Genomic DNA, 70,771 nt, shown 5'->3' on the forward strand with positions numbered 1-70,771 from the left:
GTCAGAGGGAGCGGGCGTCCTGCGCCAGTGACCCTCCCCTCCAGGAGTGCGGGCGGCACAGCAGGTGTCCCTCTCCCGCTCCCTGACAGAACAGGGCTCACCAGGAGCGGGGAAGCGCCTATGCCAGCCTGCTTCTGGCAGGAGCGATGCCGGACCGCGGCTCTCCGGAGGGAGCTCCTGGCTGGAAAGGACCCCGCTCTCCCTCCAGCTTGCGCCTCCACCCTACCGTCCCTGCTCCCGCGCCCCGGATCTCCCCACCAGGCCTCCAGCCCCCCCCTCCGCCGACACACTGTCCTCTGAGACTGTGTCCCCATGGCGTCCCATCCAGATCCACCAGAACAGCCACACGCCCCGCACCCCCCGAAGCCACGCTGCTCTTCTCCGGAAGCTGAGTCGGGCGCCCCAGGGTCGGGCCCGACCTGCTGGGCCCGTGCGCTCGCCCCGCCGCTGGGCCCCACGGCCGTGATCACTTCAGCACGTCCGGGGCTACGGTGTGGCGGCCGGGACGCAGGCTCCGCGGGCCTCCACTGCGAGTGGGTTCATTACCGCACTAAATATACAGAGGAAGATGCCTTTGTGGAAACTACAGGAGGGATTTTGGAAACAGTCGCTGGGCACAGCCTCATTAAAAAAATTAATTCCCCGAAACTACATAGCACTGAACAGACTGCTTCCCGGAATGCAACTGAAGGGTGGGTCTAACCTCGAAGCTACACATTAACTCTGGAAGGAACACTTAGGAAAATCTGCTACCGTTCTTATTAAAACCATTTTTTAATTAAGAATTTCAAGTCAATAGTATAGGCCCACAAAACATATGTACGCATTTAAAGAAAAGAGTTGTCTGTGTCTCATCGGCTTCCCGTTGGAACAGCCCTAACTTGAGCTGCCTTCGGTGACTTCGGGCCGGTGGTGGTGGCAGGCCAGACGACCACATCTTGCACGGAGTTTTAGGCTCTTTGGGGCTTCTCGGGAGGAGTTTCTAACGGGTGCAGCCCAGCAGAGTCCAGGTGGGGGTCCCCGACACAACGGGGCACCAGAATGAGCCCAGGCAGGCGCTGGGAGGGCTGAGGGTGAGGGCCACTCACGTCGTGGACACGTTCCCGCAAAGTGCCCTTTCCCTTGTGAAACCCAGACGGTACGAGATGCTCGCTCTCGATGGGGGTGACTGCTGCGAATCTCTGCCTCCGTTTTCGGGCTCCTGATTTTCCTAAAGCAAAGCCTCAGGTCCCCAGCTTTTATTTCCACCCAGGTATAAAACCTAGAATTACTTGGGCACATTCTTCCATTCATCGGGTCCTGACCAGCCAGCCAGGGGCTGCTGCCTACACAGCCTTCCCTGTGCAAGCCCAAATGCGTGACAGTAATTGTGGCTTTCTCTCCACCCCCACCCTGCCAACCCCCCACGTCCTGCAGATCTGCCCCAGTGTGAGCACGGACTGTGCCTTCCTACGAGGAAGCGGCTGCCGGCTGGCCCCTTTGTTCTGACATGTGCACCGCTAACGACAAGCAATCCAGACATGGGCAACTGGGAGACGGGACCCAGAAGGACCCCAAGCCAAGTCAGGAGCCGGCAGACTTTGGGGAAAAATGGGACTCTGACAAACACAGTGGCTTCTGGCGAGGAGGACACGAGTTTGCTTTGTCTCTGAAATGGAAGCACAACGTGACCGGGGGCTTCTGGCACACCTGCGTCCCCTCACCTGCTGCTCCGGCCACACACGTGTGCAGGAGCAGGGCTGGCGGAGGCAGCGGCTGCAGAGAGGACTCGAGGAGTATCTCCGACCCCCTTTAAGAAGCTCAGTGTCCGCAACCTTCTGCTTATAAGAGCCGGCAGAACAGGCAAGTCCTGGAAGGAAAAAGCAGCACTTTTTCCGTAACACAAAACTCTCCCGTCCGCGCACACGCCCGTAAGAAAAACTGCAGACAAAACCACGTTGCTGCAACACTTAGGCCCTGGTCCCCAAAGCAGCAAATATTCCGACACGGGGTATTTAAAACACAGGGTTTTATTTCAACTCCGGGGTTTTCGGGGGCGGTGAGCATCTTTTGTGAAACGAAATGATGGGGTGCTCTGAAGTCAGGAGATCCTACAGGGGCGTCTGCCAACCTCCCCCGGGTTTCCGTCCGGAGAGGAGGCTTGGACACTGTTTATTTGTTGTTTGCCGGCCTGTTCGCAGGAGAGGAGACGCCAGAAGCGAACCGGGTCCTCGCTCAGCACAACGCCCCGGTGCGCGGGCCGGCGGGGCATGCACTGCCCGCGGGGCCAGACGCGGACTCCGGCCGGTGCTGTCACACGAGCTGGGAAGGGCGCGTCCGCGTGTGAAGAGCCGGCTCCCACCCAAGCCTGACCGCACAGCGGACCCCGCCACCAGCTGGGGATGCGGCGGCGCCATGCGGAGGCCGACGTGGTGAGCGGGCTCGTTACGGCCGAGACACCAGGGACAGCCAAGATAATTAAAGATGTCTTTCTTTTCCCTCCTCCTCTCCTTAATGGTCTGTGAGGCACTTCGTCCAGAAAACGCTCCACAACTGGCCCCGTACCCTTCAGAGCGGCGATGAAGGCGGCGTTTCTCAGGGAACCGCGAAGCTTCAACACTGAGGTCTGACTCCAAGTCACATGCTGCTGGGAAACTTTATTTTCAGTTGTTAACCCCCTCCCACCCCCACAAAAGGGAAGGAGGGAAGGGGAAAGGAAGTTAAGAGAAGAGGTGAGGGAGCAGGGGAGGAGGGGAGGGCGGTAGGGGAGAAGGGAGGGGAAGGAGAGGAGAGGTGTGAGGAAGGAGGGAGAGGAAAGCAGAGAAGGGGAGGGGAGGGAGAGGGGTAGATGGAGGGAGGGAGGGAGGAGGAGGGGAGAGATGAGGGGAAGAGAGAGGCAGGGAGGGGAAGTGAGGGGGGAAGGGCGGGAGAGCAGATCCCTGGCCACCGGGCCCAAAGAGCGCTGCCCAGGCTCCAGTCCCGGGACGGCAGGCCGTGTGCCCGCCGAGCACCCGAGGGGTGGGCAGGGCTGGACGGGTGGGAGGGGTGCCAGGAGCTGGACGTTAACTTGCACGTCGCGTCAGTCTCCCACGTCTCAAAGGTGGCAGGTGGCCGGGGTGCAGCTCCGAGGAGGGAGCCCTGGGTTCAACGGGATCCACGACTTGCACCTGCCCCACGGCGGCCCCGACGCGCAGAACTCTACAACAAGCGTGCAAGAAGTTTTCCACGTCTCAGTGGAGAAGTGGGATTTTCCCTTTCCGTGTTCATTTCTGAAGACAACACAGAGTTTGTCGCTTTGCTTTCGGAGGAATTACAACGATGGTCCTCCTGTGTGTCTCCTGACATGTCTTTTAGAAGAAACGGGTGGTTCTAGAAGCAGGCGGTGATTTCTTCCCTGCCTGTTTCCTGTGCCCCCTGCAGTAGCCAGACGACCGGTCAGACGGCTCAGTGCCTCGGGCCCTCTCTGTCCTCGCCTCTGACTGAATAAACCAAATGCATCAAAGCTCACGGTCGGTGAAGTGCAGGCAGACATGTGTGTGCACGTACATGTATGTGACGTGTGCAGACGTGTGACGGAGGCAAATGCCACGGAAACAGTTTTATTTTTATTTCTCGAAGTGTGAAGACAGGTACAAAATCTGCACGACACTGAACACGGCTGCAATGAAAGGGAATTCTTCTAGAAACATCTAGTAACATCCGGTCTTTAATAGCAGATTTATTTCCCCGGTGATAATTCTGGATCATTCCCAAAGCTACAAGATTCCCGCCTCCCGAACACTAGAGGCTCCCGGTCCCCCAGCAGCTACACTACAGGCGGCCTGGTTCCGGCTCACCCGCCCCTCCCCCCGAGTAAGCTGCAGGGACCCCACGAGTGAGGCAGACCGGAAGTGTCCTCGCCATCGCGATGCAGGCCACGGAGGAGGGTCCGTCACTTCAGCCAGATCCACTTGTCACCCACGTCCGCATTGTACCCGGGGCAGTACTTGCGTCCCGGCAGCTGTGGGAGGGAAAGCCACGGTCACATGCTTTACAAGGAACACGGAGCCCCCGGCTCACCCACCCGAGAGCTTGTTCGAGTCCGAGCTTCCTCAGCAGGACCAGGGGGCCCGCCCCACGACGGGTGCCGCTCCAAGGGGAGTCACACAGGCCCCCGGTGAGAGCTCGGCCGGCTGGCATGCTCCTCCAGCAACCAGCAGACCTGGGGGCAGCCTCTGGCTGGCTTTGACGGCCATGATTTAAAGACACGGCGACACTGCAAAACCTGCCAATGAAATCACACCTCCGGGGGGCACAGTCTGGACCAGCACACTCTCGTGAGTCCTCGGGTGAGGCTAACGCGGGGCCCTCCGCCCTCCGCCACCTACGTGGGCAGGTTATGGAAGCGGGTGAACCGTCAGGCCCGACTTCAGTGGGAACCTCCAGGAGCAGGGGTGGGGGAGCGGCCGGACCCAGGAGGGCTGTTTGTCAGGGGAGCAACGGGGCCGGGAGGAGGGAGGTCTCCTGCCGGCCCGCCCACCGTGTACCCGAGGGAAGTCAGGGGCACAGACGGGGGACGCAGGGCAGAGAGACCGTGCCACGCAGACGCGAGCCCAGCCCCGCGGGCAAAGGAGTCGGCATCGAGACCAGGACTCGCCGGCCCTGAGTGGCTGCAAAAGGCAGCACCAGCGTGTGGCTCACCCAGACCCGAGGGACGCGCTGCACAGGCAGGGAAACGCTCAGATACAGCATGTTTTTCAAGTTACGTAAATGGGAACAAAATACTGAATTTTCTTTTTCCTATTTTCACATCGATGTGGAAAGACCTGTACACGCCACATGCAAAACTCTTCCAAATTTTGCACATAGTACTAAAGTATTAAAAGATAAATAAACCACGGGCACCTGGGTGGCTCAGTTGGTTAAGTGTCTGACTCTTGGTTCTGGCTCAGGTCATAATGTCACAGTTCGGGAGTTCGAGCCTGACACGCTATCGGCATGGGGCCTGCCTGGGATTCTCTCTTCCTCTCTCTCTGCCCCTCCTCTGATCACTCTCACGCTCAAAATAAACTTAAAAAAATAAAAAAAAAATAAATCAGTCTTTCCTTTATCCTGATCAGCAAAAGGCATCCACCTGCAGCCACAGCGAGGGGAACCACGGAGGGGCATGTGGGCAGCGTGTCCGTGAAGGCCCTGAACGCCACTCCCAAGGCCAGACAGCCCTGACGACCAGCTCTGAGGCCCCCAACCCATGTTCTCTCCTGGCTACTGGAGCCTCAGGTTTCCGGGGGGATTCTGTAGCGGGCAGCGGAGGTCCGGCCACCGGGGCACTGGCGGGAGGGGTGAGCAGGGAGCTGGCACACAGGTAGAGGAGACAAGCGTGGGCCATCTCTACTTTCAGGCCCGGGGTACCCTGCTAATGGGGCCCTACCCAGGTGCCACGAGCACTCCGGGAACACAAGAGGAAAACAAAGGACAAGACCCAGCTCTCCAGGAGTTGAGAGTCTAGGGGGCAGACTGGCAAGGGAGCACGCGTGACACGCCCGCAGCCCACGGTGGCGCTGCGGGCCAGCCCAGCGCGGAGAACGGGGGACACCCCGGGGAGAGGCGGGCGCCCGGGGCCGCTGTGCGAGCCACAGGACTCGGAAGCGGCAGGAAGAGGTGAGCTCTTCTGCTCTCTGATTCCGACAGGCACTTGGGTGTAAGGTGGTCGCTGGGCCGGAGCAGGTGCAGGGAGTGCCGCGGGCGAGGGCCACAGGGACCGACGCCGTTCTGGCCTCCTTGGGCCCGAAGGGCTGAAGGTCCTGGGTAAATAGAGGGGAGCAGGGGGAGGACAGGCGATGTCCCCGGGGAAGGGGGCCCCAGCCGGGCTGTGGAACCGCACGGGAGCAGCCCCGGGGCACCTCGTGGAGATGGTGCGGGGCCCTGGAAGGCTGGGTCCGAGGCTCCAGAGACAGGGCCGTGCGGAGATCCGCGGGCAGGCCCCCGCCACCCAGCAGGCGGCCCACTGAGGGCAAGAGCAAGGAGGGAGGGCAGGCCGGGCGCCATCCAGAAACACCCAGCAAACGGCCGTCTGGGCACCAAGCTGCAGCAGGAAAGGAGAGTGCACCCTCTCCTGCTCGTGTGTGCACGCGTGCTCTCTCTCTCTCAAAATAAACAAACGTTAAAAAAAAATCAAAAAGTGAATTTCCTTAAGAAAACACTGCAGCAAACCACAAACACAAACTCTTCCAGAAAAGTGGCCAAGCTGCCTGGTGCCCGATATTGTGGTGAGCCGGCCCACCCCTGGGGCTCTCCGTGATGAGTGGACTCAGTGCCCCCGTAAACCTGGCGATCGGGGCTGGGCACTGGGAAGAGCCAGGAACAAGCAGGAGGCTCGGGTGAGTGGCACAGAGCGGGCACTGATGTCCTGGAGGAGGCAGAAGGGTGGCCTTCCACCCGAGCTCCCCCTGGGCAACCCTCCTCGGGGTGTCGGGGGGCGCACAGCCTCGCAGTCCAGAGACCGAGGACGTGGGCATCCGAGGCTGTCCGCAGCTCAGTGGTTTCCTCCCCGGGCCCAGGTCTTGTTCCCACTGGCATCATCTTGATTGGCACGGAAGAGATGGGAAAAGACACGAATACCAAAGTACATATTTGCAAAATCATTCCCGATTTCCCCAAATGATTTAACTGTGCAAAATCTGCGTGTCAGACAGTCGTGTGTAATTTAAACTAACATTTATAACGGTGAGAACTGTGAGATCCCTGACCCTCCTGGCGAACAGCACACGACAGCTTACTGGACAGCCCCCCCCCCACACACACACATGCACGCTCGCACACACTTATGCACACACAAGGCACGTACACACATGCACACGCACGTATACACTTGCACACACACATGTACGCGCAAACACATGCATATACGCATACAGGCACACGCACGTACACACACACACACGCGTGCACGCACACAGGCACAAAAGTACGCACACACGCACGCACTGCTAGCACACGACCCCTGGAAGGGGACGTTCAAAAGAAACTTCTCACAGGCTGCCTCTTAGGGGCCCAGGGGCCAGGGGCCAAGGAAGGAGAGCTGAGCTAACTGCACGCTCCATGCCTCCTGAAGCTCATAGCACACGCAGTCCTTTCTCTTCTCTCTCTAAAAGAAAGGCTAAGTAGCCCAGGGACAAACAGCTAGAGTATGCACGGGACTAGGATCCGAACCTACGTCTTCTGGCTCGGACTCCGTTCCCACTCACTAGGCCGCCGGCCACAACTGCCTCCCGTGTGTAGCCCGTGGGCCAACCTGTTCCTGAGGCTTTCCTGGAGAGAAACCGTCTTCGACGCGTGCCTCCAGGTTTCCGTGTTTCAGGTACACTTGTGGAAGGGGGGCTGCTCACTCGAGGGCAAATAAACGGTGAGCAGACGGACGCTGACACAGCACTCAGAAGGCGCGGAAGCCGCCGGCCCAGATTGTGACGCCGCGGCTTGCCCCGCAGGGGCGATTCTGGGCTTCCACGTGTCCTTGTGCACTTAACACAGGCCGCTGGCCCAGTGCCGGGGACGGCCCAGTGCCGGGGACGGCCTAGTGCCGGGACCCGAAGACCACCTCCAGCCTGACGACTGTGCTCGGGGAAAACACGGTTTGGCTGGAAGTCGGTCATGCCGCTTGTCTGCAGACTGACTGTGGCGCCTCTCTGCCCAGAGAGGGCCCGGGTGAGGGGCCGTATGTGCCCAGGAGAGGGGGGCAGTGGGGGTACGTGCCCAAGGGAGGGGCCCGGTGAGGGGCCCAGGGAGCAGCCGTATGTGCTCTGCCACTGAGGACGGACCACGTGAGAGCCACCGGACCAATCCACACCAGGACAGACAGGTCAGGGTGGCTAGCATCTGTGGGCAGAGGGCTAGAAGGGAGGCCCCGGGCAAGGAAAGAGGCTCATCGCAGTGACCCACTGGGTCTGCGGCTGGGCACGTCCGTGCACGTGTGAGATGACGCTCCTGGAGGCAGGCAGAGGGCCATCCGAGGGAAAGAGCATTTCTGGGAGCTGCAAGGTGCTCCCCTCAGGCCGTGAGTGACTGAGCTCCAGGCAGCCAAGGCCCGCCACGCCACATATCGGGCTAATCCTTCCCTAGAAGTCAGGCTACCTGAGACTCACCAAAAAGCTAAGCTTGTTAAACTGGTTTGCAGTTACCTCCGGCTGGCAGAGTAAACGTTCTAACACTCTTCAGAGGAATAAAACAAAATCTAGTACTCAACCACTGAAAAGTCTCTAGACACGTGAAGGGAAAATGTAACTTGGGGTGCCTGGTGGCTCAGTCGGTTGAGTGTCTGAATCTTGGTTGTGGCTCAGGTTGTGATCTCCTGGTTTGTGAGTTCAAGCCCCGTATCGGGCTCTGTGCTGGCAAGGTGGAGTCTGCTTGGAATTCTCTCTCTCCTTCTCTCTGCCCCTTCCCCACTTGCTCTCTCTCAAATATAAACGTAGAAAAGAAAGGAAGGAAGGAAGGAAGGAAGGAAGGAAGGAAGGAAGGAAGGAAGAAAGAAAGAAAGAAAGAAAGAAAGAAAGAAAGAAAGAAAGAAAGAAAGAAAGAAAAAGAAAGAAGAAAACATAACCTGTAACCAGGGGAAAACAAATTAGGGGCGAAAACAAATCAGGCTCAGACGAATTGTCAGACAATGACGATGATGGATTAGGAAACAAGACCGTTAGAACAGCTATTATAAAAATATTCAACCTCCTCAAGGAATTAAATGAAAAATGAAAATAATGAGAAAACTAGAAAACATAAAAAGAAACAAATAAAAATCCTAGGGTTAAAAGAAAATAGGATTTCTGAAATAAGATTCCACCTGACGGGGGTGGTGGTCACAGCAGCGTGCGGCTCCGACGTCCCCACCGCCCCCGCGCCGACCCTGTGGTCCACCACCCCATTCGCACCGAGGCCACGCCCTGGTGAGGCGCTCGGCCCTCAGCTCAGAGCCACAGAGGGTCCGGGCCAGCCCGTCTGTGGGGGCCGTGGGCCTCTCCCTCGTCCACCTGGCCAGGTCCATCCTGCACGGCTGCCACACCGCGCTCCTCCCGTCCCTCTCCGGTCACGGATGGCACGCAGCGGAGGACGAAGGGCTCCCCTTGCACCTCGCATCTCTCCCCTTTACTCCTCACGGGCGTCTCCCAACAGTCCGGGCAATTTAATCCCATCTTGGCTTCTGTTCCTCGGAGGACCCAAACGAACACCAGGGAACTGCCAGCGTGTCTCACACACACGAGGAAACGGGGAACTGAAAGTAAGGCACAGAGACAAAAAGGCCCAAAACAGAATCTCGGTGATCTCTGGGTCACCGTCAAGTCGGACAACGTCTGTGCACGGAGCCCCCAGAAGGGGTGAGAGACAACACCCGGGGCAACAGGGCCCAAGCGTGCTCACAGATGCTACAGAGACCGAGCGAGCGCCGCGCACAGGCGGGACACGACGGCTCGCGGAGGCGCGTCGCGACAAAGTGGCTGGGAAGCGGTGACAAAGACAGAGAGCAAGAGACACAAGGGCCGCGGGCAAGCGGGACCTCACACTCGTCCACGGAAGCCGCGTGGCCAGGATCCACGGGGCCTCAGCGGGTCGGGGGGGACGCGCGCCAACCCGGGATTCTTCTCCGGGCGCCCGTGTCTGTGAAAGCGCAGCTGAAGCTGGTTCTTCTCTTTCTTCGAGCAAGAGCTCACAGGACGCGCTGCCCGCAGACCCGTGCCGTAAGCACCAGCGATGGAGGCGGCTCAGGCCACACGAGAGAGCCGCCAGACGGAAGCCTGGGACCACAGAGCGCGAGCGCGCCAGAGAAGGGAGCGACGGGGCGGGTGGCGGGTCACGAAGAACCTCTCACCTCTTTCACAGAGAACTGACCGTTTGAAGCCGAGATAACAACAGGTCATGAGGCTACCGACACGGGCAACGTGAAATGCAGGGGAGCAACCCGGCAGAGGTGGGAGGAGCTGGGCGGGAGGCGCCCCCGTGAGGCGCCTGCGTTCCGCGTGGCCCGGCAGGACAGGACGGGCCGCTCACGTGGCGAGGGACAGGCGTGCGCTGGAGCGGCCATTAACGGTGAGACGGGTGTAGCGTTTGAGTCAGCAGCGGAAATAAAACAGAAGTATAGACCATTATAAACCAAGCCAAAAGCAGCAGGAAAAGAGAAAACGATGCAAATCTGACCCGCACTTGCTACAGCGTCGATGCGTGGCGCGGGAGAGCAGGTTCCCAGCAGGAAGAGACCTCGCCTCTCCCCAGTGGCTCACTGCGCGGCCCTCTCTGGGCCAGGCTCTGGCTCCTGCAGCCCTGCTTCCCCCCCACCCTTCCCCCCAGCCTTGCTCCATCACCACCTCCCGGGAAGGAAGCGCCCTGGCCCCCGTCTGTGACAGAGACTAGAACACTGGTGCTCGGGGAACAGAGCCGGCCCCACCTCCCGCACAGGCACCTTCCCGAGGGAGCAGCTGACGACTGGCTGTCCGGGCCTCTGCCTCTTCTTCGCTCCTGCTCTTCTGGGGTGCCTCCCCGGGCCGCTCTTCCTCCCTGGCTCCTGCCCCTCTCTCCACGAGCCCTCCCTGTCCCCTGGGAGCCCCTGCACCCGTCCACAGACTCTCCTCCTGGCACTCATCTCAAAGCGACGCCCAGGGCAGTCACCGGCCTACTTATCGACGCCAGCGATGGTCACCAAGTCCCGCCGCCAGCACCGCCTCACACGTCCCGCCGCCACGAGGGGCAGGCAGGCGCCTTCCCTACTTGACAAGATGTTACGTGACCTGCCCGAGCCACCGGGCTGCAAGCGGCAAGCTAGAACCGCGGGTCTCAAGTCCAGGATCATCTTCCGGGACACCGGGAGCAGGTTAGCAGACAGGAAGTCCTCCCCGCTGCTAACTCTGGAAAATGATATAGTAGCTTTGTCTCTCTCGACCACATGCTGCCTTTCCTGAGTTTTACCAAATTCCATTCACTCCCTCCGATTTTCTGTTTATCTGCCAGTCCTGGTGTATCATGCTGTGCCGCTCAAGTTTCTAGAATAGAGACGCCTGGGCATGTATCGGGGCACGGTCCCCGCTCCACGCTGGCCTGGGAGGGTGGACGCCCAGGCTTTCCCACCTCCTCTCGTGTTTCCTGCAGAGTCTGGTTGGGAACCCTGGCTCTCAGCGGTCACCGCAGGGCGCTCACTGAGGCTCACAGTCTCTTAGCGGCTCTCCAGAGAACTAGAACCCAGGCAGGAATTCTGGCCTCAAATCCTTTGTCGTATTACTGTCGGGAGGTGAATTTTTTTAAAAGGATCAAATGAAGCCCTCCTTGTATTGGACCCGCCTCACCCCACGAGAGCCGGGACGTGAGTTATACCGGCTACAACGGACTCTGCTCTTTCCAGATGCTCTGCCGGCTCGGTAAGTCTGGAGTGACCCCGGGATTCCAACTTCCGATCTCTGTTTCCCATGATTACGTGGAAATGCTAATGGACTCTAAGAATTTTTCATTAATTTCAAAGAGCATGGTAGAAATTATTTAGTAGAGTCACTTCTCTGATATACAATCTCCCTGATTTTCCATTACTGCTAAGCATAAATCAAGGGTGAAACTCTGAAATCAACTCCCCCCTCGAAATCTCATTTTATCAAAGACAATTTTCAAAAGCCATCTTTTAAAGAACAAGTGCCTTCTATCTTTAGCACAAACACCACAGCCTGTTACAAACACATCCACACTCAGCGGCCAAATCCGCTGCCAGAAGCACCACAGACTCGTGTGTTCGCAAGGACTCACGTGAGCAGTGAGTGGAAAAGGCCCTAACTCAAGCACTCGCTTAAATACCTGAAAACAGTATTCTTTCCAGAAACCCTAAAACGAAAGTACCGACTGAGCGCACCGCCAAGTCCGGGCACCCGGGCTTTGTCAGGCTGCGTGCTAAGGCGTCTCCCCGTGACCTGCCACCGGCAGAGCCTCAGATAACACGTGACAATCCGCAGTTTCACTCAGGGGAAAGCACCTGGTGAAAAGCCCGCGTCGTGCGCTAGCGGTCTTCTCCGGGGGACACGTGTTATCCTCACACGCGGGACTCGAGGTCACGGGGCACACGGACCGATGCGCAGTCTCGGGGACGCGCTCTCCAGGCAGCGTGTGCAGGGGCACTGGCAGCGCACGTCTCGGCGCGTCTTCCGGCCCCGACGGGCGAAGGGCAGGCTGAAGAGCACTCTACGCGCTCAACTAAACAACGTCCACGCTGAGAATCTGCACTTGGACACAAACACACGTAGCAGATTAAGTTCTAACTGAGGCTTACGCGTCGAGAGGAAGCGCAGGACAATTAAACGTCTGCACCTCTCCTCCCGAGCGTGTTCACGTGAACGGATGCTACGGCTCCTGGTCACTGCACGTCTGTATCAAAGGGAATCTCACAGGAGCGAGAGCACGCGGTGTTAGCATGCTGGAGTGACTGACCGTCTCTGTTCTGAAACATGGTCACTAGGTGCTGCGGTGAAGACAACTTGAGAGAGTGGAGAAATAAAAACAGCAGGAGAGGAAGCAGAAGACCGTTGTCCTAGCAACTGTCTTGGAACAATCGGATTGGTGGAGGGAGCGCCGTATCTTAATAGCATCTGGCCTCCCTAAATTGAAAAGACACTGAATCGGTAAAGTGGAAACCAATTCACAGCTTGTCTGCCCTGAGGAAGGGCTGCACGGAAATAAAAAGTGACCCAATACCGTGTCTGAAAAATGACTCTCAAAAGTTAGCAGGCTGCTTCGCACACGTCAGCAACCCCCCCCCCCCGCCCCGCCCCGAGCAGGCCCCGGCCGTTCCAAGTACCAAAGAGGGCCGGGTGAACAGAAAGAACACGGATGGATGTTCTCAGACTCCAGGCACGCGTGCCCCTCTGCAAACATCACTTCGGGAGAAACTGGAGACAGGCGGTCACCCGGAGTGTGGCAGGCACCTGAAAGGCCCCGGACCCCAGCCAGCGACAGAGCCGAGCAAACGCCGAGGTCACGGGATCAACAAAACCAGACGAAAACTAAAAAATCCTATTCCTGTGAAATCTCAGGTCTGTCTTCACTAGTCCGCGCCCCCAGGTCATGACACAGCTAAGCCGGAAATGCTCACGCACACGCGCCTGCACGCCAGCCACCCCGGCGGCCCCCGTGTGGCTGCTGTGCCCGAAGGGCTGGCTGACGGGACGCAGCCCCGGTGCGTCCTCCGGGAACCTCCACCCCCAACGGCGGATAACCTCTGTGCCAGGCGGCTCGTTTACAAACGGGAATAACGACAACGCTGCCTTCCCGGGGCAGCAGCACGGGGCCTCGCCCACAGCTCACAACCGGCCGCCCTCGTGCTGCAGCCTCCCCGTCAGCCCTCTCAGCTCTCACCCCTGCCCCGGGACCCTCCTGCCTGCACCCCAGCCGTCCCCGCAGAGCCCCTCTCCTTCTCACTGCCGACCACCAGGAGGGCGCTGAGGCCCTCGGAGGATCCGGGCCCTGCTGCGTACCCGCTGTCCGCGAACAGAAGGCCCTCGCCAGCCAGGACGGCGTCTTCCGAACCATCACCCCAGACTTCCACCCTTGACGCCCTTCCTTAGGAGGGCGCCACCGGAGCTGATCTCTGAGCCCCGCCTTTCCCGAAAGGTGAGTCTACAACTCACCTCAGAGGCTTTCTTGTAGACAGTGAGTAATCCCCAGTGAAGCCCGCGGTTCAGCATAAAGGACTGACGAAAGTCCTTTCTACCTCTTCTTGTCCTCATCTGAAGCTGGACGGAGCCTGTCGGGCCCCGCGCCCCCCGCAGGCAGGTCCTCTACTGGGGCAGGGGTCTCTGGCGGGAAAGAGCCTCACCCACCAGATCTCACGAAGTGGTGTCCATCCCGCTCAGGGCGACCGCTCCTGCAGGCGCTGGGGCCCGCCTGCGCACTGTGCCCACGGCCCTGAGGGTGGCCACACCTGCTCGGCGGGCCGGCGACCCCTTCTGCACCCCTGCAGTCTCTGCCCACCTGCTGCGCCCACCCTCCCGTACCTTCCCCCTCACTTCCTGCTGGGTCTTGCCCTTGGGCTACAAAAACACTGAGATCCCGGCCTTTCGAGATAAAACAAAACACGGGAAAGCCCACTGCCACCACCCCGCCCAAACTCTCGGTCGAGGGCCAGCAGCCCGCACCACCCCGACCTTCCCGCAGCACCGACACAGGCGCCGTGCCCTCGGCCGCGGGGGCTGGGCCGGCTCCGGGGGCTCCTCCGCTGCACCAGCCGTCCTCCCCCGCCCCTCCTCCCGCGGCGGCTCCCGTTGGCCCAGGCCCCGGGCCCCGGGCCCACACGCCGCGGGGAAGGGGCAGCTCCTCCGGGGGCCATGGTGCTTCCCCTGCCCCCCACCCTCCGAGGGGAACGGGTCATTAGTTCAAACAGCCACGCCGATGGCGCTTGTCGCCGCAACTGCAGACTTCGATCAAACGTTATGAGAACAGAAAGCGTGAGCCCGAAAAGGAGAACGGGGCTGAGACGCTTTGGCCGAGTGGCCAGAACACAGCGTGGGAGCAGGTACAGGAGCTCGGTGGGGGCGAACCCTGTGCCCCCACTGTGCCCCCAGTGGTCCTCGTGCTTCACAAAGCTGGGCGGACTTGCTTCCACGAGCGTCCCCTAGGATGGCCTGACCGACAGGCCGTCACACGAGAGCGCCACTCCAGCATGCAGAGGGGACAGGCGTCCTCGGGGTCCAGCTGGTCCTGGAAAGTTCTCTAGTGAGACACCTTTTCTGGGTTCACTCAGTTAACACAGGATCCACTAATAAGTGTGCCCGAGGCCCCACAATGAAGCCCGCTGTCAAAACAAGCAGCTGTGTGTGTCCTACAAACCCCCAGCTGGCACGTCACCGCCAATCCGCTTCAGAGCGCGAGTCCTAGCGTCGTCTCTACCTGCACCCGGCACCACACCCACGACACGGCTCGAAGAAACGCAGTGAGACAAACACCACGCCCAGCGCCTGCCCGAGGCGCCTGCCCCCGCGGTCACGGCCCTCCCTTGACCACTCTCCGGCACTTGAACCCTTCAACCCTTCAACGACAGCGTCTTTCCTTGTAAACCTGCAGCGGGGAAGGGGGCCCTCGGGTAAGGGCAGGTGAGCCAGGCCCCACCACGTCTCACCCAGACTCCTCAAACACCCCCCTTCCCTGCCCCCACTCGAGGGCCAACGCATCAAGCGGAGCGATCCTTCCCTCAAAACACCGTGCTGGCTTCCGGTCTCGCCAACACATCAGGCCAGTCTTCACAGCACGGCCTCCAGCCCCCTCTGACCCCGCCCTGCTACCTTCCCACCTCACCTCCAGCTCCGCCTGCCGCCCCACCGGCTCCGCTTCACGGGCGGGGGCTCCGTGCCCAGCCTGCAGGTGCAGGGGTCACCTGCCCGTGCGGGCGCCCTCTCTCAGCGCAGCTCCCACCGGAGACAGCTTCATCTCTGCCCCGCGGCACTCAGACGCCCCGCTACATACGTGTTTATCGTCTGTCCCGCCTTCCCCCAACCAGGACGCAGGCTCCTTGCGAGCAAGCTTTTGTTCTAGTCCCAGATGTGGCCCCGACGCTTACAACGGTGCCCGGAACAATAAACATTTGCCGAGCGGTAAGTGAGTGAGCGTAAAGTGATGACGGTTTGGGGGGAGGGACGGCAGCCAGCGTCAGGGGTAAGCCGTCATTGCTCACGGTATCTTCGCGCTCCCGAGCTGCCCGAGGGCACCCTCTGCCTGGGATTCTCGGATGATGACAGAAGACGGAGTTCCTTCACCAGCCAGGTCTCCCTTCTATGCCCTGCGGGTCGGGCACTGAATGAGTCCTGTCCTGGGGGTTCACCAGGCAAACACCTGTTGAGCACAGAGAGACACGGAGCTTCCGACTCAGACGCCCCGGAGCTCGGACACGGGAAGCACCGGCACCAAAGCCGGCGTTCAGATCCCGTGGGAACCCAGCGGCTTTCCATTTCCAGCAAGGCAACAGCCCCAACGCCAGGAGAAAGCTCTTGATGTAAAACCTCTGGAAATGCTTTAAATGCACTGCTGAGCTCCACGAGCAACAACAGGGGCTGAAAGCGAAGAGCAGACGGGAAGGCAGGATGGCGGGCTGTGGCCTCCTTGCCCCGGGGACATTTGGAGAGCCGCCCAGAGACAACAGGCAGGGCCGCGGGGCCGTGTGGGAAGGGGATTCTTTACAGACACGCAGCACAGCTCCCGGGCGGCCACAATCAGTCCTCACCCTGGCGTGGGAGCCCGGAGTCCCCGCACAGTCCCGGCTGCCCCGAGGAACGGAATGTTCGGGGCATACTCACACCAAAAGAGTAGCTGTTGCTTATCTGAATTCAAACTGAAGTGGGCATCTTGTATTTAGGAGGGACTCTCACCAAACGCCCACAGATATATGCCCACAGAGCATGAACTTCGCGTCCAAAGTCTCCAAACACAGAAGGGAATAAGCCACCAAGGGTCAGAATCAGAGGACACGAGAAATGACCAAGTCTGACGCTCTTCCAGACCTGACGTTACCACGTGCAGAATACAGGGAACTATATATTTGAGACGCTTCAAGAAAGGGAAGCCAATGAAACCATAAGCAAGAAATAACATCCTGTCAATGAGATTCAGAAAGCACTGGCAGAAGGAAAGAGACTTAAACACAGACCCAGAACAGCAAAGACAGGAAGAGAAGAAGGACCCTCACAGGGAGAGGGGACCACAGCACTCGACGAAAAACAAAAGGTCGGCGCCCTGCTCCCGCTTCCAATAACCTCCCACCACAAGCCCCAGCAAGTTCAGGGTCTGGCGTGAAATACGCGCAGCGTGTACTGGGGCTGCGACGCGCAGAGCTCGGCCCTCCTCCGGCTCCTCACGTCTCTACAAGCACAGGGCACACACTTGGCGAGGTTCTCACGAAACCAGGATTGTGACCTTGGTAACTTCATCACCTTTACTACCTGAATCAGAATCATACAAACTTGTCATGCCGTCGAGGCACTTTGGCTGAAACACACTTTCAACACTGAAACTAGTTTTCCCTGGAAAATGAGAAAATGGCCGGCAGGGTGGTGGGCTTGAGGGTCCTCCCGCAACGGCCCCCACCCCAGCAACTCACGTGTCCCAGGACATACGTGGCCACAGGACACCCCCGGCTCTGACACCAAGCAATTCCTCCTCTTGAAGGAAACAATTCTCATGCGTCCCCACCCTGCTGTCCTCCAGGCAGCAGACCACGCGGTGCCTCGGGTGTCCCGGGGAGGACCGGCCTCACCTGCTGCTCCCTCAGGCATTTCTAGAAAGCAGTTCTGCAGCCTGGCCAGGGACCCCTCCTGGAACCACAAATCTCTCCAGTCCTACAACAGCTGCGGGAGAAATCAGCAGCAGGGGCTTTGCCGCTCCTCCCCAGATGCCCCACCATGTGCTGTCCAAGGGACACCTGGGAAGAACTGATGCCCATGTCTTCAACGTCCAGACGAAGTGCTCTGCCAACGAGGACAACAGTTACCGGTATTTACGTTCTATCTAAATTCAATCCATCGTTTGTTTTGTGTTTTGTTTTTTTAAGTAGGCTCACACCCAGTGTGGAAGCCCAACACGGGGCTTGAACTCGTGACCCTGAGATCAAGACCTGAACTGAGATCAAGAGTCGGACTCTTAACCGACTGAGCCCCCCAGGTGCCCAAACTGATCACTGCTTTAATATCAAGCAACTGAATTTCCTTCAAAAACATCAGGATCCCTCTAAATGTTCACACGATTCCTACTCAGTGGACAGATGTAAAGTGTGCGGTGTGCATGGAGACTGTAGAAAGGGAGCGTGCGCATCTGCGTGGCCTCGGCTAGGGGGTCAAGGCCGACACCAGCAGGGAGGAGGCAGGTTTACGATCCGTGAAGGGATGGAACCGGTGCTTCGCCTCTGCAGGCTCTCTCCCCCAGAACACAAACACCGGCTCACCCTGAGAAAAAAGGCAGACGCACTCCGAGTGAGGGACGCCCCACCCAACACCTGACCGGTCCTCCTCAGAACCGTCACAAGGACTAACGGAGATCTGACCCACCGTCACGGCCAAATGGAGCTTTTGGAGACATCGCAACATACTGTCACACGGTGTCCTGGATGGGATCCTGGAACAGGAACATGGCATTAGGGAAGAAGTGAGGAAATCGAGGAAGGTATGGAGGTACGAGTGCTGGCTGATGCACCGTGACAACATGCCTCGCGAACATGACGTTAGCACGGGAAACTGGGGGCGGGTGCGTGAGAACTCCCCGCGCCTCCACGATGTTTCTGTAAATCTAAAACTGTTCTAAAAAATGGAGTTATTTCTTAAAATGCTTACAAACTTTAAAAATCAATTAAAACGTCCAGCGTTTCTCAACATTTAATTAGCATCGTAAGTCTGGGGCTCCTGGGCAGCTCAGTCGGTTAAGCGTCCGACTTTGGCTCAGATCATGATCTCACGGTTTGTGGCTTCGAGCCCCGCGTCGGGCTCTGTGCCGACAGCTCGGAGCCTGGAGCCTGCCTCGGATTCTGTGTCTCCCCCTCTCTCTGTCCCTCCCCTGCTCACGCTCTGTCTCTTTCTCTCTCTCTCAAAATAAACATTAAAAAACCCATTAAAACTATAAGTCCAACATAGTAGATTCTCTTAACACTCACAAGTTAAACAACACGCAAAACATGATGACAATAGAAAACTGCCAGATGCCGCCACCTTGTCTCTGGTTAAAATGGCTGTCACATCCAGCTCCCAGGGGACCAGCGAGGACAACATGCCCCTCCTCAGCCACCAGGAGAGACAGGCAACATGAGGGAAACACCTGAGCGAAGGCACCAAGGTGGGGAGGCTCCAGGTCCCAGCGAAGAAAGAGGAAAAGGCGACTTGCCTGGTCTCCACACGCCTCCCTCCCAGGGCTCGGCTGCTCTCAAAGGCGGTTGCTGGGAAGCCGAGGGCACCGGGGGAGGCGACGGTGGGCCCAGTACGGTGGGTCAGGACCCACCACAGAGCAAGGGCCCCACTGAACGCACTCCCGTCAGCAAGGGCAAAGGGGGAACACAGCAGACCCTCACAAGCCTAAGCGCAGCACCAACGGGCGGTTTCTCAATGGACTCGGGGACCCGGCCCTACTTTAGGTGCCAGGGGACAGCACCTACGTCCTCTCCAGAGTAAGGTAACACCACCAGAGCTTTGAGCTATCTTTGATGGCTGGAACGTAAAGAAAAAACAAGGCGCACCAAAAATAAGACTAAACGACCAAAAATGAAAGGACGGCTCTCCGTCCTACGCTACACTACAGGTAGTGTAGACAGATCTAAAACAGGAAAACGAAGGGACGGAGAGAACCAGGCAGCGTAGACAGATCTAAAACAGGTGCAGGTAGTGCAGTTACCTGGTATGTTCAAGAAATCAGGCAACAAAATGATTTCGGCAAATACCTTGAAATTAAAAAAATGGAAATTCTAGAGTCGAGAAGGACTACGATTAAAATTAAAAACACAAACAGGAAACGCAGGTTGAGAGGCAGGCTGGGAAGAGCTGAGAAGACTAGTAACTGGGGGGACGGACGAGAAGAACACACCCAGGCTCCGAGAGAAAACAGGGTGCGGCAAACAGAGAAGAGCGCGAGGGCACGGAACGTGCGGAAAAGGCCCACGGGGCCCACTGGGGCCCCAGAAGGGGGCAGACAGGGAGTGGGGCACAGGCCACGCCGAAGACGCACCAGCAGACCTTTTCCAGACAACGTTAGGAACCTCGAGCCAAGCAGAGACCAAAGTGGAGATGTGCGCGGCGGGGGCACCGGCGGGGGCTGGGGACGTCAGTGGTGACGGCGGCAGACAGGCATGGCAGGACACCGGTCACACACGACGGTCAGCTCGGGAAGCACAGAGACCGAAGCCGTGAGAGCCCAGCTCCTTGCTCCGTGAGGACCTACGAGTGGGGGACGAGGAGGACAGACCCCGCGGGGCCGCTATGGGCCCAGAGTCGCTGGCACCCGGGACGGGAGGAGAGTGAAGCACAGGCATGCGGGCGAACACGGGGGTCCCGGGAGCCCCCCAGCCTGTGTCCCCTGCGGCACAGCCAAATAAGCGAGTGCACAGGGACAGGAGAAAGCACTCGCACACAGTGGAGCGCTAACCAGCACTGGAGGAAGAGTGACAGCATTAGCAGGTGACCATTTGGCAACCGTCAGGTTAGTAACTGAGCCGCGGAAATCGGCGGATGTTAGAGCCACCGGGTGAGAGTCTGATGACGAAATGGACGTTTACGAAGCTCCAAAGTACTTTCCCGGAAAACATTTATGTAAGTTACAGGGAGTAAGAGACTGACAGTGAACACATCATCTCCGCCAAGTGATCAAAGTCGACGTACGTGGGGAGGGGGCCCACGGGAAGTGCGCCGTCTGAGAAGATGTGACGAATCCTGGGACGTCCCTACAAGAAGGCACACAACTGAAACCTGGTTCCGGGGAAACCAAACGGAGGGGCATGCAAAAACCGCCTGTCCCGTCACCTCAAAAAGTGTCCCAGAAAGCCTGAGCAACGGATCCGATTCACGCCCTAATCACACGCAGGCCATGAGCCTGCGCCGGGTCTTTCCGCTCGCAAGAGCGTCGCTCTCAGAGGCACAACCGTTACCCTCAAAGGGGTCTCTGCGTCAGAGGCGGAAAGACGCGAGCGCTCACCTCCTGGTGTGGAGAGCGGCACGCTGGTTGTGAAGGAGTACGTCCTCGTTTGCAAGAATTACACGCCAAAGCCACGGTTCTGTCCTTACAGCAGGTTCCTGGGCCGCGCCCCCAGAAGCCCCGTCCAGTAGGCCCGGCGTGGGGCCCGAGAACCTGCATTCCTAAGGAGAGCTGGTGCGGGGACCACACTGGAAATCTCTGCACGAAGCGTCTGCAGCCAAGACGCCGTCGTGTGGAGCACGGGCACTGGTTCAGCGCGAGTTAGTTTTCTATTCCTGCTATTTCTGGAAGTTCAACACATCCCGAAATGAAAGAAGAGATAAAACGAAGATCAGAAAGACCATTTTAAACTCAGCGAGAGGACTTTCTATCAGCCACGACTCTTCAGGCAGGACAAGGACACGGAGCGAGAGCACGGAGAGCGGGGCCCCGGGCAGACCCGCGGGAGCACCGGCCACAGAAAGCGGTGACCGGAGCGTCGCGGGGGCTGACGGCGCACCGACGAGCGGGCAGGCGGACAGAGGATGACAGCGGCATGAGAGCCACGGGCAAAGGGAGGAAAAGCCCCGGGGCCCCCGTCCCGGCCATGAGGTCTAGTTCACCGTGGACCCCACTGAGTCAAGGACACATACTTCGCCACCAGGCTGGCTACTAACAGCTAAGAGAACGAGAGCCAGGAAGCAAACAGAGGGAGGAAATGGAATGAAAACAAACAAAACCCTGAATCCGAAAGGAGGCAAGAAAGGAAAAAAATCAAAAGCAGGTGAGAAACACACAAAACCCCAAGGGAGAGGCGCCCCTCAGACACGGCAGCGGCACGAGACGCGAGCGGGTACACCTTCCGCGCACGGACCGCACGGGCTGAAGCACACGCGTCTCCAGGTGCGCGGCGCCATCGTGGATCCGCACAGAGAGCGACAAGCACACGACACGGGGGACGCGTGACGACACAGGCTCGGTGCGCGCGAGACACAACCCCACGCCCGACAGACGTGACGCCTCGCCAACAGGGGCACGCTTCCACGCACCTCGCACGGCACACCAGCACGGAGGACGGCGACGCGAGTCCTGCCGTGACACGCGTCACCGCGGGATGCCAGCGGGACGCCGCGCACAGCACGGGGAAGGGGCACTCTCCTCCGGGACTGTGAAACGTCACCAGATTGACCAAATGCTGAGCCGAAAAGTAAGCCTCAGTCACATCCAAGGATCGGAATGATAAAAAGTATGTTTTGGATTACAGTGGAATTAAGCCAGAAATCAGGAACAAAAAGATAGTTAGAAAGATCCCAACTGCTTTGAAATGATCCAGTAGAACTCAAATGAGTTACTGGTGTACGCAGAAGTCAGATTAAAATCAGAAAACATTCTGAGTTGATGACAGGGAAAACCCAGCGCAGAGACTTAAGAGCTCAAATTAAGCCAGGTCTGGGGGGCAACGTGTCCAGCCTTACACATACCTGTTCAAGGGCAAGACAGGCTGAAAAATCAACGATCCATCTGTTCATCATAAAAAGTTTGAGAGACAGCAAATAAAAGAGAAAAAAATCGGCGAACCAGACTGTATAACGGACGATACCAAACAAACCGTTCCTTGGATCCTGAGCTCCTTCCAAGAGCAAAGTAGGAGAGAGACACCAGGGCTGGCCACAGGGCTGAGGACGGGGATGGCGGTCACCCTCCAGCCCACTCGAGTTAAAAGCATAAAAGAGAATATTGTAAACAACTTCACACCAAGAAATTAGGAAATCTAAATGAAATGGGGGCCAATTCTGTGATAAATACAACTTCCAAAACCGAACCCAAGAAGGGACAAGATACTGAATATTCCGTGTCTATCAAAGCAACTGAAGCCAGAATCGGGAATCTTCCAACAGAGCCCCACCAGTCAACCCATCCACACGCTAAAGGAAGCCGTGACGCGCCCCTTCTGCAAACTCTTGCAGAGAACAAAAAGTGAAGGTGCCGCCTCAACTCCGTGTCATGTGTCAGTGTGACCCCGACAACACCTGAGGACGATCATCACAAGAAAACTACAATCTCTCAGGAACACAGGTACAAAAGTCCTAAATCAAGTACGCGAGTTGGGTTCAGCTCCAGATGAAGAGGTTAATACACACAAAAGGGGGACTGATTCCACCAGACCGAGATCTGTGTCCCACTAGAAAATCAACGGGTAAGACTGAGCTCACGAACAAAAAAAGGAGAAAAGCATCGTCTGGGGCAGACACAGGCGATCAGACTCGACACCCACACAGGACGGAAATTCAACTACTAGTCAAATGGAACTTCCTTCAGCTCCTACGGGAGAGTATCTACCGCTAACCCACAGCAGCATAACCCCTACTGGTGAATTACTGATGTCAGAAACATCAGCCACTGTCACAGCGCCTACTTGCCCATGAACCAGAGATCCGTCCGGCCCATCAAGGCAAGGGGAAACAGGTGGCATAAAGGTCAGAAAGAAGTGACGCTGCCGTTACCTGCTGGCACGCGTTTTCCTTTTTCTTTTCCCACGCTGGGACTTTTAAGTGTTGCCCACAACTGTCATTACAAAGGCTGGGGCCGCGGGTCAACCGGAAGCCTCCTTGCTTTGAGCAGCGTCTCACCACAGTGGTGAGCAAAGCCACTCAGGGGTCCCATCCACCGCAAGGACACCCCCCGCCCCATCCATGGCGCGGCAGAGGGGTCCGCCCATGCCCCACAGCGGGGCACTGCCCTGCCCGCTCCCCACACGGGACGACGAGAGTCTCCTGTGTTCTGGATGCCAGTCCTGCTTTGCTGGGATAATCCAGCTGTTTCTCACTTACACAAAGAAATGTACATAAAGCTACACCTTATTGTTTATTTTTATTTTTTAAGAGAGAGAGAAAGAGTGAACGCAAGTGCTAAAGGAGCAGAGGGAGAATCTTGAGCAGGCTCCACGCTCACGGCCGTGACATCATGACCTGAGCCTAAATCAAGAGACGGACGCTCGACCAACGGAGCCACCCAGGCGCCCCACAGCTACACTTTATTAGCAGACGTGTATCAACAGAAAAATTCCTACAGGTGCTACCAATCCCCACTTGTAAGAATAACGAACGGAATAAAACACATACTCAACGTACACTCCGTGAAAACGGTGACGCAGTTTGGTTTTCTGCTGCCCCCTCAACCCCTTGACCTCACTCTCTTCCTCTACCTGTGCTCACCACCCGTGAGCTCCACTAGCTCCGCGACTCCAAACGTCAACCACACGCTGACCACCCCTAAACGTGTACTTACAAGTCCCACTTACTTGCAAACCGCAAACTCACTGCACGTAACCTATTCAACATCTCTTCACGGGGATCGTAAGCATCTCAAACACCCCCGACGACAAATCCTTCATCCTTCACGGAAACCTGTGTCTCTCTTTTGCCAACATCCGCCACTTCCAACTCAACTTCTAGTTCCTGAGGGCACCGACCTAGCGAACAGCTTACTTCTCTCTTTCCGATACAAAATTTCAACAGACTGTTGGTTCCACCCGTAATAATGGCCCCTTTTTGAAACCCGTGCGAGGACCGCCCTGGTCTGAGCTAATGCTGCCTCTCCGTCTACCTTCCCGTTACGCCTTAGGAGGCTTAGGAGGCTCGCCCCCCTGCTTCCGTCCATACCGCTACTCAATCTTCTCTCAAATCCGACACCACCATATTCCCATTACAAAATATGCCGTCTTCCTCCTGCACCTTCTTCCACGGGCCCAGGAGGCCTCTCTCTGGCCTCCCCCGTCTCTTTACCACTTCCCCCTCCCTGCCCCTGCTCCAGCCTCGGCACCGTGCCGGAAGCACTGAGCCTCACCTCTGCATCTGCCCGTCTCCCCTCCCGGGCCTTTCCCCCAGCACCCACCCCTGCTCCTCTCACCTCCTGCAGCTCTCCGCTCACAGGCCACCTTCTCAGTGTGGCCTCTGGGAGCAAGACCCAGGCTTTCCAGATCCAGCCGCCACCTGGCAAGGCTCTGCCCTGCCCTCTTCCGGGAACTCAGGTTTCTACACAGCACCTGCCACCATTTAACAAACTCTCGGTTTCACTTTCTTTTTTTTTTTTTTAATTTTTTTTCAACGTTTATTTATTTTTGGGACAGAGAGAGACAGAGCATGAACGGGGGAGGGGCAGAGAGAGAGGGAGACACAGAATCGGAAACAGGCTCCAGGCTCTGAGCCATCAGCCCAGAGCCTGACGCGGGGCTTGAACTCACGGACCGCGAGATCGTGACCTGGCTGAAGTCGGATGCTCAACCGACTGCGCCACCCAGGCGCCCCTCTCAGTTTCACTTTCTAGGTCCTTCCACCCTGACGTCAGCTCCACGAGGGCAGGGGCTCCTGCCCATCCTGTGCACCGCAATGGTCCCCCGCACATACCCGGAAAGCACGCGGCGGACTGGATAACTGAACTGATGACCAAAGGCAGTGAACGTGCGGGAGGACGAGGTGAAAACGCCTGACGCCTATGGAACGTTAAGCCAGCAGAGCGCGGCACGGCCACGCAGCTCACCGGAGGCCCCTGCCCTGCTCCAGCCACAGCTGTGTGCCCAATCTATTGCTTACGTTTAGAAAAACTGAATGCCCTTTGTCACAGTAAGTTTAAAGAGGAAACTGTATCGGTAATTCAAGCGGAAAGCCAGTACCACCCACCATAAACGAGAGAGCACAACAAGAAACTATAAAAAAGGGCTTATTGCTAAATTCTACCCACATATCAGTGACTGCAAAATCTCTGAGCCTGCGGCCCACTGCTTTCTTGTTTAAAAGTGAGGTCATCAGGGGGCAGCTGGGTGGCTCAGGCGATTAAGTGTCCGACTTTGGTTCAGGTCACGATCTCCCGGTTCGTGAGTTCGAGCCCCACGTCGGGCTCTGTGCCGACAGCTCAGAGCCTGGAGCTGCTTCTGAGTCTGTGTCCTCTCTCTCTCTGCCCTAACCCCACTAGCGCTTTGTTTCTCTCTCAAAAATAAAATAAAAACGTTAAAAAAAAAAAATGAAAAAAAGTTTTTTTAAAGTGAGGTCATCAAAAGTAACAGAAATGTTACAGACATGTTATCAGTAATCAACACGCTCACACAATCAGATGAATTTTTTTAAAAATTTAAAAGGGCAAAAATTTCTCACTAGATAACTTAATACCCATCTGGTTTTAAATTTCCTGTGCGTGCACCCCCTTCAAGCCCACAACGCCACTGGTATGGACCAGCACACGACACCCAGGAGACTTGGGGCACCAGGGACACCCAGGACACCCTTGGGGCTCCAGTGGGGGACGAGGCTCCCTGGAAGCCAGAGGGAGCATGTCCCAGGGTCTGGCGGGGTCCCAGGCAAGGGGAGCCAGGGCGGGGCCGGAGGGGCGGGGCCAGGTTTTGCATGCACACCTGCAGCTCTGGCAACACGGGAGAGGACCCAGGGAGATAGAGAGGAAGCCACGGTGCCAATCCGAGCACAGCGCCGGCTGCCTGGAAGGTGGGAGTCGTGAGGACACAGAACAAAAGGAGGCCGCCTGTGCCCTGGGCTCCGCAGGACCTGGAGAGCCATCAGCTGCAGAGCGGAGGCACCAGCAAGTACAGGCTCTCCCGCCTGTGCAAGAGCCACGACAGAGGCAGCAGGGAGGAGCCAGCCTGGCCCCCACGGCCCGCCAGAGCTACACGCACTTAGGTGCTACGACACTCAGAAGAGACGTGCAAACGTGCTAAGCGTGGGCACTGCTGGGTGACAGCTGCGTGGGTTTACTGCGTACTTCCCCAAATCTCACTGAATAAACTCACTTTGAAAACAACCAAAAGTACTTAAAGAAAATACCAAGTATCCCAAGTAAGACAGTGAGCAATGGGATATACTCGGACACCCGATCGGTGCGTCAAGCAATGCGCTAGCATTCTAGAGATGCAGAAATACCTAAGATTTCAACTGAGCTAAATGCTGGCTGCTTAGCCTGAAGAGCTAATTTGAATACAATCATTTCACACATTTGCCAATAACAAACCCAGTGACAGTGGGTGTAGACACAATCCTGCTCTTATTCTTGATCAGACGTCAGGATCCCCAGGGGAAGCTCCCCTCACCCGCCGGTGTCTAGAACACAACTGGTTTAAGTGTCCTCTAGGTTCGTGGGATTTTGCCAACGATTCTCTAAACCGTTCTGAAAACAAGTGATTCACTACAAAGGTATGGAAAGCAGATAAGATCCCAAACCCAGTTGGAGCCCCCGAGCTCGGCCTCACGCCCGCCCCGCGGGCCTCCTGCACAAACACGCCTTCGTCCTCTGCGGACACGTGTCCCGTGAGGAGTGAGGCGGTACCCCAAGGGAAATCTGACACTGGAGAAACGTAGACAAGGGCTAAAGAGGAGACAACGTTTCCACATCAAGAGAAACCGCTGCCCAGGAAGGCCGCGTGCCACACGCGCTCCCCAGGGTGGCTCACTGCCCGCGGCCGGGGCCGTCCGAGGAGCCTCACCGGCTTTGGACGGAGTGAGGAGGGGAGGAGAATTACTTCGAGGGAAGGGAAGCTCTTTCACTAAAACCAACACGCAAAAAAACCAACAAAAGCCACTCTCTGGAGAAGTGACCTTGGTACAGTCGTGGGGGCCCAGCAGCCAGCGCTCCTGGTTCAAAATCTCACCTCTGTGAATTTCTGGAAGATGCGGTCACTCTGGTGAGCTCCGATCGTGATTTCTGGGAGATAGATGGGAATGGTTGTGTAATTCAGCACCTCCAGCTTATTCTGAACCCTAGAAAATAAATAAGACAAACACAGATCACGCTAAACCGTAAAATAAAGACACAAGCCGTAAGGCTTTTCAAAACACCCATGTTACAAAATTCACACGTGCAAATAAACGCCGTTCATCCCAGCATTCCTCTGGGAGCCAACTTTCACCTCAGAGACCATGTGGTCTGTGTGCACCTGCTCTTCTGAAATGACCTTCAGAACCTGAGGGAGAGTCTTCCAAAAGGCTCAAAGGCCACAGAGGACGGCCTTTCGGGAATGGAGGAGGTGTGGGAGACACATAAAAGGAGCCACGGTGTGCTTTAGACACAGGAATGGCCCAGAGGAAAAAAACTAAACCCAACGCCATCTGTAACAGGGCCGTGCAGTGAGCCCTTGTTAAAAGCGTGCACAATTCGTGAATCCCGAAGGAAAGGCGGCAAGGGAGTCCAGTTCCCCCAAATTCACCACGCAGCGTCCTCCTTCTCTGCCTGAGAGACTCCAGGAGAGCAAGGCCATGGGCAGGTCCGGAGCACGTGGTGGGGAGCCACACGCAGGACGCCAGGCGCACCCTTGCCTGTAAAGGTCTAACGCCCCTTGTTTCGCTATTTTATTTTGCGAAAACATTTACATTGTGTTTTAACTGCTTATTTCAAATTAAACTCAGTCTGAATATGACCACTGTCCTTGAAGGCGGAAAGCATTTTGAGGGCTTTTAGGAAGAAACACTTAAATAAAGTCTCCTTTCTGAAGGGCTCAAAACAAGGAAATAATTATTTTAAATGACCACTTTCCCATTAATGAGTTATAATGGCAGAAGACGTTTCTGTTCGTAATGGCCCAAATGGAAGTTCTTCAAATGCATCTGGCTTTCAGCTACTTTGTGATAAAGAGTCCGGGCTCATGTAAACCCAAGGCCTGGGCACCCTGGCACCCGGGGCACACCGCCACCGCCAGAACAACCCAATTCGAACCCCGAGCCCAGCGCCCCCAGGCCCTCCCCCGTGGAGGACCACACACCCCGAGAACCCACGGCAAGTTGGACGTGGACGGTGGGAAAAGGCAGCGCCTGAGTGTCACCAGTACAAACTGTGTCACTCAGACACAGACTAATAATGACTCAATGGCAAACATTACCCGAGGAGTCTTCCTAAGTGTATTTACGTGGACATCCACTGATCATGTAAGTGGCCACAACAGACGTGCTCGGAGGAGAGCTATTTCTTACCTCTCCCAGAGAGCTGCTCACAGAACATGTGGCCTTGTGAGCACGTGCAGATAACGCCCAAGTACACATCTCTTTATTTTTCACACAAGTGGAATTATTCTTACTTTTTATTTTACAAGGATAATTTTTAAAGTGACCTCACAATAAACAATTTACACTAAAAATGAAATCAGTATTTTTAAATGCTACCAGATATCAAGGTGGAGTTTGATTGGGTTTTCTCAGTAAGTTCCAAAAACCTGAAACATTCTGGAAACCCTGAAAGACCTTCCTGGCCCGGGAGCTGGTCCGCAGCACACAGAGCGACAGTGCCATCTAGGCTCCGTCGGGCCGAAGGAGAGCTTACACGAAAGCCCCCAAAACGGTGTCTCTTTGAGCAAACACGCTTCCCACTGGTTTGGAACATTAAAAAAAATACCCACTGCCGCTGTTCTCACTGAAACGTGGCTAAACGCCTGTCCACTTGTCGCTGTGAGCTTAAAGGGGGCCCGTTACGAAGAGCCCACGGAGTCACGTCTCCACCAAACGCCAGGAGTCGTAACCTCCAATCAACCACAGATTCACTCCAGATGGAAGAGAAGTGAGGCACGGGAAACCTTTTATGACCCAGGGAGCAAAAAGCGGAGACAGAAAACATTCTGTTCACAAAGCACTTAGTCTAATTGAAGAGAATTCAAAAACTGGCGGAGGATAATATAACCTCTTAACATCATGAGCCAAAGTGCCCGAAGAAGCCAGAGCGTACCCGAGCCTGGTTTACAACACAAGATGCTATGCCACGTACTCTACAAGAGTGAGGCAGGAAAAGAGAGAAAAAATGAACCGTAGATAATGTTGTACGACTCGAACGGTTTCCCAATCAACAGAATGTCTACCCTTGCTCCTAAAACACGTCCAAAGGGTACTGGTTAGTCCCTCCCAAACCGCCAAGTTCTGTCCGAACGCTACACTTCTGATACCAAACTCATACCCCACAGTCTCTGTAACTGAAACTTCCTACCACGAGGACCTTCTCCTAGAGTCACAGGAAACAGAAGTCTCCATGAGGAAGCAAACTGGGGGGGCGGGAAGGCCCCGGCTCTGGGGAAGAAGCAGGGCCCTGCACACGTGGAGCCATGCCTGGTGACCAGGGTCTCGAGCATGGGGATGAAAGCAGCAGAGGCAGGCGCCGACAAGTTACGGACCACGCATATGAACACAGAATGCCATCAAGGTTGAAAAAGACAGCGGCGGTCCCTCGGCATAAGCACACACACACGTAATTGCACACCAGCATCCGTAACTGGCGTGCAACAAAAATGCTCTAAACCAGTAATTTGGTCAGGTTCTAAACAAAATGGGTGTAACTGGTTAAGTGGCATGTTTATGGTACTTAACTTAGAAAATTGGTCGTAATTTTCACTGGAGTCCCCCAAATTAAGAAATGATGCTCAAATGAAAATAAACAGTTACCGTGGTACACTGTGATGAGATATCCGGGCGTCAGGGGCAGGGGACAATAAACTGGGAGGAGAGGACGGGCCATTTTTAGTAAAATAAATGAAAACAGTTAATTGAATGCTATCATCTGTAAACTTTAAGGGAATTACTGAATCCTTCTCTGCTCCAATAACAACATAACTAAATAACTACTAAAATTACGGTCTTAAGACATCAATTTTGGACACAGTCTAGAATCAAATTAACACACATTCCAGATAACGTTTAGGCAATGGCACTGTAGGGGCGCCTGGGCGGCTCAGTCAGTTAAGCATCCGACTCTTGATTTTGGCTCAGGTCATGATCTCACGATTCAGGGGGTTGGTTAACTCCTGCGTCGGGCTCTGTGCTGACAGCGCGGAGCCCGCTTAGGATTCTCTTCCTGCCTCTCCCCTGCTCATTCTCTCAAAATAAGTAAGTGAAGTTAAAAAGAAAATGACACTGTTGTCAGTGGAACAAGTCAAAAGGCCCTAGCACATCACCAACCACAGGGGGTGGGGACACCGGGACAGCCACCTTCCCTCACGTGGTATTTCACGTCTGTGTCCAGCAGTAGCTAACACTAAAAAGAATCACATAGAAATCCACAAGCTAGCACGTGGCTGTTACAGTGTGAAGTTAAGAGAAGGTACTCAGGGGTGGCGGGAAAAGGTGGCTACAGCCAGGCTCAGAAGAAGGCTAGGACTCGTGGATAATTACCGGGCCGGTGGGGGAGACCGCAGACTCAGGAAGAGGCAGAAGGACGTCAATAGGACTCTGAACTGATTCCCAGAAACTAAATGTGGATTCATGACAAGACACAGATAAGCCACTGAAGGATTCTGAGGAAAGGGAATGCAGGGTCACGGTGACATTTTCATGAAAATTAACCTGCTAGGCGTGTGCACACGGGACAAGCAGTGGGAAGAAATAACTAAGCACAGCATGAAGATCAAGAACGAAGGGGCAAACCGCCAAGGCAGCAGGAGTCACAAGAGAAAAGGGCAGGGAGAGAAACCACTGGAGACAGCGCAGACCCTCGCACGTCCCTTAGGGCACGGCGGGGGCGAGGCAGCCGGCCAGGAGGAGGGTCCAAGCGGGGTGCCGGCTGCAGAGGTGACGGCCCCACCGGATCCAAGCCTGAGCCACCGGGCGGAGGGAAGGCAGCACGGTCTGTGCACACGACCGCGGGCGGGGTCGCGTCAGCCCATCCACGCCCCGGTCGCCTCGGGGGGCGGGCCAGACCCCTGTACAGCGAGGAGGGCCCCACCAGGCAGGAGCGCGCTGGAATCGGAAAGCGCTTCCGGAACACCGTCCGGACACAGTCCTGACACCGTAACTGCGATTCAGGCTCACGCCTCGAGGCCTCAGACCTACACGGAGACACCAGGCAGCAGCTGAGGGAAAGGACACTGCGTTTCCAGCAAGGCCCCGAATGCCGTAGGAGGCAAGTGACCTCGTTGGGGTAAATGTACAAAAACACCTGAATATACAACCATCTCGACACAGAAACTCAACCGGAGTTTTCAAAACCAGAGACTGCAGTTTTTAGCTCCAGATAAAAGCTTGAAAGTCCCCACTCTCATCCGCACAGCAAATTATCCCTGACAACCAACCACCCGTTCTGGAAGAAGAGCAATGGTGCGCCGGGAGGTGCTGGCGCGTGGCAACGGTGCCATCTGGGTGGTGGGGAGCAGAGGGGAGCACCCCGCCGAGGCCCCCGTCCCGCCTCCCCCCCCCGCCCCTGTACTCCTGTGGCCGCAGACCTGGTCACCCCTCACCGGCCCACAGACCCACAGGCAGAGAAGCCACGGGGATGTGGATGAACTGCCCGTTCTCCCTGACATCTCCAGAACATTCCATCCACACTGTGCTCACACTCGACCGGAGCACGAATCCAGACAGGAACGTTCCTGAGCACATAAAAGGCCTTCGCGGAATTCAGTGTGTTCTCAGACCACAAGTGCAGGCACAGCAGAGGGAGGCTGCCAGCACCGAGTGCACGCGGGACATCTGGAGTCGAGCGTCCAGGCCTCTGCCCCAGGAGACCAGGGAAAAGACGACCGAAGCCTTGAAGGAAGCAGAGTAAAAAAAGAATAATAAAGGCTAGAGCAGAAATCAGACTGAAAGCAGACAACAGAGAAATTCAAGAAAACAAAAAGCTGGTTCTTTAAAAAGATCAATAAACGTGAAGAGAAAATTCACCAACGACAAACAGGCACCCGAAATACAAACTGTTTGAAGTTCAGGGTTCATAAAATGCAAAATAAAGCAACCACTTGTCTCTGGTGTCAAAATCACAAGTGTCTGCTGTCTGCTCGAACTACGCGGTCCGTCCGGGACCCTGGGGGATGGTCGAGCGTGCAGCCTGGCTCGCCTTTTCTGGAGAACGGTTCTGAGAGAGAGAGCTGCAAGCTGTGTTCACACGACCTCCCCGGTCCCTCCGCCTTCACACCCGGTGTGGAACAGACACACGTGCAACGTGCTTGCTGACTACGAACAGGAAGGGATCAAAGCAACCCGAAAATCAAAATTAAAGAAACAATAAGTGGATTAGGGCAGCATCTCAGGAACTGACCGACTTTACTTGTAAACCCAGACAGTAAGTACTTCAGCCTCTGAGGGCTTCAAAGAGTTTCTGTAGCATAAACCAGTTTTCTCTCACGATCCTTTAAAAATGTAAGAACGATTCTTGGCAGCTGAGGGCTGGATTTGGTCCACAGGCCACAGTTTGCCAACCGCTGACTTGTATCTCCATCAAAGGGTTCAAACAGCATCCCCAAGCAGCCATCAAGAAATCAAATTTTTAAGTTTTCATTAAGAGAGGGACGTGCTTACGGTGTTAAAATCTAGAATACAAAGACACATACGAGGTAACTTGTATTTAGAAACATGAGCTCACACATTTACAGCCTGCCGTCCGCGGTCAGGAATCACAGGTGATCCTGGACTTGGGCCTCCTCCCTCTCTATGGTGAGTGGTGTGGCTCCCACCCCTGACCCGCTGGGGCCGACGGTCATTTCCGTGTTCTTCACCTGCCTCATCACCCGAGTCAAAGTTCTCACCCCGACCCTCATTCACTTCTGTACGCTCCCGGCTCTCCTGCCCTCTCTCCCACTCACCCCCAGACCCCGACCCTGTTGGAATCCAGGGTCCTACAGCCCGGGGACGGCCGCAGCAGCCGGGAAAGCCCTCTCTCCGCTCGGTGTCAGGGCCGCTGCCCCACCAGCCGCGCACAGCACGTTTCTCTCAGGTCCTCCCAACGGTCTTCCCCACACCGAGGCCGAGACATTTCCTCCCTCCTCAAACCTCCATTGTGTCCCCCCGCGCCCCGCACCCTCACTGGCACTCACGGCCGCCGGCCCACTTCCCATCTCACCATGAAGACGGGGCGGCCGGCAGAGAGCTTCCACAGGCCCAGGGCACATCCCCGCTCGCCCTGAGCCACGTGAGGAGCACGGACCGCCACGGAGCGCCAGGCCTCACCTTCAGTGGCCACTCCCAGCCTTCCCCTGGGGAGCCTCCTTCCCTGTCCCTGTCGACCCCACCCCTACAACCACGGGATCTTTCCCACGAGCCGCTACTTTTTCCATCTGAAGCACAAAACAAGAAAAAACAAAACAAAAGCCATTAAAAGTTACCTTACTCGTAATACCTAAGTCAGTAGCTTCAAACGAGAAGTAATCCCACCTCGAGCACAGGATGTGAACAGCTGATGGCACCCTTCCACGTGTGCCGACGCTGGGCTGCATCCAGCTATCAGACAAAACAAACCGCAACGCAGCAAACTACCCGGCACACACGGGAAGGTCTGGCGCTCGGGGCCCAGCTCCGCGGGAGCAAGTCCGATGGGCAGACTGGTCACCGGGGCAGGACGGGTGCTACGCGTGGGCTCAACACTGAGACCGGCGCTCCTCAAAACTGATGTGGCCCTGCCACTGTGTGTGCCCAGCGTGCCACAGCACGGCCAGTGCTGAGCCCCCAGCATAGCTCGTCCTGGGGGACAAAACAGGGAAGTCGGTAACATGGGGTCCCCCCGTCATGGAGGGCAGCCAGTGGCCCTCACAAGAAACTTCCACTTGCTGGGTTCAGATTTGCCTTCCCGCCCGAGACGTTTCTGTGAGAAGCCCAGTTCACGTGCACATGGAATCCCTTCTGCTGTCATAAACAGAACATGCCTGGGAGCTCGGTTTCCAAACAGCGCCCCGAGGCCGGGGCACCGAACCCTATGCACCAAGGTACGATGGGATGTACACGGGCCTTCTGCCTGGAGGTCAGGCCTTGAGTAGTTGCTAGGGCAGAAGGCGCCAGTGCCCCAAAAACACTGGGCACTGATGTCCAATGGGCTTTGTGGGCAGAGATCCCGCCCACGTGTTACTGCCTTTCCCTCAACAAAGTAGCACCTTTGGCACGTCCCTCATGGCAGGGAGGGAGCATCGAAAGCCGGGGCGTGGACGGCTCCAGACTGGCCATGGTTCTTCCTCACTGCCCAGCTGTGCACCTGCTAACTCCCTGTGACCCCAGCCGTTGAGTACAACTCCATACAGAGACTCCTGAGTCTTTCCAGTGAGTTTCCAAGTGTGCAGTCGGGCTTAGGGACCCTTAAAACACATGGTGTACTGGGTTGAATAGTGTCCCCCCCAAATTCATGTCCACTTGGAACCTGTGAGCGTGACCTTATTTGGAAAGAGCCTTTGCAGACATTAAGTTAACATGTGATCCCAGGGCACTGGCACGGATCCTCCTCCCGTGACTGGTGAACTGACAGGAAGAGAGAAATGTAGGCAAGACACAGACGCACAGGGAGGAACGTCACGTGAAGACAGAGGCAGGGTGGGAGTGACGCAGACAGCTGCCCAGGAAAGCCCAGGATGGCCGGAGGCCACCAGAAGCTGAAGGGCGGGAAGGAGTCTTCCTAGAACCCGCAGAGGAGGGCGCCCTGGCAGCAACCTGGACTCTGGACTTCCGGGCTCCAGAACCGGGAGAAGCAGCCTCCGTTGTGTGCAGCGCCCCCAGTGGGTGGTGTCTCGCTACAGCAGCCCCAGGGCACTCACAGGGTCACCTGCACCAAGCGGCCCTGACCGAGGAACTCACGCCGTGGCACAGAAATGTGACAACGGCTCCACGCACGTGACATCTGCGGTCTTGACACAGCTGGCCTGACCTGAAGGGAGTGGTCCCCTGAGGACGCCAGGGCACCAGCAGGAGAAGGCCCTCTGCTGTGTGTCCGCGAGGGTCGGGCTGTCTGGCAAGCTGAGCGGTAGCGGGACGCACGGCCGCGTCCCCACCATCCTCTGCCTGGAGCTGGAGGACAAAGTGCCCACCGGAGATGAAAGCAAGACTGCTATTTGATTCTACTTCCTCTACACCTGGCTCAGGGCTCGGCACACGGAAGCGGCAAAGGATCTGCCGAGTTGATATTGGCAATCGATTAATTAACTGTCCGACTCGGGGACGGAAGAGCCTGTTTGAAGGGAAAAGGAAATATACCTCGTTCCTGGTGGCACAGTTAACATCTAACTTGAAACAGAACTCCTTCACGTTCTGTCAGTTTCTACCGCGGGCCGTGGACTATTCTCAAAGACCCAGCCCCGCGCCCCGTCTGGGTGGTCCCCAACGGCGTGGGACTCACAGCATCCGCAGGTGGTGAAGAGTCCGGTCATCCTGCTCCAGCCACGGCCCCTTGTCGTACTTGAGGTACTCGATGTCCTCCACCACCTACGACACAAACGATTCCAAGCCTGACGCAGAGGCCCATTTTGGAAATTTAAACGAGGTCACGTTTTAATACAATGCAAGCCACAAACACCTAGCAGGAAAAATCCCCATGGAATCAAAAAGAAAGGAAGTTGGACAGACAGCCTTCGGTGAAGAAATGGGACTGGGCGCCGACCCTCAGTGTGCGCGCCCGGCCCGCTGACACGTGGGTGGCGCAGAAATGACACGTCGGGCCGGGAGACGAGGCGCGGGACAAAACAAGCCTCAAGACGGGGGAAACAGTGATCATGACAGACTCCCCCGCCCCAGGGACTTCGGTCTAGAAGACGAGACCTGGCCACTGGAAGCAACAAAAGAACAAGAAAATTAATGCACTTCCTGAAGAGATCCAACAATCTGTGTTCCCAGCCTCCACACCCTCAGTCTGTACTCTGATCTCCCAGAGGGGCGACCTTTTCAGATGCACTTTTCCCCAAAACACGCCCCACCCGGGGTCCTCTCTCGAGTCTCAGGAATTTGGGTGCTTCCAATTATAAACTGAAAGCATGGCACGGTCTCAGGAGCAAATGCAACCTTCTGCTCGGACACGTGGCATCTGAGGGGTCCGTCCAGGCGTAAAACCGCCTACGACAAACACACCCGCCTCCCAGGGACAAAAGTCAACAGAACTCAGGCAGTCCAAGCGGGTGGGCCATGTGCAGTCCTTGGAGCTGGCCCGGAGCTGCACTCGGATGCGGCCCCGGGCCCTAAGGGAGCGTCCCCCTCTCCGTGGACAAGACCTCACTCCGTAACCCTCTCCTCGTCTCATGCCCAGAGCCGACCGGGCCCGTTGCCTCTGCAGCGGTCAACTCCACGGTACTGTCTGATGTCACCACCTGTACCTCAGCCCCCGACCATAAAACCTGTTCTTCCAGAATTTTTGTACCTTTTGTTTTGCCTTTTAGTATTTTATGATTAACTTCTAAAACATGGGACCTTCTTTTTGCCTAATGGATGATCAACTGCCTCAACACCATTTAAGAAGTAATAATTTTCTTCTATGTCATGTTTTGTTTTCCCTTAAGGCACTGCCTTTGCCAAAGTCTCACATGCACGCGCACGCACGTGCACACGCAACTGCTTCTCTACTCTCTGCTCTGCTCCATTTAGCCATTTATCAATTCTTGTGTTAACGCCACATGGCTTTCATTACCATCATTTTGTAATATGTTTTTGTTATTTGGGAAGGCAAATGTTCCTGCATTATTTTTTTCCACTGTTTTTGGTTATTACTCATTAAGTTCTCATTGCACTGAGATTGACTCGAATTTTACAAAATGCACTGACTAATATATTTTCTACAATTTTAAGATCCTAGAAACTAAGTTATTCAAATAAAAATCAAAATCTCATGACAAGGGGAGTGAGATACGCTGGCTCAGTACCTCTTTTAAAAACCTTATGAAATATAGACATTTCTAAGACTGGTGGCAGCTGAACTGATTATCTGATTTATAAGAACCCTACACATGAAACAAATTTAAGAATAATCACAAACTTTCGGCCGATTGCTTACCTTTTCCGCATCTTGAGCTTCCCTTGCACTATACTGTAAAACCTCACACTTCTCACTGCAAGAAAAAACAAGATGGAATTCAATGTAAATTTTCCAAGCTTACGTTAATGCACAAACGAATACGTTAAAAACTATCACCACAAACACTGAAACCTCCCATTCTTTGAACAGGGTAGGGTGATACGCTGGGCACGTGCTGGCTCACGTGGTCTGAACGGCTAAGGAGGACCCACTAGCAGCAGAAACGTGCTCTAGGCTGGACAGCGGGTGCGTCTCCTGACTTCCCTTCTGACGATCTTACCCCCACCCCACAGGTGCCGGGACCAGTGGCGAAGGGGGACGGGGTCCATGGGTCACCTCCACGGGTTTCGCTACAGGACAGGACGAAGGCACCTGGGGCCTCACTGAGGCGTGGGCACAGAGAGTGGCCATGTGGTGGAGGAGGAAGGACAGGTTACTTGAGCTGCTAGAATCTAGGAGACAAACCGGCCCTCCGGATAACCTTTATCAGCCCAGGCCCGCAGCAGGGCAGAGCAGCTCACTACCCCGGTCCCTGGCCTGAGTCTGGACACTGGAAAGTCACAACTGGATCCCAGACGGGGACAGCGCCATTTCCAGCACTTCTGCCTATCCCCCCGCCACGTTGACTGCCACCTGGACGGCCAGCTGCCCAGCCAGGAGACGACTGGACCGCCACAAGCCACAGATGGGAAGTCTGCCCCCACCGCCACCTCCAGACCAGCCAGTGGGAGACCTGACGCCCCAACCCCGGCCGGAGGCCAGCAAGGCCGCCCAGACCAGAGGTCCACTGGACGGCCCGTCACCACAGGAATGCCTCACCCCCATCCAGCAAAGGGGACAGCGGGATGTCAAGGACAGACTGCTACTTCCCAAGGATCATCTGCACAGCGTAAACGAGGCCATTCTCTCTTTCGACGTCTACACCACAGCACCCTCCCGCTGACAGAGAGTCCAAGAACGTACGAGCTACGCTCAAACTGAAATCCACGTGCGACCCTCCACAACGGCATCGAACGTCGCCAACTGCTGGCCACCTTCGACAGGTCACCGGTGTAATGAGCAGAGTTAGTGCAGGGAAGGCGTCTGTATTCGTATCGTTACTGTGGACTCACATTCATTCCAAGTGTAAGAAAAAACTCCCCGACACTGAAATTGCAGGTAAGCCTGCACGGCGCACTCCAAGACGTCCTCCAACGAGGTAAGTGTTTCTTGCTGCTGCGAGGTCACTGCGTTTCCTGTGGCCTGTGAAGGCCTGTGAAGGGAGGCTGAACGAGGAGGGTGGCAGAGATCTCAGAGATTCGGAGACACCCTCAAGGCCTGTGGAGCGAACTCACGTCTGCCGGACCCCCTCAGGCCACCCCCCCCCCCCCCCCCCCGGTCTCGGGAACCACTGTGCCTCCCGTGCCTCCCGTGACGCCAGCGGTCGCGGCAACATTTACAAACAGAGCAGCGTAAAGGCCTCCTCGCGAGCGTGTGAAGCCAAGCCACGGTGCAAACTCATTTCCGACACGTTTCATAATCAAGGTAAGGAGGACAAAACACAGGCCTTCCAATGATTTTAAGCATAAATGGTCTCAAAGCCAGAAAACGTATTCCTGTGGTGGGTAGCTGTGTCTCCTGGCGAGAGCTGCAACGCTCCCCACGCTTTCACGGTCAACACATAAGAACACGACGGAGCGTTGCGTGCCTGCTCGGGAGAGGAGAGCTGACGGGACAGCCAGCCCTGACGGCAGTTGCCCTCAAGTCAGGTAAACCCACTCTGCTTCCAATACGGACATTCGAACTAAAAAAAATTTCTCTTAAGCAATTTTGATTTTATTGCTTAATTACTGATACTCCAATAATGTTCTCTTCCAAGGTGAGTCACTGTAAATACATAATGTTGAACCAAATGACTTCGAATAAACATGCCCGGGAAACCTAAAATCGTTCCTGTGGGAAAACACCTCCTGAACTCTTGTGGGGAATAAGTTTAGGAATTCCCCGAGCCTGCAGCTTTTGCGTTAACAAGGTTTAGGACTAAAGCATCGGAGATTAGGTCAACAGGGCAAAGCACCCCCAGCAGAGGACGAGAACGGAAAGCTGCTTTCACAGGACAGAAGGTCCAGAATAGGTAAACACGTAAACAGGCTACAGACCACGGAGCAGGGTGAAACTGCCTGGAGCTAATTTGCAAAAAAAGTGTCGTGTTGACCCTAAGGTAGCATGCTCTATCTGTCTTATCCCCTAGGCAAGTTTGCTCGGGCAGCCATGATTTTGACCCAGACCCCTAACACCACATAGCTTCGACACACACGAGCTGACGATCGCCGTTTCGTTGTCTCTTTCTGCACGTCCATCACGTTTGCGAGCCTTCTGATCCTAATAAATATGGAGCGAGGACCCTTCCTCAAGACTCGTATCCTCCTGGACATTAGCCTCTCTCGCATTTAATTCTGCGTCCGCTCTCTTGCTGGACAAGAGAGAACTCCAGACTCTGAGTCTGTGACAAATTCTAAGTCACGAACGCTTAGACACTTTAGATAACCTACTCGTCGTAGATTGCTTAAAGTTTTACATAAAACTTGTGGTTCCATGGGGCGCCTGGGTGGCGCAGTCGGTTAAGCGTCCGACTTCAACCAGGTCACGATCTCGCGGTCCGTGAGTTCGAGCCCCGCGTCAGGCTCTGGGCTGATGGCTCAGAGCCTGGAGCCTGTTTCCGAGTCTGTGTCTCCCTCTCTCTCTGCCCCTCCCCCGTTCATGCTCTGTCTCTCTCTGTCCCAAAAATAAATAAACGTTGAAAAAAAAAAATTTTTTTTAAAAACTTGTGGTTCCAGTCAAGGTCCAGTGAATTTCTAAGAGAACACCTTGGGAGTCACGTACGTCCCTCGCTGCACTGTGACCTGAGCCTGTGAACACTTAACATAAGGCAGACTGCACAGAAAACCTCACGTACGTGTTCACTGTGACAAATGGCCTCCAACTTAAGTGGGTCCCATAAACCCACATGGCTTGAGCCAGGACAATGCACAGGCCGTATCTGTTCAGAAGACAGGGCACACAGACATCACAGCAGGACCAAGAGATAGAGCTCGTCCCCCCAGAGCGTGGCTCTCTGTTTCTCATCGGGGGCGGCACTGTCCTACCCGGACTTAGCAAAGGCCCCGAGGCCCCAGGTCAAGTCCCAAGAACACAGCCCTGCCCACCAGAGCGCCTCACCTCAGCGCGGCTGGCTCCCGAGGTCCCTGAGCGCCACGCTGGGGCCTCTCGGTGGGGTGGGAAGCACCCCGACCTGCGTCTCGGAAAGTGGACCGCGGGCAAGGACGCCGGGGAGGAGGAGCGGTCGCCGGCGGGCCTGGAACAGCGTTTGCGACGCCGTGTGTAAACTCAGCCAGCTCAGCGCGCTGGCCCGAGGCGTGTGCGCCGTGTGCCTCGGCGGCTTCCTGCGGCTCCGGGTCCGTGACCGAGATGGGTAAAAACCCACCCTGAGGAACCGTCACACTAGCGCCGGGCAACGACGTGCAGACCCCGTGAGCGATCCGCGAGGCCCGCACAGCCCGACGCCGTACGGCCGCCCCGGCCCGGGAGGGTGTGTGCTCCGCTCTGCTCTGCCCCGGGCTCTGGCGCCACCGGAGGGAAGCGGCACCTGCCTGGACCCGAGAGGGGCGCACGTGAGCTGTCGAGCGTGGCACGTGCGGCCCCAGCAGGGGGTCCCAGGGAAAGCAAGTACGGGTAGCCAGACCACGCCGTGGACACTTAGGGGCGGCCGGACACACTTTGTGACCTGGAAGCCCTCAAGGAGACGGTCTTCAAAATAACCACCAAGTGAAAGGAAACCCCCTCCCGACTGCAGCAGGATTCAGGCGTTATGAGCCGAAGTTCTACGGGAAAATCTGCGGGGAACAATTGGGGCCAGGGCCATTCTCGGTTGTTCTGCAGCCGGAGATGTTCCAGAGGCATTTCCGGAACCGACGCGCTGCGGTCCACCGTCTCCCTCTGCCTCTTCACACACCTCCACACGTTGCCCTGGCGCAGGTTTACAAAACCGAGGTGTTTCCGCACCTCTGGTCTTACAAACAGAGCAGCAGGACGGGACGAAGGGGGCCCGCCGCTCAACCCTCTGTGCCGCTGCCAGAAAGGGGCCTGTCACAAGACGGCGGCGGCAGTAAGCATCCATGCTCACGCTTAAAAAAATTAGTTTTCAACTTAAAAACCAAATTTTTCTTCCAAAGTTACCACAGTTTTTAGTCACAATTTTACACTCTGAAACCTTAAAGGCATGAGATTTTTAGGTACCAAGAGGATTAAGTTTCAGAAAGTTTAAGAAATACTGCTAGGAACCTTCAGTGAAAGAATCAAACAACCTAATTCTGGTGGGACGCGAGGGAGGCCCACGACCACACGAGGATGGGCCACACGGAGGGGGCGGAAACACATTCGCTTTGCGCCTTCAGGAAAGGAAGAGAACAGGAGAAAAGAGAGAAACAGGAGGGTTTGGTGGGGTTTCGTTTAATCCAAATGACCTTTCAGAAGAACTCTTAGAACCTGTAGGGATTGTTTACCCTCCTGAATTTTCTGTACCAGCAGGGGGCACTGCCGAGCAATCCTGGGTAGACATGAACGTCCAGCTGCCAGCTCAGGTGTCAGAGGAGTCCTCTGATGCTCACACCCTATCGTGAAACACGGCAGGGGTCTGCTTCCGGCTTCCCGGGATTTCAGAAGTAAAACAAAGAAGGAAGATGGACGAAACAAGCAAGCCAAGAAACAACAAGACCCCACCAGATCAAGCCGGAACGTGTGCTGTCCTGCTCCCTCGCCAACCTCGGCGCACAACGTGCCGCACAACACCCACCGTAGTGAGAGTGAACCCCCCGGGCTGCGGCGCACAGGGAGCCGCGTGCGAAGACGTGTGAATCGTGCGCCTGGCTCACCTCATCTCAGGCAGGAAGGTTTTCTTGTAGGCGTTCTCGATGTCCTGCAGATAGGCCGAGGTGACCTTCATTTCGTGTGGCTAAGCAAAAGAAGAAAAAAACAAGCGTGAAACATTTAGGCGTCTCTTTCTTTTACTTGTGCACGTGTAAAACGTGAAAACAAGCAACAAATGTGGTTTTCTGGGAACAACTTGTGGGTGTCGTAGGGACGACAGAAAAGGGGCCTCGGTATCGGTTAGGATTAACCCGTTTGCCCAGGGAACCCACGGCATGACCTTGCACAGGCCTTCAGACGCGTGCTTCAAACAGGCTCAGAAAGAACACGGTGTGCATGTGTGCACACACACCGGGCCTGGCTTGCCCGCTCCGCTGCGCGCCCAAGACGAGAGGACCAGCCCACCTCTCCCCTACCCTCTCACCCCCCCCTTCCGCCACCCACTCCCTCCGTCCTTCTCGCTTTCCCGCTGCCCACACACCCAGCCCGCTCCCACTTCTCCACCTCTCACCCCCCTATCACCTCCAGGTGTGCTAAGCCAAATTCGGAAACTGAAAACTCCAATCACGAGCAGCAAGCTTCAGAATTTAAGACCTCTTCCAGTTCAGCCACGCTGCGGTCAAGTCACATCGCTGTTCCCTGGTTTCTTCGTGGCATTTACCTCCGCCTGATACACTGCCTACGCGTCCCCCTCACACAACTCTACACTGTCACCACGTGTCAGGAACAAATACCCTAAATGGGAGCAGTGCTTCCCAAGAACCAGTCCTAAAGGCGGCGACGGTCTTCACGACCTCTGTCCCCCGCATCACGCCCACACGGCCGGTGGGCACCTTCAGTCTGCAGTGTCCAGGCCACCTGACCGAGTCTCGCCCGGCGCCACATGCGTGGACCTCGCTGCTCAGCCGCTGCAGGCTCAGCAGGCAGGAACATAGGGACAGGGCTCAACGGGAGTGAAGCACTGAGAGGTGTTGAAATGACACTCGGTCTGCCCAGACACCGGGGCACGGAGACCCCGCGAGAGAACAGAAAGGTGCAGGGCACAGGGAAGTGGTCAGGACACTGACCCGGCCTCACAGGGTGCTTTAGGGGACAGGGGACGACAGAGAGATGGCACCAGGGACCGCGCCGGGACCCCCCTCCATCCACCGCACGAGGGCCCACCCCCCGGGGGCTCCGCTGTGGGTGCCGCCCGGCTCCGTGAAGGAAGGTGGCAACTCAGCAAAGTGCCGCGAGCACTGGCACCGCAACAACGGGGACACGCAAAACGAGCGGGGTCTTGAATTTAAGAGCTGGTTACATTTCCTTTCTTCTGAATCCGACTCTGGATCTCCGGAACCGGCACGTCGATGTAGATGACCACGTGGGGAGGCAGGTACTCAGAGGCGGTGACCTTCTTCACCTCGTTGTAGTGCTCCACACCTGCCACACACGAGCGGGACACGTCTGTCACCTGCGGGTGTCCACATCATGGACATCTTGTACACACTTTACTTTTCAAAAAACTCAACTGGAAAACATCTGATTACATTTACTCGGGTTCAACGTATTCCGGTAAATTTAATCAGCTACACAGACCGACCTTCTGAAGCAGATTTAGTAATGAGAAAACAAAGCAGCAAGCAGTAAAGGCTGGGGGAAATCCTCCTGAAGCTGTCGCCGTACCGAGCAAGCCGTACGCACAACAGCCACGCACGGCCGGTGATGCCGAACCCCATCCGCGCCGATTCCAAGAACACCCTGCACCTGGACGTCCTCTGGCGCACAATGACGCCACTGGAAAGGCAGCCAGAGCACAGTCTGGGTCGCTGGAACGAAACCACCACCCTCACCCGCCACAGCAGCAATGTCAAGAAACGACCATCTGCAGGTTTTCACATGGCAGAAACATCCAGAAGCAATCACACAAAGAGCCACAGAAAGACAACTACTTTGCTGTAAAAAAAAAATTGGGGCGCCTGGGTGGCTCAGCCAGTTAAGCGCCCGACTTTGGCTCAGGTCATGATCTCACGGTCCGTGAGTTGGAGCCCTGCATCAGGCTCTGCACTGACAGCTCGGAGCCCGGAGCCTGTTTCGGATTCTGTGTCTCCCTCTCTCTCTGCCCCTCCCCTGTTCATGCTCTGTCTCTGTCTCAAAAATAAATAAACGTTAAAAAAATTAAAAAAAAAAAAAAAAAAGTCCCGGTGACCACTGCTAGCGACGCCTGCTTTGGGGATGATTCAGGCGGACCTCTGACCCAAGGTCACAAGGGTCTGGGCCGGAGGGACAGGCTACGACGGTGGCGCGCTCCAAGTAAGTGACCCAGCCTCACGGGACTGTGGGCACCGTTCTAACACTCGGCCTCATCTCGGCTTCCTGTCTGGTCCTGCCCACCCCCAGGCAAGACGTCCGTCCTCCCGCTTCCTCCGCCAAGTGCCCCTCCTTGGGCGCGTTCTGGGAGTCCCCACGGCTGAGGGGACCCTACCCCTGGCTGTGCGTGTGCTGTCCACCCCAAAGGAATCTGTTCTCCCAGCCCAACACAGAACTGACTCTCACGAAAGCCACTGCCGCCCACCCTGGGTCACTTCTCCGCTCCCGTCCCACGAGATCCCACACACTCGGTGACGACCGTGCCCCTGCCACCCTCACCGACCCCGTTTGGGTGTGATTCCGCAGCGGGCTTCCCTCCCCAGAGAGCCGGAAGCCAGCCCCAAGGACCCTGGCCTCGGTCCTCACTCCCTCTCCCGACTCTCCCGGGACCAGCGCATCCTCTGTCCACGTCAATCCCCCAGACCGCGTCTGGGACACGCAACCACCTGGCCACCTCAGGGATCCCCAGCTCACACGCCCGCGTGGGACACCCGCACCTCGGCCCACTGCCGCGCCCCGTCCTCTTCACGTGGCAAGGAGCCTGCTGAGCCCAGTACTCCCCGGCCTCCTCCTCACAAGGCCGATCGCCGGGCCTGCCCCTGCCCCGCCCCGCCCCGCCGGGTCTGTGCCCTGCCCGCTGTGGTGTCGGCGTGCCATCCTGCTCTGACACCCTCACCTCTGGCCTCCTGTCCTTGGATGTCCCTCACCGAACACGTACTTCAGACGAACGAACACAGTGCAACCACGTCCTTCCCACACCCGACACCTTGGGTGGCTCCTCGCCACTTTCAGGGAACAGCCAAGCCCCCCGGCCAGGGCGCAAGCCTCCCCTCCTCCCGCCCTACCTGCCTCTCCTGGGCCGTCCTCCGCCCGCGCTGGCCTCCCTGCCACGCTGCACCTCGCTCACCCGCTGCCCTGCTGCCAGCCTGCTCCGGGCTCACCCAGGGCGCCGTCCCGGACCGCACCCCGTCTCCCAGCCAGAGTTCTGGGTGCTTCCACAGGGTCACGGAGTAACGGCGTCCACGTCGCTTCAATGCCGGCCCCGCCCTGGCCAGGACGGCAGGAGCTTCCCCGTCTCCTCGCCCCAGATCCCCGATGCCTAAAACGAAGCCCGGCACGCAGCCCACGTCCCAGAAAGGCTGTCTGACTGCCCGCAGCTGCTGCTCGGATAGCCTGTGAGGTCCGCGGCCAGAAGCAAGGGCGAGCACGGGCGGGCACCCCAACCGCAGAACGGGCAGGCGGACCAACGGCCGGGCGCCTCCGTCCCAGGCCGTCTCCTGGCCCGCTTCGCTCTCCAGTCACTCACCGAGCGCTCTCGCTCTGCCCTCCAGGCGTGAGCCACCACCGCTCCAGCCAGCCGAGCGCTCAGGTGGACACGGCCACAGGCAGGCGGCACAGGCTCTCCCGGCCCCGCCCTGGCGCACTCCTACTTACACGACCTGGCCCCACCCTGACGTGGTTCCGTAACCGCCCAGTCAGGCCACCTTGAACCAAGAGGCCTTCACTCCTGTCCGTCTGCCACCGTCAGACCTGCCACAACACCCGACCGGGGCTACCGTCCCTGGACGCGGCAGACCAGCACCACATCAGACAGTGGGAAAGGATGATGGTGTCGCTGGCATGCAGGTGCAGCCACAAGAAAAAGAAGGCATCCCGATTACGTACAAGATAATACACTAAAAAACTGGCCAGTTCAGGGAAATTAAACCACAGATCAGAGAAAGTGGCTGCGGTATCCTGCAAGACCGAAGAGGGTCGGGGCAGCTCAGGAAGGTTGGGTGGAATCCGGGAGCTGAGCTGTTCAAGGATCCAGAACGCTTCCCTGCTTCCACTGGGAGATGGGAATTTAGGGGGAAAAGAGGGTGGAAGGAACCCGCTTTCTTCCTGTGGAAATTTAACAAGTACTAGCTTCTATCCGTCTGCCTAACAGACGTGCACAGAAAGAGCAGGGACCGCGTGGGGAGTCTACCAGAGCCTTCGCGAAGCTACGCAGCGTGTCCAGGAAGGCCTGAGCGCAACGCCGACTCACACTGCTTCCGGATGAATCCTTGGTTATACATCGCGTCCAAGAAAACAAAGTCGCTGAAGATGGAACGTTCCAATATGACACCTTGTCCTGGTTAAAAACAGGGAAACAAAATTCAAAGTTCAGACACATAAAAAACCCAAGGCCCCAGAAACGAGTAACTTCACTTTACAAAAAGACAAGTTCTCTACCATACCGTTCAAACGTACGTATGTGGGCTCGTAAGTGAGAGACTGTTTTCAAGAACTAGAACATTTCTGGTTCGGGCAACGTAACATTCATCTCATTCCGCCGGCTGCAGCAGAAACCCCCAGTTACGAGGAAGGCGCTTCACAGCTTCCGCAGCTTTCCCACCCCACCTGCTCAGTGCAATCCCGACACACCCCGACGGCTCTGCCAGACCCTAGCGGCACCCACCACTCTCCCCCCGTGCCCAGTTCATCAGCAAACCACCGGCGTCCTCCCAAGCACATCCAGAACCTGACCTTTCCGCCACAGCTGCCTCCCTGCAGCCAGGCCTCCTCACTGCTGGCAAGGTTCCCGCCCCCGCCACCAAGTAGGCCCTGCCTCCGTGCTCACTCCCGGCTGCTCTCACAGCAACACAGGGGCATTTGCAAAACTCAAGCCAGACTGCGTTGCTCCTCCGCTCAAATCTGCTAGTGGCTTCCTCTCTCCTCCAGAGGAAAACCCATCTTGCCCAGGCAACTTCTCTGACCTCACCCCTTCCACTTCCGGCCTCACTCTCTGCACTCCTGTCACAGGGGCCTCCTGTGACTACAGCCACTCCGAGTACCGGTCCCCCCGGGCTCAGCCCTGCTGTGCCAGGATAGAGGCCTTCCCCAACCTTCCCACCTGCAAGCAGGGCCCCGGCCCCACGGCAAACCCCTCCTCAGCTTCTCACGACCTGATGTGGCACTGAACTCCCCCACATTTACTGTTCATCTCCCCAGGAAAACGTAAGCTCCGGGAGGGTGTGGGCTTGCTTCACTTTCTGAACCCCAGCTCCTAGAATGCACCTCACGCAACGGGCACTCACAAAACACTTAACGGCTAGTACAACACAGAGAGAGACGAGTAAGTTTTTGTTTAAAGTGATTCTTCTTAACTTTAAGAAAGGGAGAGTCCCGGGGCGCCTGGGTGGCTCAGTCGGTTAAGCGTCCGACTTCACTTCAGGTCACGATCTCGCGGTCCGTGAGTTCAAGCCCCGCGTCGGGCTCTGGGCTGATGGCTCAGAGCCTGGAGCCTGTTTCCGATTCTGTGTCTCCCTCTCTCTCTGCCCCTCCCCCGTTCATGCTCTGTCTCTCTCTGTCTCAAAAATAAATAAAACGTTAAAAAAAAAAAATTTCAAAAAAGAAAGGGAGAGTCCCAAGAGGTGAAGTATGCTTCAGAAAGAACCTGGAATGAGCCAAGTGTCAGCGTTAATCCCAAGCCACCAACCAGTTCCCGTGAGCCAGGTCCTGGTACAGAACATCATGAGGTGACCGCATCTTTTCTTAGAAGCAGCACCAATGAAAATCAGGGCTTCCGTTCATAGAAGGAAAAGTACCACTAAGGACGTTCTGAACACCCAAGACAAAAACTAGACTCCTCTGTAACCGTTTCGATCAAGAGCGAATCCTGCACCTCCTGGCCTGTGTCGTATACGTGGAACCCTCCTGTCAGTGGTTCCCAAATGCCGCTTTGCAAACCAGTTCCGTCAGTCACCTGGGGTCCCCGTCAAACATGCTGTACCTTCTGGTCCTGACACCCCACGAAGCACACCCTCCAGGCAGCAGCTGAGCGGTCTGTAAATGGCTCACCAGGTAACTGGCGACCGGGCGTGGCCATCACTGCCGTAAGGGGTGGACACAAGGCTCATACAACCTGCACCCCCTCCTCTCACGTGCACACACGTCATCTCCACCTGCGAACTCAGCACCGCCAAGGCTTGGGAGCTATGCCCAAGCACCCCGGCGTCTGTTACCGATTCTTAGGGCACGCTGGGGTAGGGGCCGAGCGTCACCCACGCTGCTGGTGCCCAGGATAACGCAGTCCCTCCTGGATTGGACCCTGCTCTGTGCTAACTTTATGTCCTGAGCCCTGCTGCTGGTCTCCCAGACTCCAAACGGTACCCGCCCCAACATACAGTCCTCGTCCATCTCTTGCCGGCTTCCAGTGACTTCCAGAAACACACCCCCCTTCCAATCGTCCGGGCCCTTGGGGCCTTGTGTGTTCTGCCTCCACCGCCGCTGCACTTCCTCCAGGTTTAGCTGCTCCCCAGTGGACTGATGGCGGATCCCAGCCCATCTCTGGGCCCTAGGGACGAGCTTACTTTGTGTGTCACGTCTCTGTGTGACTCACAGCTCCGTGTGCAGGAGTCTGACTCCACTTCCTCACAGCCCTTTAGAGGCTCTCTCTTTCTCCACGGCTTTGATACATTTCACTGCCATGCCTACACCGGCGGCACAGAAATTCCACACCATCCATACCCCTCGCTCCAGCACGCGAAGATGAAACACGATTCGGGGACTTTCGTTCCGAAGCAACAGCAGCGTGGGTCTCGGGGAATTTATGATCCTATTAAAAAGACAGAACCTGCCCCCGCAAACGCCCTTAAAGAAAAGCTCTGCTTTGTGGCGGTCTACAACGGCGATGCCAGAAGGGGCTCACGTGCAGGACACGCCCGGGCGCCGCCCGGACACCTACCCGTGCTCAGCAAGTGCTCCAGGGCGTCCGCGTACTGCAGGAGGCGGCTGGCGTACAGCCAGGACTGCAGGCGGTAGCTGTTGCCGTCGTTACTTCTCGGGTCCTCGTAAAACTTCTCCACGCTGCAGCTGCCGCTAAGCTCCACGTCCAGGGGCCTCCCGTCTCCCGTCGCGCCGTCCGCGTAGTGGATCCCGGCTTCGGGGAAGTGCTTCAAGCCTGAGAAGAAAAAATGTGATGTGAACGCCTCCCCCGCCATCGGCGGGCAGCAGGGACTCACAGAAAGAAAGCCCCATCTGAATACAGGGTGGAGGCCGGTGGCACAGGACCCGGGGCAAGTTACCCTCACGTCTGCGTCCACACAGGACACTAAAGACGACGTGCCCAGAGCACTCGTGGAAGACAAGCATGTCAGCGAAAGGGCCGGCCTACGGTGTGTCCCTGGTACCCTCGCGGGAGTTCCTCCCGAAAAGGAGAGCGGCCCACGACCGCGGGGAGCCCCCAACGCGCGACTGGGCACCAGCCCGTCAGCCACCACGGGGAGTACGACGGCATCTTCACCGGGAGTCAGGAGATGTGGTTCGGGTCCCGGCTCCGCACTCACCAGCTGCGCGACAGCAGCCCCCTCCGGAGCTCACCCGTCTGCAAGCGACAGCAGTGATCAGGGCCCCACCCCGGAGGACCGTCACAGAGCTCGGGTGAGACCGCTCACGTGAACGTGCTCCGCTGACATTATCAAGAAAAAGTTCCAACGCAAACTGACAGCCAGTACGGATTTTAAAATCTTTCCAAATCCGAAAGATTAAAAATAGATTTTAGTGTATTTTAAAAATATAAAATACCTACCTCGGGCCCAATTCCACCCAGTCTATATGAAAGGAAAATCAAACTCAAACAAGCAACGATGCACCTGAGAGAAAGGACCTCCACGTGACGTACATCCGTACCTAGTTTCTCTGCTATTTGTTTTGCAAGCTCGCCTTTTCCAGAACATATATTGCCGTCTACAGTTATCACTTTGCTGTATTCTGTGAATTTTTTGGTTGTTCTTTCGCCGAGTATGTATGCCAAAGGGCCATACTGTAGCCTGCACTGGGCGCCTGTATGAATTCCTTCCTGGAAAACACAACAGCATGACGTGAGCATTCCACTTCCCACAGGCACCAGCAGCTATTAGGTAAAAATGCCAAGAAGACCTCTGGTGATAAAAATACCAACATCTATCCGACTTTGGCTCAGGTCATGACCTCACAGTTCCTGAGTTCAAGCCCCATGTTGGGCTCTGTGCTGACAGCTCAGAGCCTGGAGCCTGCTTCGGATTCTGTGTCTCCCTCTCTCCCAAAAACAAACAAACGTTAAAAAACAAAACAAAACAAAACAAAAACAACCCAACATCTAGGGGCACCTGGGTGGCTCAGTAAGTTAAGTATCCAGCTCTTGGTTTCGACTCAGGTCATGATCTCATGGTCTGTGGGATGGAACTGTTTTAAAACTCTGCACGGACAGTGCAGAGCCTGCTTGGGATTCTCTCTCTCTCCCTTAGCTCTCTGCCCCTCCCCCCGCTCATGCACGCTCTCTCAAAATAAATAAACTTGAAAAAAAGCCAACATCTACATTTTTATTACCTAGTTATTTAATTACCGGTCTCCCTGCCCCACCCCCCAGCATAAGTTCGTAAGTACAGTGGGATTGTTGGTTTTGTTCACTGTTAAATCCTCAGGGCCTGGAACAGTGCCTGAAACAGAATATGCTTACCATGTTCAATATAAGTTGGATGGATGGATGGATGGATGGATGGAAGGAAGGAAGGAAGGAAGGCAGGGAGGAGGAGGCGAAGGGAAGACAGGAGTAAGGGAACAGAGCATTTTTCTAGTCCAGATTCCTGTCCTAAGCTCTGGACCTGGTTACCTGCCTTTAAACAGCTCCATCCAGAAGTCCTGAAGGTATCTGACAACTAACAGGCGTAAAACTGAAATTTAACATCCATACCCTAACCCCCGAATCTGCTTTCCTTCCCAAGTTCCCTATCCGCTATCCACCCAGCAAAACCAAGCAAACACAGGATCACCTCGGATATCCTCCTCCTCCTTCCAACCCTACAGGCACTCACAAAATCCTATTGAACTTAACTCTTAAACCTCTCAGGAGTGAACTGTCCTGCCCCTGTCCCCACTGCACTGACTGTGCAGACATCTTCACATCTCTCATCTACGGAGCAACGTCTCACCTCCTGTCTCCAACATACCCGTTCTCTGCTCAAAAGCCACACGATCTACTCTCCACAGCACACAACACATGCTCACAGAAAGTAACACAATCAAAAGGCAAGCAACTAAAAAAATCCTTAGTGTATATAAAAGTTGTATAGATCAATAAGGAATACTGACAGAATAAGGAAGAATAGGAACTCACAGCTTATTTTCAAAGTATTAAAAAGAGCCAAAAACTGTACGAAAAAATGTTCATTCACTTAGTTATTCATTCAACAAGTATTTACTAGGAGCCCACACGATGCAGTGTGCTTTTTCTAGACAACTGGGGATGTGGATATGAGCAAAAGGGTTCCACAGGACAACAAAACAGAGAAGAAGTTACAGCTGACCCTTGAACAGTACAGGAGTTTGTGGTGCCGACACCCCCCCCCATGCAGTTGAAAATCCACGTACAACTTCTGACTCCCTAAAAACTTGACTATTAATAGCCTACTGTTGACTAGAAGCCTTACCGGTAACACAAAAAGTTGATGAACACACACTTTGTACATGTATCATACACCGTATTCTTAAATTAAGCAAGCTAGAAATTACCAAGAAAATCATAAGGAAAAGAAACTACATTCACAACACTGTACTTATAAAAAAAAAAAAAATCGCAAATAAGCAGACCCACGCAGTTCAGACCTGTGTTGTTCAGGACTCAACTGTCAACAGCATATGAAGTGCTGTGGAGGGCAGCATGGCACATGGGCCGGGCTGTGTGTTACAACAGGTGGCTACGGAGCCTCTGAAGAAAGAGTAACATTTGAGCAAAGACTGGAAGGTGCTGAGGGAACTGGCCAAGTGGACATGTGGAAGAGGGTCTTTCAGGCAGAGGAAACTGTTCGCACAAATGTCCGGAGGCCAGCGCGCTGCAAAGTCAGCAGGGCCAGGCTCACCTATGCCAAGTGGACCAGGCAAAAGCAGAGGAGATGATAAGGAGATGTTGATCATATTGATCCTTGAACCCTAGACATCAATCACCCCCTCCTCCAGGCTACGTATGGGCCATGCGCAAACTGTTTCCATTTGCGTCCACAACTTGAACATAGCACCGATGTGGCACAAAGCAGGTGCACGGTAATGTCTGGTCAAGCAATCAGCCATTTCCCGACTTCAAAATCTTCAGGAAGTGCTTTTTTATAGAGTTACAGTAGTACTCTCTACAATTTCCCATCCTCAGTCCCGTTTACTGCTCTCTAGAATCATATGGAATAACTGACCTTTCATGACACATTTCCCATTCCTTTGCGTATTCAAGTAACAAGGTGTGTACCCTTCTCATCTAACTCATTTTTCCCCCCCTTACTGAAGTTCATCTATATCCGCTGTAGAAAGTACCAGGAAGTGAACGGTTATGGGGAGGGGGGGAGCAATCTGTCTAGTGCACGTACTGCAGCAAAATAGCAAAATATCACCTCCTTTATTCTGGGTCCCTCACTTCCACTATCACAATTCCCAGGACACCAGATATTAAAAAGATAACCACTTTTCTTTGGCGGTCTGAGATATCGCCTAAAAACACGTATATGACTTTGATAAGACAGTTGCACTGTTCTAAAATCCTCTCACCAAAATCTTTAGGAAGGAGGTCAAGCAAGTCCCTTTACGATTTGACACCAATGTAGTTCCAGCCCTTAGCAAGCAAAGACGCTACTCTGCGACCACAGTTGCAAAAGAAAGTTCCCTAAGGTTGCCGGCCTCAGTTCTTTTGCATCCTTGGTTCTCTCTGCGTCAACGTCATCCCACTGTTCTCAGCCATAGGAAGTCCTAATCCCTTCAGATCTAACCGAACGCCTTCTCTTCGCTTGCTGCTCCACAGTCACATCCCCGCGGCGCCCAGCAAGGGCTGGGCCCCAACTGGGCTTCACCGAGCAGCGGTGGATGCCGCTTACTTAGTGGATGAGGAGCGCGGGCCCCGGGCTCTCCTAGGCTCGGCCGCACCTGCTCGTGCGCCCGTCGTCCTGCCCCCCCCCCCCCACCGGGCACCTGCAGGCTGGCCTCCCACGCCACGGCGGCCCGGCGCCGAGTCACTCGCTCCCCTCCAAGCCTTGTGCTTGGAGCTCAGGTGACACGGCCTGGAGAAGCTCCCGGCCCCCAGCAAACCTGCCCGCGACTCAGGACCGAATACTCCGGGGGCCGCGGGTGTCCCCCCGCGAGTGACCCCGGCAGCCGCGGCCCCGAGGCGCGGGGAGGTGAGGGAGTCGGCGCCGGAGGACAGGCCGGCACCTCCCCCCGCCCGCCGCTTGCCGCTCACCACGCGCTGGACGACCGCCGCCAGGCCCCGCGCCGCCGCCGACGCGGGGAGCCCTCTCAGCAGCCTCAAGGCCATGGCTCCGCGGTCCGCACCGGCTCAAGGACCCGAGGGGACGCGGTCGCGGCGGGGTCCTCTTCCGCGGCCGGCGCGCCGCCGTGACGTCACGGCCGGGGTGCCCGCGCGACGCCTGTCAGGAGCGTCCGGGCGCGAGGCGCAGGCGCAGGCGCAGGGCGACGGGGTGTGGGCTCCCGTTGGACGGCCGCCCCGGCTGGGCTCCCCCGGCGCCTGCGCCTCGCTCGGCCTTCGCAGGGTCCGGCCCCCCGACCTGGGCCTGCGGCTGCGACAGAGACGCTGGAGAGCGTCGGCGGGACTCCGCCGGGGTCCCGAGGCCGCCCCGGCGCTGGCAGATGCTGCGCCCGGGACACCCCCCTCCCGCCCGCAGCCCCGAGGCCGACCCGGGCGGACCTGCAAATCACCTGGGTCTCCCCGCCCCCCCCCCACCCCCCGGAGCCGGAAGCCCGTCCGAGGCCGGGAAGGTGGCCCGGGACTGGGGCGGGGAAGGGAGAGGGGCTGCGGGCGGACCTGGCCGCCCCAGGGCCCTTTCCGGCGTCCTCGTCCTCCAGGCTGGGCCCCGAGGGACCCCGGGTCTGGCAGGGCGTGCGGCACCTCGGACGACACTGGAACACGCGCGCGCTGTGGGTGCTCCATCACCGCAGTCCTTTCGAGGGTCCGGGTGCTCGCCTCCCCGGTTAGCACGAGTTGACTTCCACGTGAAATACCTTTCCCGCCTGCCGTTCGGAAAGGTGTCCGAATCTCCCATCTCTCGGGCTTGTTCTCAACACCCGGACGTTTCTATCGTTTAACCTCCTCTCGGCTTCGGCTTTTCGGAACGATCGTGGAATTGCATGCCCCAGTGGGAATGCCGTTGTGAACACGAAGGTCGGCCAATGGATGCTCCTCCGATGCGAGAATCCTGCTTATCCACAGTGCAGAGTCCTACTCCGCAAAGCCAGAGCGTCTGCCTTAGGAGATCGGGGACAGGCCCTGAAACCTGTTTCACAAACGGACTCACCTGCGGTATTGGAGGGACTGTCCGACAACGCAGAGGAAGAATGAGCCCCTGGGCCGGGACTCCTGCACCCAGCAAGGCTGTCCTTCAGATGTAAAAGGGGAAACAGACACTCTGGGGTGAAGGAAAACGGAGAGACTCTTTCCAGCAGGCCCCCACCCCTAAAGTCTGGCTAAAGGAGCCCTCCAAACAGACAACGGTAACAAGAGGAGGCTGGGGGCTTCGGAAAGAAGGGATGACCATGGCATGGGTGAGATGGGGGTAAATGTAATAGACCATCCTTCACCTTGGGAGTTTCTCAGATCACATTGGATGGTTGAAGCAAAAATTGTAACATCATTTGGTACAGTGTTTAATGTATGTGGAGGAAACACTCAAACAAGCACATTTAGAAATTGGGGGGTGGTGGGGGTGCAAGGACTTCAGTGAAAGTAGCATTTCGCTCTCCCACCAGAAACGGTAAAGCAGAGATGTGACAGGTTAAGTCACCAGCACTCGCTGTGATATCTAGAGCAAGCGCTAAGGAAACCACACGATACAGAACCGTACTGCCCAAAACATCACCTCAGAAGTAAGCTGAATTGTTATTATTAGATTACATCTAAATCAAGATGGCTCTCTAAAGAATGTAAAACTTTCCAACCAGAAGGTAAGAAAAAAGGAGCAAAGGAAAGAAAGAAAAAAAAAAAAACCAGACATCAGCCCTAATAATGATTTGCTAACCTAAATTATCCAAATTGAATTTGTAATTTAGGGGGCGCCTGGGTGGCCCAGGAGGTTGAGTGTCTGACTTTGGCTCACGTCGTGATCTCACGGTCCATGAGTTCAAGCCCCGTGTTGGGCTCTGTGCCGACAGCTCAGGGCCTGGAGCCTGCTTCGGATTCTGTGTCTCCCTCTCTCTCTGCCTCTCTCCTGCTCATGCTCTGTCTCTCTCTGTCAAAAATAAATAAACATTAAAAAAAATTAAAAATTTCCCCCACCTCCCAAAAAAGGGAAATTGCCAGGCCCTCTCGTTCACTGGAGAATTCAGCCAAACATTTAAAGATTTAACTGTATATAGTCTCCTCCGGAAAATAGAAGAGGGAACACCCCCGAGCCCAGTCTGTGCTACCCAGACAAAGCACATACACAAAAAAATGGGGGAAAAAAAACCAGTTAGACCAATATCTCTTATGATCTTAGACACAAACATCCTCATCAAAATGTTAGCATATTGAATACTGTACAGCAATATGTATAGTGAAGACACCACCACCATGGGATCTGTTTAAAGGCTGGAAGGCTGATCTGATATTCAAAAATCGATCACTGCGATTCCCCTTAACAGATAAGGAAAACCAGTGATCAAAACATCTGCGGTAGAAGAAGCATTTGACAAAATATGACACTGATAGATGTTTTTAAAATTTTTTTTTTACTGTTTATTTATTTTTGAGACAGAGAGAGACACAGCGTGAGCAGGGGAGGGGCAGAGAGTGAGGAGACACAGAATCGGAAGCAGGCTCCAGGCTCCGAGCTGTCGGCACAGAGCCCGACGCGGGGCTCGAACCCACGAACCGTGAGATCATGACCCGAGCTGAAGTCGGACGCTCAACCGACTGAGCCCCCCAGGCGCCCCCAGAACATCTATGTACAAACCATACAGCTGACATCACACTTCCTGGGAAGATACCTGCTCTCCCCATTCGTTCAGCAGAGCCTTGGAAGTCCTAAACAATACAGCAAGGTAGGAATAAAGAGGATATGAAAGGCATACGATTGGAAAGGAAGACACCAGACTGCCTTTATTCATAGATCGCACGACTGGCTATGTAGAAGATCCAGAGCCAGACACCAAAACATGTCCCTAGAAGTAACAAATGAGGTCTGCAAGGTTGCAGTTTACAAGGTCAACACAAAATCTGCATATTCCAATATACTAACAACAAGTGGAAGCTGAAACCTAAAAATGCAATAGCGTTAATAATTTCTCCAGGATAAAAGTGTAATACTTAGGGATACTCTAGCAAAGCACGTCCAGGATCTGTACGCTGGGAACAGACCACCAGAGAAAGAAGTCAGAGAAAACATCAATTGTCAGAGAGATTTGCTGCGGTTTCCAGACTTTAAGACTCAGCAAAGCGATAATGTCGGTTCTCCTCTAAATGATCTGTAAGTTTAATGCACTTCCCAACAAAATCCCATCAAGATTTTTTTGTGCACATGAAGAAGCTTATTATAAAATTTATAAGGAAACATACAGGCCCTTCAATCATTTCGAAAAAGAAGAAGAAAGTGGGAGGAGCCAATCATCCCTGCAATGTTAGGGATTTACCAATTAGCTACGTTTCTCAAGACCCTGTGGTCTCGGTGGAGGGACAGACACACAGATCAACGAAACAAAACAGAGGATCATAAATAAACCAACACAAATATTCTCAACCCATACTTGACACGGGTACAAATGCAATTCAGCGAAGGAAGGGGGGCTTCTTACACAACGGTGTTGCAGAAGTCGGACATCCATGGGCCCAAAAAACAACGTGGATGTGCCCCTCACCCCACACGGGAAAATTAACTCAAAATGATCACGGAGGTAAATGTACACCTACAAAGTCATAGACACTAGTGATAGAATTACCTTCAGGACCGAGGACCAGGGAAGGACTTCTTGGACTTGACCTCAAGAGCGTGATGCACGGAAGGGAAAGGTGGTTCATGGAACCCCGCAAAATCAAAAAGGTTTGTTCCGTCGGGGACCCTACGCGGACGGAAGGGCAGCGGCAGAGGGGGAGAAGAGGCGCGCAGCCTGACAAAGGCCTTGCGTTCGGGACCCGTAAGGAACTCTCAAAGCTGAACATTCAGAAACAGCCCAGCTAGAAAACGGCTTAAAGATGTGAACAGACACTGCCCGGAAGAGGACACACGATGGCCACCAAGCACGCGAGAAGACGTTCCGCATCGCTAGCCGTCGGAAAAAGGTAAATTAAAGCCCGAGGAGGCGCCGCCGCGCACTTGCCGGAGGGGCGGAGTGAGACACGGCCGTGACCCCCGCGCTGGAGAAGACGCAGAACCTGGTCACGCGGTTGCCGCCGGCGGGACGGGAAGCGCGCGGCCGCTCTGCTGGAGAGTCGGCAGGTGCCTTTGGCGCTAAAAACGGGCTGAGATCCAGCCCGGCCCTTGGTCTGCGGAGAAGTGAAAACAGGTTCACAGAGAGACTTGTGCTTGTGCTTGACTGTTTACCGCACCCTCGTGCCTCGCACGCAACCAGCCGCTGCCCCCCCCCCGCTTGTCCTTCCGCGCTGGGGCACCCCTGCTACAGAGCACTGGTCGGCAATAAAAACAGACTGTGGGTGGACCGCAGGGGAATCAGGCTGAACGGGAAAAGCCGATCTCAAAAGATCACGCACGGTGTGATTCCGTTTGTATAACATCCTTGGAGGCACAGTTACAGAGATGGAACAGATCAGCGCTTGCCAGAGGCCAGGGCATGGAGTGTGCCCCCTGTGGTGACGGAAACATTCCACATCCTAGAAGGTGGCCGTCCACGAAGCGACACAGGCAGTAAAACTACAGAGGTACACGTGTGTGTGCACACACGCACACACACACACACAGATGAGTGCACGTAGAATTGGTGGGAACCCAGATACCTTCTGTGGATTGCACTGAAGTCAGTGCCCTGCTATTCACACTGAACTCATCACACTAGATGGTGTCATCAGGGAAGCCTGAGCGAAGGATGCAGAGAGCCTCCCTCTATGACTCCCTGCGACCTCCTGTAAATCTATAATTATTTCAAAAAGAAAGTTCTAGAGGTGCCTGGGTGGCTGAGTCACTTAAGCGTCCGACTTTGGCTCGGGTCATGATCTCACGGCTCATGAGTTCGAGTCCCGCCTCGGGCTCTGTGCTGACAGCTCGGAGCCCAGAGCCTGTTTTGGATTCTGTGTCTCCCTCTCTCTCTGTGCCTCCCCTGCTTATACTCTGTCTCTCTTTGTCTCAAAAATAAATAAAAACATTAAAAAACAATTTTTTAAAAAAGGGGGTGCTTGGGTGCCTCAGTCGGTTGAGCATCTGACTTTGGCTCAGGTCATGATCTCATGGTTCACGAGTTCAAGCCCCGTGTCAGGCTCTGTGCTGACTGCTCAGAGCCTGGAGCCTGCTTCGGATTCTGCATCTCTCTCTCTCTCTCTCTCTCTCTCTCTGCCCCTCCCCTACTTGTGCTCTGTCTCTCTCTGTCTCTCAAAAATAAATAAACATTAAAAAAAATTTTTTTAAAGAAAGTTCTAAAAATTGTGTTCTAGGTGCCAGCAACAAAGGAATAGAGATTATTTTTTTTTAATTAAAAAAGTAAAAAATTTTAAAGTTACCATTTGTGTTAGTTTTAAAAACCCAAAACTCAGGGGCTCCTGGGTGGCGCAGTCAGTTAAGTGTCCGACTTCAGCCAGGTCACGATCTCGCGGTCCGTGAGTTCGAGCCCCGCGTCAGGCTCTGGGCTGATGGCTCGGAGCCTGGAGCCTGTTTCCGATTCTGTGTCTCCCTCTCTCTCTGCCCCTCCCCCGTTCATGCTCTGTCTCTCTCTGTCCCAAAAATAAATAAAAAAACGTTGAAAAAAAAATAAAAAAAAAACAAAAAACAAAAAAACCCAAAACTCAAATATGCCCAGAAAGATGTGAAAGATGAATACACTGAAAATAACAAACAGTATTGAGAAGTTGTAAGTGAACAGAGGGGTGTGCCTTGCTCTTGGATTAAGAGTCTCAAAATTCTAAAGATGACAGTTCTCTCCAGACCGATCTATAGATTCAGTATAATCCCAATAAAAATCCAACAAATTTTTATTTTGTTGAAATTGACAAGCTGATTCTCAAATATGTATCCTCCACCACCCATTTGGGAAGGGCTAAAGATAACCAAGGCAATCTTGAAAAACAAGAACAGAGATGCTGGGCTTACTACCAGATGTCAAGATTTTAAAAAGCCATAGTAACTACAACTGCATGGCCAGTGCAGGAATAGACACATAGACAAGTGGAACAGAATTAGGAGTCCAAAAAGAGAGGAGGATGGACAGACTGGGAGATGGATGGCTGGGTGAATGGATGAGTGGATAGATAGGTGATAGATAGATAGATAGATAGATAGATGATAGATGATACATAGATGACAGATAGATGATAGATAGATAGATAGATAGATAATAGATAATAGATATATTGATAGATTGATAATAGATAATTGATAGAAAAATAGATGATAGATAATAGATAGATGATAGATAAATAGATAGATAATAGATACATAGATAGATGATAGATAATAGATGATAGATAATAGATGATAGATAGCTAATAGATGATTGATAGAAAGATAGATGATAGATAGATAATAGATATATAGATAGATGATAGATGATATATAGATAGATAGATAGGTGATAGATAATAGATGATAGATAGATAGGTAGATAGATAGATGATAGATAATAGATAGATAGATAGCTAATAGATAGATAATTGATAGATGATAGATAATAGATAGCTAATAGATAGATAGATAATAGATATATAATAGATAATAGATAGATATATAGACAGATGATAGATAGGTGATAGATAATAGATGATAGATAGATGATAGATAGATAATAGATGATTGATAGAAAGATAGATGATGGATAGATAATAGATACATAGATAGATAGATGATAGATAATAGATGATAGATAGATGATAGATGATAGATAGATAATAGATGATAGATAGCTAATAGATGATTGATAGAAAGATATAGATAGATAATAGATAGATGATAGATAGATAGATAGATAGATAGATAGATAGATAGACAGGTGATAGGTAGATAATAGATGATAGATAGATAGATAGATAGATAGATAGATAGATAGCTAATAGATACATGATAGATATATAATAGATATATAGATAGATAGATGATTGATAGATGATAGATGACAGATGATAGATAGTTGATTGATAGATAATAGATAGATAGATGATAGATGATAGATTGATGATAGATAATAGATGATTGATAGAAAGATAGATGATAGATAGATAATAGATAATAGATACATAGATAGATAGATGATAGATATATAATATATATATAGATAGATGATTGATAGATAATAGATAATAGATAGATGATAGATAATTTGGTTTATGGAAAGGGTGACAGTACAGGGGGGAAGACATGGTCTTCTCAATAAATGGCAAGTGCCGGGCACCTGGGTGGCTCAGGCGGTTGAGCGTCCAACTTCGGCCCAGGTCATGACCTCACGGTTCGTGATTTAAGCCCCGCGTCAGGCTCTGAGTGCTGACAGCTCGGAGCCCGGAGCCTGCTTCAGATTCTGTGTCTCCCTCTCTCTGCCCCTAACCCACTCACGTTCTGTCTCTGTCTCTCTCAAAAATAAATAAACATTAAAAAAAAAATGTTTTTAATGGCAGGTGCTGAGTCAATTTGATATCCGGATAGAAAAGCAGGAACTTTAGCCGGTATCACATGCCGTAAATTAAAATCCACTTCAGGTGGGTTGTAAATCTAAACATGAAAATTTAAACAATAAAGCTCCTAGAATTAAATAGGGGAATATCTTTATGGCTTGGAACGGGCAAGCATTTCTTAAGTGGGAAGTAACTTGACTGTAAAGGGAGAAAACGGACAAACTGGATGTGAAAATAAAGCAGGTCCTCCTTTTTGGAAGACACCGTAAGAGAAGGAAAAGGCAAACCCAGAAACCCAGAAACTAGGACATTTTTGCAATAAATGCATCGACAGAGGCACGTGCCCAGAACGTGGAAGAATGCCCGCATGTTGAAAAGAAGCAGCGAGTAGATACGCGGCTAGGGGAAGACGTGGTGAGGGGCATCTGGGCAGGTGCACCTCCAGGACAGCCGACTGCTAACCTCACGGGGACACTGCGTTTGTCACTGGGGAACTACAGACTGAAGTACAGTGAGATCCCAGCATGACCCCAGGAGAGTGGATGTATATTGATGAGAAGAAATGACCCAGAATGCTCGCAGGGGCACTGCCCGTAAGAGACAGCATCTACGGCAGCGTCTACGCAGTCAATGCATAGGTGTGTTGTGATGCGTTTATGCAAGGCGATATTACAGGCGATCCGCACGAGTCACTGCTACATGCAAAAACACAAAGGATTCACCCAAGCGTCCTAGCGAATGAAAGGAACCTAGCGGCATCTTCGTGACTGCGTTCATAAAAAGCTCAAAAATACCAAACCGCCTGCTGTCCTTTCGTGAAAACGAAAGCAGATGAAGCTTTATGATTTGGGCACGGTTCTGCAGTTTGCTAAATTTCACTTGCAAATTGACTGTCGAAAGCATAAAGTGCGACACGAGATAGCATTTTGTTATCACTAGGCATGAGACTTTAGGACATCTGATTGTCCTACTGTGAAAATCGACCTAGCCCAAGACCTTTTTCAAGGCCGCCTTAAATTCTTTGTTCCTCAGGCAGTAGATCAAGGGGTTGATTATTGGGGTGAGGACCGTGTACACAGCAGAGACGAGCTTGTTGGAGCTCCGGGAGTCAATGGCCTGGGGCCGGACGTACATGAAAAGCAAGGCCGTGTAGAAGATGGTGACCACGGTGAGGTGGGACGCACAGGTGGAGAAGGCCCTCCAGCGGCCAGTGGCCGAGGGGATGCGCAGGACGGCCAGGGCGATGTGCCCGTACGACAGCACGGTGGCCACGAGCGGCAGCACCAGGATGACGAAGGCCAGGACGAAGTCCACCAGCTCTGCGGTCGAGAAGTCTGTGCAGGCCAGTTTGAGGATGGGGGAGATGTCACAGAAGAAGTGGTTCAGGACGTTGGAGCCACAGAACGTGGCGCTGGAGATAAAGTACACCTTGATCACGGAGACGGAGAAGCCGCACGCGAAGGAGAAGGCCACCAGCCGGACGCAGAGCCCCGTGGTCATGATGGCGTGGTAGCGCAGGGGGTGGCAGATGGCCACGTGGCGGTCGTAGGCCATGGAGGCCAGGAGCACGCACTCGGTGCACACCAAGGAGCTGAAGAAATAGAGCTGGGTCATGCATCCGACAAAGGAGATGCGCTTCCGCTGCAGGAGGAGACCGTCCAGCATCTTGGGGACGATGGCAGACACGTAGCAGATCTCCAGGGCGGACAGGGCGCCCAGGAAGTAGTACATGGGCCTGCGCAGGGAGGAGCTGCTCCGGACGGCGAGCAGGACGGCCAGGTTCTCCGCCAGGACGAAGAGGTAGGTGAGCAGGAAGAGGAGGAACAGCACAGGCTGCAGCCCAGGGGCCGTGGGGAAGCCCAGCAGGACAAACGCGCTGACCGTGCTGCCGTTCTGTCCCCTCATTCCGGTGTGCCGGAAGCCCAGGCCTGCAAAACACCATCGTTCCAGGGTGAGGGGCCTCGGGGCCACTCGGGAGAAGGCAGAGCTCCCCCCGCAGGAGAGGTTCAGCCCCAAGAGCAGATGCCGCGCTCCACGAGCAGCTGCGGGAACAGAAACAGTCCCCACGTGAAGCCTTTCCCATCACGAGGTTCCCGGTGTCCTTGGGGCCGGTCATGCTAAGGAGGGGGCCCTGCAGTGCCCGCCCACGTCGTCCCCCCTGTCCCATGGGGTGTCGTTTCCCTACAACCTGGAGTTCTCCAAAGACTCTAATCCCAGTAAGGAGATCCACAGTTCTCTGCAGCCAGGGTCGCGCCACGGTCGCCTGGTCCGCCGTTCGTCATCTCGCACCTTCTCTCTAAATCAGTAGATACCGAACCTTCCGCCTGGTCTCAGAGTTGATTTTATAAGAGGAAGGGACACCAGCGGGGCTCGTGGGATGGTGGGATATGGTGCCCCGGGTTAGCCAGACCCCAGACCCAGGCACACCCACGGGGCTGGAGGTCTCAGGGAGCAGTAGGCATCTCCCAGGCTGAGAGGGAAAGCGGTCACATGTCTATCTTTGTGCCATCTCGAAACCCCTAAAAGTATGGCAAAGCAGTAAAAAGATAAAAACCCGTAACATCGAGACAGCAAAAGAGACCAGGAGGGGAATATCAGCAAGGGAAAGATTTCCATCCAACTCTGGAAGGAAGAAAGCAGATGGCAGAAAGTGGCCGGGGCAGCAAGGGTAGAGGAATCTAGAATCTTCTCAAGGGCCTGTATCTTCCCAGCACCTGACAGGTGTGACGGGAGGTGGTGGAGGCGGTGAAAACAGGGCTCCTACATGCGGTCTGCTTCCAGAAGTCTAGTGGCTGCCCTTGCACGGCTCTCCTCATCCCCCGTGTGGGTTCCCAGAGCCGGCCTTGATGGGACAAAGGACCACGTCACCCTCACCACCCTCATCACGAACCAAGTATTGTAACCTGAAACACGTCCCACCATCGTCACCAGGGCCTTAGGAAAACAAGGCTGACATCTGCAGGTTCAGAGGAAGTCAGACCCAAATCGAAATGCTCACGGGCTTACCCGACACCAAGGCAGAACCAGGACACAAGCCCGGGTCCTCCGTCCCCACGGCTGCAGCCCCTCCCCCCAGAGAGCAGCAAGAGAGAAAACAAAGCCATCTGGTCCTGGGTCAGAAGTCCGGAGTTGTCAAGAACGAAGATGGAGTTGCCTTCTGACATGAGACCCTAATAGTTTATACGAACCGAGATCACAAAATAAAAATATTTTTCAGAAGGAAGAGGCAGACGATGCCCTTTAAGGAAGAAATGCTGGCTACATAAGCTTTGTCACATCTGTGCTGGAACACTGTGTGGTCACTGACAAGAAGGGACACGTCTCTCCGTAGGTATGGAGTGATTCCGAGATACACAGTTACATTTTCTAGATATTCTTAGCAGCGTGTACAATGCGCCTCCCCTGGTGTAAGTAAGGGCAACGTATGTGAGCGGAGCGTGTGTGACGGTCACACGGGGGACTGGTGTGCCCGCTGCCCCAGGAGGGGGGAAGCAGGTGGCTGGGACACAGAGGTGGAGGGACGCAGCGTAGACTTTTGCTGCTTTTTTCATTTTGTTTCCTGTAAACGTATTATTTATTCAAAACAGTGATCTATTACCTATTTTTGAATTCTCAAATTCTCCTTTAAAAAGAAAGTGTTACGGGCTGGATTAAACATTCAGCAAGTAGGTATTTCCCTAAGCCACCGTTCTACATCCATACAGAAAACCCACAGACTGAACGGGCCACTGGGAGCAAAACGTATCAGACAAGGTGTCGTGTGCCTCTAACGTGGCAAAACCCTCAAATCCGGGATCGCACAGCATCGTGGCGGAAACAAGGAGGTTGAGTGAAAAACCACAGAATCACAACAAAAGCATCGGTCCTCCCAAAATAATAGAGTAATTAAAACACAGACAAGAAACCCCGGACACGTCATGGAAATACAGCTGACCCTTGCACAACATGGGGTGAGGGGTGCTGACGCCTGTGCAGTCGAAAATCCACATGAGAACTTCTGACACCCCAAAAACCTAACTACGATGGACCACTGGTGACTGGGAGCCTTACCAATAACACGAACAGTTGATGAACACATATTTTGTATGTTGTATGTATTACATGCCGTATACTTACGATAGAGTCGGCTGGAAAAAAGATGCTATTAAGAAAATCATTAGGAAGAGAAGGTACATTTACAGAACTGTAGTGTATTTACGGGGGAAAAAAATCCACATATAAGTGGACCCGTGCGATTCAAACTTGTGTTGTTCAAAGGTCAACCGTACATTAATGGCATCTGTCAGGGCACGAATAAGTAGGTCCATTATTAAGAATCTAAATAACGAACACGAAGTTAACAGATCTTTAGAGAAAAATGCATAGGAAATACCAGGTCAGGGCCTGGCTTGCAGTGAGCACTTCATCAATGGTTGTAGTAACGTGCACAGGAGCCGAATTCATGAAATATAATAAAACAGTTCTCCCGTCCATATACTGGTTAAACCCAAATATAAACCATAATGGAGCCCAGGGGGACACCGTGTAAAGAGAGCCCCCAGCCTCGCACACACGTTCCTGATGTCTGGGGTGCCCCCGGCCCGCCCTCAGCTCCGGCTGCTCCTGCTGTGGGGCCCATCACCCCACACCCCCCCGCCCCCCGCATGGAGGCTCTACTCCCTCTGTTTGCCTCTGCCTGCCATCCTGGTCTCTGACGACCTCACTTCCCCAGGCAGGAGCTGCCCCCTCGCTCACCAGTGGCCCGGCCACAAGCACGGTTGTGGGACCCGAAGGGGGGTCCCCGAACCTTAGGGGAGTGGACGGAGACGTGAAGCCCGGGACGGATAGGGGTGGCAGCCCATGCAGCTCGGCCAAAAGTGCCGAGGGAGAGGTGGGGACCCCCCAGACAGCTGCTCCCCTCGCCTCTCCTCCTGGTCCTCGAATCCCAGAGACTTCTCTTCGAAAATGCAGAAATAGAGAAACGCTCTGATGCAGAAGTTGGGGAGGACAGAAGGCCACGTGCCTGACGTCTGGAGTATGTCGCCAGACCCCTGCACGTGGAAGAGGAGAAAGCACTGATGAAGTCGACTTACCTGCAGAGCGTGTGGGAGCGATACAGCCCAGAGGACACGGCGACGACGGGAACGTGACCCCGGTTCTCTGACTAGGAGGGCCGGACAGAGCGAGCAGTACGGCTCGTGGGGGACTCGTTGCCGCTGCAAACGAGCAGGACTCACACGAGTGTGGCGGCTGGCTGGGGGCGCGGGAGGTTGTAACAGGGCGGGGTGCCGGCAACCCCAGGTCGCAGGAGAGACCGGTTTTGGAAATTCAAGGAAAAAGAATCCTAAAGGTATCTAGGCAGAATAAAATAACTTTTATAAAATGGAAGATCGGCGGGGTTAGCTTTACTTTTCCCCAGGTCACTGGAGCCCAGAAAACAATGGAAAAACCCGAACACATGCCTGGGACAGCCGGTCGACCCGGCAGAGGGACAGAGGGTGCGGGCGAGAATGCTGTGTCCAGACCATCGCACGAGGCGTTCTCCACACAAGCCAGTTCTGAACGTGGGGCTGACCCACCCCTCCTCCACATGCAGCTCACATGTCACAGCTGTCCACCTGCGAGTGGCGACCCCTGCCACAGCTCTCCACACACAGAGATGGGCGGGGAAGGAGAGCCAACACACACACACACAGCACGGCACTTCCCCCGGCAGCCGAGGTCAACACAGTTACAGAACCAAATGTGAATGTCAGTCCTTGTGGACCGAAAAGATATATAAAGCAGAATAATAGCCACGGTTCCTTGGAAAAAAGAGACAGAAACTGGGTTGACGCACATCAGGGAAAACCCAAGAGAGGCAATGATTATAATGGGGGAAAACTGTGTTATTTGCCTTGTTTTTCAGAGCAGGACACCAAATGAGTGTGTCTCATTATTTATGTTTATTTTTGAGAGAGAGAGAGAGAGAGAGACAGGGCATGAGTGGGGGAGGGGCAGAGAGAGAGGGAGACCGAGAGTCCGAAGCAGGCTCCAGGCCCCGAGCTGCCAGCACAGAGCCCGACGCGGGGCTCAAACCCACAAGCTGTGAGATCATGACCTGAGCCGAAGTCAGACGATCTACCGACTGAGCCACCCAGGCACCCCGGGTGTGCCTCATTCTTGGAGTTTATAATGAGAAGTAAAGGCAACACCAAGAGAGCGCACAAATAAAGTGTGACAGTGACAGGAAAAGAAATGCATCAGTCGTGACAATAAACGTAAACGTAATAAAATTTGGCAAAAGGAGAGGACTCTCCGTGTATGAGAAAGGAATCAGCGTGTGTACTCTGCAGAATGAAACACCCAGGAAGGTTGAAGTTGCAGGCGTAGCTCAGGCATGTCAAACAAACAAGGAGGAGACAGGATTTCAGAATTAATACCTGGTCAGGTAACATTCAGGACCTCGAATGGTCGGTCCTATTTACGGCCCTTGTAGCGCACAGTATGACATCAACACAGAGTCAGCAGTGAGGTAGCCAGAAGGAGGGAGGCAGCAGGCCTCAGCACACGCCGCCGACACCTCGACAGAACCCGCACGGCAAGACGGCAAGAGGGAGTGAGGATTGAACGTCAGAATAATGTGACCTACAGGCTGATTTGAGAGCTACTGGTTCAGTGCCTTGGAAACAGGGAACTGCCCACAGAGAATGTGGAAAAAACAATCTGAAATAACATGAAAAATTCACGATATCTCCAAAGCAGACATCATGGTTTCCCCAATTTCTTAAAAGCGAAGGGACAAAAATTGAGATTAGTTAACGTCAGACTAAATGCGACTCCAAGCGCGTGGAAAAGAAGGGAGCACCCCGCTAGGGGACTCCTACGGCAGCGAGGAGATCAGAGCCGCAGTCACAGCCCGTGCAGAAAAGAATGCCGACTACACCGCGCGTGTCCAACGTGGCCAGGCTCTGCGCGTGGGCGACTTTGTGCTTCCAAGTGCTTTCACTTTTGTCGGAAAGAAGGGAAAAAATAAATACGTGGTCACCTGAAAAAGTCAGAAAACGCATTAAGCCAATCTGAGGACAAGCAGGGGAAAGAAAAGGGAACAGCAGCTATCTTAATTAGGAAGAAGCATAGAACTGAGCCATAGAGGCAAGAACTGGCTCGGAGGCAGCCTCAGGGTGGCGGACAGGGACAGACCAACCCCAGCTAGTCTAATAAATGGGAAATACAGGCACCGTTTTAATGATGAGAGAAAGGACCCCCCGAAGACAGACATTCCACAAGGCTGATCAGCCGTGTCTCTGAAGTCCCTGTCGTGTGACCACCGTGTGGTGCCCCCCCCCCCCCCCAGCTTCCCGGCTCCTGAAAGCAGCTGTGGAACAGTAAAGGTCCGACTCTGGAGCAGAGACGCAACCTTCCGAGAGACCTGAAACAGAGAACTCACCGTCATCACAATAGAACTTTGGGAGTTGCCGGAGTGGTTTCGAAGATGCTCCTTCCCTGCCCGAATCTCCAGTTCTGTGGGGGGCTGGGCTTTGCCGTGTTCTGTAAACCATCACGGGCAGGGGAAGCGCTTCCCAACCCGTCGTATGGAGCCGAAGCTTCCTGATACCACGAAAACCCGGCCAGCGCTGCACAAAAGGAAAGCTGATGTCCACGATCTAAATTTTGTGTTTAGTATAGTTACAAAATTCCAATGAACCGCCAGCAAATGGAGCCCAAGAATATATTAAAAAGGCACATGCCACACCCTGATCGTGATTTGTTTCCGGGCTGCAAGGGGGGATCACGGGCAGCAAATCTATTCCAGTGATCACAGCCACAGCCCAGCCGATGCTGAAAAGCTTTGATGGAAACCTATTCCATTGTTTATACATTTGTCACCCCAGAGGAGTGATTTGACTTAGTGTGATTAATAATCCCCGTCTCAGCCAACAGCCTACCCCATCCCGGCAGCCACAGACGAGAGTCACGGAGGCAGCCGGGTCCTCGTGAAAACCGCCACAGGGTAAACAACATGTCACCCCCTGCTCCGCAAAGGGGGTAAAGGAACAGACAAAACTGTCACTGTTGCACGTAAGGTGGCTAGAAAACCCGGGACAGATTGATTTCAAAATTTCACTCAATTATCACTGAAATCTCACCAAATCTTACGTTTCTTAAAACAGGACAAAATGATTCTTAAAAGCCTCTGAAAATACGAACAGATGGGAAGGGCCGTGTAGGAAAATTGGACCGTAAAAGCACAGAATTCTGGAAGATGTGGGGCCACATGGCTGTGCACCGCTGTGTGCCCACAATGGGCAGGACCCTCTGGCCCACGCGGGAGCCCCTGCCTCCCTCCATGGGCGGCACCTGTCGGCTCCCCGGCTACTGATGCAGGGGTGTGGCACTGATGGTAAGGATACCGGATCCGGCTCCCGGCACTCCCCAGGCGCTCACCTCTAACCCTCCTCTTGGGCCCCTTCTCTCCTTTCTGTTGGCTCTGCTGGGACTTTGTGTCTTACAGGAAAAAAGAAGTCTCCTCTTTTACATAAATGCTCACCTCCTGCCACGGCCTGGTTCCTGCCTCCCCCCCAACCCCCCCACCGACCTGCCGCCTCGATTCCGTCCCCATGCACCTCGGTCTGCCTGTCCTGCAGATGCCAGGGACCCACCTGTTTCACTCCCTGCACCTTCTTCCGCACTCGGCAGTGTGGCCCCAGCCTTGTGTTCTCACTGTCCACGCTCAGAGCAAACACCCAGCCCGCATCTTCAAGGGTCACTGACGCCCCTCAGTCCTCCCTTGTCTGTCTGCAGACTCCACCCGGGCGTCCGGCCATCCACAGGCCGCCTGCACTGGCCACGGCGTTGACATCCGTCTTGGGTTCTCTGTCCCAGGAAATGGCAGCACGGTCTACCCCACTGTCCAGGCCAGAAACCGAGCTTCTGCTCGACCCCTTCCCTGCTGTCAGCTAAGCGGGCACGAGTCCTACCCCCTGTGCATCCTGAATGTTCCCAGAACCCGTTCTCTCGTCTCCACACTTCGGGCTTCCTCCACTCCCTGCCCCCGTCCAGGCTCCGTGTCCCCAACCTGAACTACTGCCACTGCCTCCAACTTCATGCGGTCTTTCCCGCCGCTGACCGGTCCGTTGTCCGCATGGCAGAGAAGGGCACGTGGAGCGCCGTCCCGCCACATCCATCCGGCGTCCTTCCCATCAATGCCACACCCTCAGGCACGCCCTGGGGAGTCACTGCCCGGCCCCCAGAGCAGCTCACTGACCAAGTGCCCTGCTGTCCCGTCCCCGGGAAGGACCTGGTCCAGGCGCCACCTCCTCCTAGGGAGCCCACCTCGTCCCTCGAGCCCCCAGCACTGCCGCTAGATGCCCCAGAAGTGGGGCATTCCAGGGTGGCTTCCAGGCATCTGCCTTCCTTAGGCTTTGGGTGTAGACGGAAGAGCACATTCTCGGAAAGAGAGGGAGATGGGGAATGTGGTTTCAGATGTGCTGGATTTGAGGC

At 54.9% G+C, this 70,771-nt stretch overlaps 2 protein-coding genes across 3 annotated transcripts; both read right to left on the bottom strand.

Moving 5' to 3' along the window:
- Positions 1-3,571: 3,571 nt before the first annotated feature.
- Positions 3,572-53,959, bottom strand: NDUFA10 (NADH:ubiquinone oxidoreductase subunit A10). 2 transcript variants are annotated; one of them, XR_006296972.1, is made up of 11 exons: positions 53,795-53,933; positions 50,230-50,398; positions 49,286-49,501; positions 46,604-46,690; positions 43,526-43,647; positions 42,231-42,310; positions 37,300-37,354; positions 35,659-35,744; positions 27,254-27,362; positions 11,951-12,192; positions 3,572-3,979 (listed from the first exon to the last, which is right to left on the bottom strand). XR_006296972.1 is itself a non-coding variant. In XM_043578357.1 (10 exons), the coding sequence occupies exons 1-10, from the start codon at positions 53,867-53,869 to the stop codon at positions 3,911-3,913; spliced, it is 1,068 nt and encodes a 355-aa protein (XP_043434292.1). In that variant the 5' UTR covers positions 53,870-53,959; the 3' UTR covers positions 3,572-3,910. The 2 variants fall into 2 exon arrangements, 1 of the variants encoding a protein (XP_043434292.1); XM_043578357.1 differs by lacking the exon at positions 11,951-12,192 and having other exon boundaries at positions 53,795-53,959.
- Positions 53,960-61,868: 7,909 nt separating this feature from the next.
- Positions 61,869-63,214, bottom strand: LOC122481984 (olfactory receptor 6B2-like). The gene has a single exon (XM_043578358.1). The coding sequence runs from the start codon at positions 63,212-63,214 to the stop codon at positions 62,294-62,296; it is 921 nt and encodes a 306-aa protein (XP_043434293.1). The 3' UTR covers positions 61,869-62,293.
- Positions 63,215-70,771: the final 7,557 nt, after the last annotated feature.

Source organism: Prionailurus bengalensis, chromosome C1 (assembly GCF_016509475.1).
Source record: "Prionailurus bengalensis isolate Pbe53 chromosome C1, Fcat_Pben_1.1_paternal_pri, whole genome shotgun sequence".
In the NCBI taxonomy this organism is placed as follows: Eukaryota; Metazoa; Chordata; class Mammalia; order Carnivora; family Felidae; genus Prionailurus; species Prionailurus bengalensis.

Excerpts from the sequence above, each read along its gene's own strand:
- LOC122481984 (XM_043578358.1), bottom strand. The coding sequence starts at position 63,214 with ATGAGGGGACAGAACGGCAGCACGGTCAGCGCGTTTGTCCTGCTGGGC.
- NDUFA10 (XM_043578357.1), bottom strand. The coding sequence starts at position 53,869 with ATGGCCTTGAGGCTGCTGAGAGGGCTCCCCGCGTCGGCGGCGGCGCGG. Across the intron at positions 43,648-46,603 it reads AGGATTCATCCGGAAGCAGT|GTGTGGAGCACTACAACGAG; the intron begins GTGAGTCGGCGT and ends CGTGTGTGGCAG. Across the intron at positions 35,745-37,299 it reads AAGCTCAAGATGCGGAAAAG|GTGGTGGAGGACATCGAGTA; the intron begins GTAAGCAATCGG and ends TTTGTGTCGTAG.